Here is a 72089-nt window from a genome sequence, read left to right on the forward strand (position 1 = left end):
GTCATACTTTATTGATCCCGGGGGAAATTGGTTGGCTATACCAATGACCAGTGTACACGTGTAGACATTTGGTATAGTCTTAATGGCATAAGTAAGATTAGAAACCACTGGTTTAGAGGAATAAATGAAAGATAGGGAAATGGGATTAGTTTCCATGGAAATCTTGATCTGCATGGGCCAACTGGTCCAACATTTAGAAAGTACTTTAACAGGCACAATACATGGTTAGGAGAGGTTGAGAGGTGTACCATATAGCCTACAGTATAATAAGGGACTACTTTACGTTTTAGTAACACGTCGTTGAATGCGCTATTAGGCACGTATTGATCTGTACGTGTGTGCCGAGTTCGGTTTCTGCCAGTAGAGAACCATAAACCTTAGCTCCCGTCTCCAGCGTTTTTATTAATAGCAATGTTGTGTAACCAGGCCACATACACAACAAATTGGCTAGTGAACAACACTACCGTTGTGGGAACATGTCACATGACCCTGATGACTGTTGGTTTAAAGACAAAGAATGCAGAAACTGTGGTAAACAGGGCCACACTGGCAGAGTATGCAAAGCTAGTAAACAGCAGAAAAAGGACAAAATACAGAGAAACAAGAAACCCCAGAAGGGAAAACACAACAATGTGCACAAAATGGAAGAAAGCAATTCTGATGAAAACGGCTCAGATGAAAGTGAATTGTCTTGTCTGCAACTTCACTGCGTGAAAGAGACAGATGATCGAAAAGTAATATGGATCGCTCCACAAGTGGCAGGCGTGAGACTAAATATGGAGTTGGTCACAGGCTCAGCTTTAACAGTGATCTCTGTACATGACTACAAACGACTGTTTTCTCACATATCTCTGAAGCGAACTAAACTACTGCTAAAGACGTACACAGGACAGAAAGTGCATCCTAAAGGTAAAATTAAAGTGACAGTGACCTACGGAGACAAAACACAGCAGCTGAACCTCTATGTACTGAAAAATGGAGGGCACCGTTGCTGGGATATGAATGGCTCAGGAAAATCCAGTTGGATTGGCACACCATCAGGCACTAGATGTGTCAACAAAGGAGGGCAGCTCGGCAGGGAAGATGTCCGCAGCTCTCCTCTCACCCATTGTCGACTATTACAACGACAAGGAGGAGCTAGACAGTATCGACAGGGAGACACATATTGCAATAGGCAGGGTGATGAAGACTACCTGGAAGTAAAAGAGCAGATGTACCAGGAGAAATTGACATCTCTCAAAAGATAGCTACAGCAGTTACAGGAAGGCATTTTGCAGGAGTATCAGAAAAGGATGAAGAAACTAGGTCAACAATACAAGGAAAGAATACGAAATGCAGAGCTTTTTCTGCAACTGGAGACAGAACAAGTGGAAAGGAATTATATTCAATAGAAGAAAGCAGCAGCAGTTTACAAATAATAATGGGTATAGACAGAGTAAATGCAAGTAGGCTCTTTCCACTTAGATTAGGAGAGATAAACATGAGAGGACATGGCTTTAAGGGGAAAGAGGAAAGGTTTAGAGGGAACATTAGGGGGAACTTCTTCACTCAGAGAGTGGTGGGAGTGTGGAACGAGCTGCCATCTGATGTGGTAAATGCGGGCTCACTCTTAAGCTTTAAGAATAAATTGGATAGATACGTGGATGGGAGAGGTCTGAAGGGTTATGGACTGGGCACAGGTCAATAGTGCAATAAAGTTTCAGCACAGACTAGAAGGGCCAAATGGCCTGTTTTCTGTGCTGTAGTGTTCTATGGTGAAGGAATTTGAAGATAAAAAGATTGAGTTAGAAGAAAAGAAAAAGGTGATTGAGAATGAGAGGCTAACAATGGAACTCACAGGAGATTCTATGGAGGTAAAGCCATTTATGACTAGGAAACTAAGGAGGAGACCTAATGACCCTGCTCCAATTACAGACAAAAGACGAAAACTTGCACCTGCGCAGTTAAATTACTTGTTAACAGATGAACAGATAATGGAAGATCTGCAAACTCTCAATAAGCTTAAAGCTCCAAAAAGACCAGCATCTCTGTCTTCTCCCGAGCATCTTCCCAGCACTCCTGCTGAATCACCAGCACAAAGATATGAAGCACGAATAGAAGATGGAAAGTTATATTATGATAAGAGATGGTATCATAAAGGTCAGGCTATCTATTTGGAATCTAAGGAAAATACAAAGGTTGGCTGTGTAATTAGTTCAGTTGGAACAAATGAGATATGGGTAAGGAAGACAAGTGATAGCACAAAGATGCGTATATATCTAGGACAGCTGCACAGAAGAGTCTTCATTATACGGAGGCAATCTGCTGCCTAGAATTCTTAGCAAGTTGTAGGCACACATCTTCTTAACTTCCTGTGCTCAGAGGTCAACTTTTCATGACTTTTATATGGAAATCTGTATTAAAACAAACAAGTTATTGACAGACGTTACCCGGAGAGGCAGAGAAGACCCCCCCCCCCTCCCCCTGGAGCCTTGAGTTATAAATGGGTCTTAGACCAAAAGTAAAAAAAGGCTTGTTATAATTTGATATTATTAAGTTACTAAGTAAACAAATGGTAGGGTGTTTGAATGTTAAGGATAACATATTTGTTTAGCATAGCGCCCCAGTAAAAAAAACAGTTGATACACTATTAAATTAAAAGGGGAGGAGTGTAGCATATAGCCTACGGTGTAATAAGGGACTACTTTATGTTTTAGTAACACGTCGTTGAATGCGTTATTAGGCACGTATTGATCTGTACTTGCGTGTGGAGTTCAGTTTCTGCCAGTAAAGAACCATGAACCTTAGCTCCCGTCTCCAGCGTTTTTATTAATAGCATTGTTGGGTAACCAGGCCACATACACAACAAGAGGGATATGGGCTAAATGGACAAATGGGATTAGTTTCCATGGCAATCTTGGTCAGCATGGACCAGATGGGCTGAAGGGCCTATTACTGTATTTTATGACTCCATAACTACCCTTCTAATGAAGGGTCGCTGACCTAAACAATCATCTCTTGTTTCATTTTCTACCCCATCTGCATTTTCTGCTTTTATTTCAGACGTTCAGGATCTGCATTTCTTATTTGCTTTTTGATTATCAAATAGCTATTAGTGAGAGCTGGCTGGGCACAAGATTATCCATCATATTTTCGCATTACATTAGAGATCACACTTAAAAACTACCCGATGTAAAAAACATATCCTGAAATGGTGAAAATTGCTAAGGAAATGTATGTCTTTTTCCACTACCCGCTTTGCTGTCAAACAATAATACATTGCCAAGGTTAGCATGAAGAATTGAGAGTGGTGTGCATTGTACTTGCTAATGAGGATACTGACAGCCAACTGGATATTTTATATATGCAGGAAATGCCTGCCAGATTTCAAATTCAGACTTAGTCAGAGCCATTTCAGTCAGAGACATTATTCAACATCTTTCTAGAAAAGGTCACATTCTTTAAAAACATCTGTGTGCTCTTCTTCTGAGGAATATATAATATGTGGAAGATTGGGCAGCTTGTCTGTCACTGTGGAATTAGTGGCAGGAGATTAGGTTTGCTGCAGTGTAAACAAGATTTAGTTTAATGAGTTCATTATGCAGACTGCTAATTGCAGAATTAAATGCAAATAACATACATCACTTCCAGTGCCCTTTAGAGTAAATATCTACCATTACTTAACAAGTGATAAACTTCCACAATTTGCACTTAAGTAAATGAAGTAGAGAAATTGAAGTGTAGAGGATTTGACCTTATGAGATTGAAGATGCATTTGGGGAATTATATATCGGCTGTCAAAGCCTCAGTTCATCTCTAAACCAGATTTATATTGGGTTATAAAGGACATTCCGCATGGGGAAAGACCATTCAGCTCATCCAGACCATTCCAGCATGCACATTTACAAAGAGTGCTATACAAGAAAGCAACATCCATCATCAAAGACCCCATCGTGCCCTTTTCTCACTACTACCAGCGGTTGGAGGTACGGGAGCCATAGGTCCCACACCACCAGGTTCAGAAACAATCATTACCCTTCAACCATCAGACTTCTGAACCAGCGTGGATAACTTCACTCACATCATAAATGAACTGACTCCACAACCTATGGACTCACTTTCAAGGACTCTACAGCTCAGTGTGATTTATTTATTCAGTTTTAAAATTCTGCTCTTCTGCGCACATTGGTTGGTTGTCAGTCACTCTTTGTTTACGCAACAACGCACAAGCTGCTGGAGGAACTCAGCGGGTCAGGCGGTATCTACGGAAATGAATAGGCAGTCGATGCTGCGTGCCAAGACCCTGTTTCAGGATTGTGACAGAAGCGGGAGGATGCCAGAATGAGAAGGTTGGGGAGGGAAAAGAGGCTGAAAGGTGATAGGTGAAGCCAGGTGAGTGGGAAAGGTCAAGGGATGGAAAAGGAAGAATCTAATAGGAGAGGAGAATGGACCATAGGACAAAGGGAAAGAGGAGGGGAGCCAGGTAGGATGTAATAGGCAAGTGAGAAAGGCCAGGATGGGGTTTGGGGGGGGGGGGGTGATTTGTTTACCAGAAGGAAATTGATATTCATGCCAGCAGGTTGGTGGGTACCCAAACAGGATATAAGGTGTTGTTCCTGCATCCTGAGTTTGGCCTCATCTTGGAACAAGAGGAGGTCATAAACTGACATGTTGGAATGAAAATGGGAATCGTAATTAAAATGTCTGGTCACTAGGATGTCTGGCATGGATGGTGCAGAGTTGCTCATTGAAGCAGTCCCCAATCTACAACGGGTCTCACCATTGTAGAGGAGGCCGTATTGGGAGCACGGCCCCAGCAGATTCGCAGGTGAAGTGTTGCCTCACCTGGAAGGGCTGTTTGTGGCCCTGAATAGAGGTGTGGGAGAAGGTCTTTGTTTATGTATAGTTCTCATAAATTCTTTGGTATTTCCTTGTTTTCCTGTGATTGGCCAAAAGAAAATGTATCCCAAGGTAGCATGTGGTGCCATATAGGTACTTCGATAATAAATTTACTTTTAAGTTTGAACTTTAAACATACCTCCTATCTCCCTCAATAATTTCTAATGGTTATATCTTGTGAATGAATAACAAAAATAGGCCTTAGTGTGACTATATTTAGGGGAGACTGAGTCATTTCTAAGTCTTCATCTAGTCTTCCAAGTCTTCCAAGTTTTCTATTCTTCATCGTGCAGTTGAGTCTGGGTGAGATGAGGTTTTCCAAGTTTTGAAGCTCAATTCTCCAGACCTGTCCTGGAGACGCTGAGAAATGAGGGTCATTTCCAAGATTCCGGTACAGTCCAACGCCTGGGAGAAGAGTGATAGGTGCTTTCCTGCTTCCATTTCTTAACAGAGTTCCAGAGTTATAGACTCAATCAATGGAAAATGGGGAGAATGGCTGTTTCACAAGGCTGCATTAATTGGGTCACACCTTGTTTGTTCCCTTTCTAACAGATTGCGGAAAGGCAGTCTGATATTTGGGAGGAGGAGTATGTGAAGGCCTGGTGTGTGTGTGTGTGTGTGTGTGTGTGTGTGTGTGTGTGTGTGTCTGTGTATGTGTGTATGTGAGAGAGACACACACACAATATTGACCAGTATGTATTTATGTGTATGTGTAAGAGAGAAATAGAAATCTTTCTGTACATTTGTGTGTGTGTGAAAGAGAGAAAGAGAGAGAACTAGAGAGTGAACCTTGCTATATCAGACATCCCACCTCTCCCGGAAGTTCTGGGAGTCTCCCACATATGAATAGTGGCTCCCTGATGCCTGCAAATTATATACAATATCACAGAAATCAATTTTTTTAAGAGCGAGCGAGAGAAAGCAAGAGGGAGCACGAGAGCGACCATGAGAGAGCGCGTGTGCGTGTGAGAAAGAGCGAAAGAGAGAGAGAGCGCGAGAGAGTGAGAGAGAGCGAGTGAGAGAGAAAGCAAGCAAGAGCACACGAGAGAGAGAGTGTGAGCGAAAGCAAGTGAGAGTGCTTGAGAGCGCCTGAGTGACCACGAGAGAGAGAGAGAGCGCGCGCCATGGCAGAGTGTTCCAAAAAATATATAAAACGTACATCACTCCAGACTACCCTGAAGTGTACCCCTGCATAATATGGGTCAAAATAATGACTGTGTTGTTCGCTGCACTGTTTGCAACAGTGAATTTTCTATTGCCCATGGTAGGTTAAGACTGCAAAAGACGTGTTGAGGTGAGTTTAACAGGTGTCATTCGTTCATTAGCATAGCTAACGTTATTTAAACTAGCTGGCCAGCTGCTAAGGAGTGACTCTATTGCAGACATCCCACCTCTCCTGGAAGTCTCCCGCAAATTGATGGTGCTACCTCCCTGAAATGAGTTTTTGCAGGGTGGGATATATGAGTGTGTGTGTGTGTGTGTATGTGTGTGTGTGTGTGTAAGAGAAAGAGAAAGAAAGCAAGAAAGAGAAAGATCCTGTGTGTGTGCATATGCATATGTGTGTACGTGTGAAAGAGAAATCGCATTTATCTGTGTACAGTATGCAGTATGTATGTATGTCAGTGAATGTCTGCGTGTGTGAGTACTCACATGTGTGTGAGAAGTTTTGAGTGCATGAGAATGTGTGAGCGTGTGACTGTGGATCTGTGTGACTATCAGCTTCTACATACACGTGCCAGCATTTATTGACCATCTTTAATTGACCCCAGCATTGAGTGATTCTAAAGGCTTTTCAGAGCTCAGTTAAGCATCGACCAGTTTCCCATGTCTGGGTATGGTTGGCTGATTTCCTTCCCCGAAGAATATTGCCGACCTGGATGTATCTGTATGTCAAGCTGTTAGGATCATGCCCAGCAGCAATAATATTCAAGACTCAAGATAGTTTATTGTCTTTCTTCAGTACATGACTGTAAAGGAGAATGAAATAATTGTTACTCCAGATCTGATGCAGCACAAAAACATAATAAGCATAAAGGACACAATAAATATAAATATAAAAGCAATCCCATAAACACATGTACAAGTAACAATTGAGGGTGGGCACATATACATAAGATTAGCTTAGATACATAGACTGATTGTATGTACATAAAGTGATACTAGGTGCAGGAGTATCTAAACATAAGGTGACTCTGACAAGAAATAATAAAGAGGCTGGTGTGGATGTAAACACGAGGAAATCTGCAGATGCTGGAATTTCAAGCAACACACATCAAAGTTGCTGGTGAACGCAGCAGGCCAGGCAGCACCTCTAGGAAGAGGTACAGTCGATGTTTTGGGCCGAGACCCTTCGTCAGGACTAACTGAAGAAAGAGCTAGTAAGAGATTTAAAAGTGGGAGGGGGAGGGGGAGATCTGAAATGATAGGAGAAGACAGGAGGGGGAGGGATGGAGCCAAGAGCTGGACAGGTGATTGGCAAAAGGGATACGAGAAGATCATGGGACAGGAGGCCTAGGGAGAAAGAAAAGGGGGAGGGGGGAAAAAGCCCAGAGGATGGGCAAGGGGTATAGTGAGAGGGACAGAGGGAGAAAAAGGAGACAGAGAAAAAGAATGTGTGTATAAAAATAAATAAATAATGGATGGGGTACGAGGGGTAGGTGGGGCATTAGCAGAAGTTTGAGAAGTCAATGTTCATGTCATCAGGTTGGAGGCTACCCAGACGGAATATAAGGTGTTTCACTGAACACCTATGCTCTGTCCGCCAGAGAAAGCAGGATCTCCCAGTGGCCACACATTTTAATTCCACATCCCATTCCCATTCTGATATGTCTATCCACGGCCTCCTCTACTGTAAAGATGAAGCCACACTCAGGTTGGAGGAGCAACACCTTATATTCCATCTCCAACCTCCAACCTGGTAGCCTCCAACCTCCAAAAGGTAGCCTCCAACCTGATGGCATGAACATTGACCTCTAACTTCTGCTAATGCCCCACCTACCCCTCGTACCCCATCTGTTTTTTTTATATACACACATTCTTTTTCTCTCTCTTTCCTTTTTCTCCCTCTGTCCCTCTGACTATACCCCTTGCCCATCATCTGGGTTTCCCCCCCCCTCCCCCTTTTCCTTCTCCCTGGACCTCCTGCCCCATAATCCTCTCGTATCCCCTTTTGCCAATCACCTGTCCAGCTCTTGGCTCCATCCCTCCCCCTCCTGTCTTCTCCTATCATTTTGGATCTCCCCCTCCCCCTCCCACTTCCAAATCACTTACTAGCTCTTCTTTCAGTTAGTCCTGACAAAGGGTCTCGGCCCGAAACGGCGACTGTACCTCTTCCTAGAGATGCTGCCTGGTCTGCTGCGTTCACCAGCAACTTTTATGGTGTGGATGTAGTGGTTATGGGGTTGGTGAGGTGGGTTAATGGGTGGAGCTGTTGATCAGCCTGATGGCTTGGGGGAAGTAAATATTTCTGAGTCCGATGGTCCTCGTGTGGATGCTGTGTAGTCTCTTCCCAGATGGGAGTGAGGCAATCAGTCCATGAGCAGGGTGGGCAGCATACTTCATGATATTCTGGCCTTTTTCTGGCACCTCTCAATACCAATGGTGCATTGGGCAGTTTTGACTACCCATTGTAGAGACCTCCACAACTCACAGTGATGCAGCATGTTAGGATATTTTCAGCTGCGCATCTGCAGAAGGTCGTGAGTATGGGTGTGCATAGTCCAACTGTCTTCAGCCTCCTCAGAACATTTTTATTCCCAGATTTGTTCAATATTTCAATTTAAGTGCTCTGGGCCTGAAATCAGTGCCTGTGCTGTCAGTTCAATTCTTTAATACAGAGCTGCTCTTAGAAGATTTGACAACTGTGGTGTATTTCAATGTTACACTTTCATGCTGACTACCTCTGCTTCTTCAACATTCTATGGCAAGATCTCCTCTTTCTGATTAGTAACCCTGTCACTGCTCCTCTCTCAATGTGGTTCACAAGAATAACCCTGATAGAATTAATGTATGAGGAGTTCTTATTGGCCCTGGAGTTTAGAAGAATGAGGGGGGAATCACACTGGAACCTACCAAATATTCAAAGGCTGAAAGAAGAGGATGTTTCCAAATATGGGAGAGTTTTATTTTGATTTTGAGTTACAGCACGGTGACAGCCCCTTCCAGCTCAGAGAGCATGTGCACTCCAATTAAACCAATGTGACCAATTAACATTCTAAACCGTACATCCTTGGAATGTGGAAGGAAACGGGAGCACCCAGAGGAATCCCGCACAATCACATGTGGGTGTGGGGGTCCCCGAAGCTGAATGCTGCTCCATGTAGATGTGCTCAGTGGTGGGGAGGGTTTTACCCACGATGGACTTAGCCACATCCACTACGTTCCATACATTTCTCCATTCAAAGACATTGGTGTTTCCATACCAGCCTATGATGCAGCCAGTCAATATACTCTCCACCACACACCTATAGAAATTTGTCAAAGTTTTATATGTCATGCCGAATAATCCACAAATTCTAAGGCAGTAGAGATGCTTTTGTGTTTTTTTCTTAATTACTCTTATGTGCTAGGTCCTCAAAAAAAACACTAAAGAATTTAAAGTTGGTGACCCTCTCCACCTCTGATCCCCCATTGAGGACTGGCTCATGGATCTCCGGTTTCCTCCTCCTGAAGTCAATCATCTTCACCTTGGTCTTGCTGACATTGAGTGAAAGGTTGGTGTTGTGGAACGACTCAGCCAGATTCTCAATCTCCCTATTTGCTGGTTCATCACCACCTTCGATTCAGCCCACAACAGTGGTGTCATCAGCAATCTTAAATATAACATTAGAGCTGTTCTCACCCGCACAGTCATGAGTGTAAACTGAGTAGAGCAAGGGGCTAAGAACACAGCCTTGTGGTGCACCTGTGTCGACCAAGATTGTTGAGGTGATGTTGCCAATTCAAACTGACAGAGGTCTACAAGTGAGGAAATCAAGAATCCAATTGCATAAGAAGGTATTGAGGTCAAGGTCTTGAAGCTTATTGATTAGTTTTGAGGGGATGGTAGTATTAAATGCTGAGGTGTTGTCAATTAAGAACATCCTGATGTTTCATCTTTGCAGTTCAGATGTTCCAATGTTGATGGAAGGGCCAATGAATAATGGCGTCTACTGTGGACCTGTTGTGCCAGTAGGTGAATTGGAGCGAATTCAAATTGCTCCTCAGGCAGGATTTAATGTGTTTCATTCCCCACCTCTGAAGTCTGACACAACAGGACCGCAACAGATACCGCTTCATCACTGTGGATGTAAGTGCTATGGGACGATAACCATTCAGGCAGGTTACCACATTCTTCTTAGACCCCAGTCTAACGGAAACCTTCTTGAAGCAGGTGGGTACCTCAGAATGCCAAAGTGGGAGGGTTAAGAGCCTCAGTGAAGACTCCAGCCAGTTGGTCAGCACAGGTCCTAGGTGCTTGGCCAGGTACTCCATCTGGGCTGGACGCTTTCTGTGAGTTTACCCTCCTGTAGGAAGCCTTCATATTGGCCTCAGAGACTTAAATCACAGGGTCAGTGGGGGTTGTGGCAACTTGTGATTGCTCCCCCATGTTTTGACGGTCAAACGGAGCATAGAAGGCGTTGAGCACATCTGGGAGTGAAGCCCTGTTGTCACCTATGTCATTTGATTTCACTTTGTAAGAGATGATAGTGTTCAATCCCTGCAACTGCTGTCGAGCATCCTTCATTGATTCAAGTTTAGTCCAGAAGATAATCAAAGCTTGCCCAGCCTCTCCTTAGAGCTAACCCTCTACAATCCAGTGGCATGGTAGCATAGTGGTTAGCACAGCACTTCACAGTACTACCAAACTGGGTTCAATTCCCACCGCTGTCTGCAAGGAGTTTGTACATTCTCCCCGTGAGCGCATGGGTTTCCTCTGGGTGCTCCAGCTTCCTCCCACAGACCTACCGGTTGATAGGCTAATTGGTCATTATAAGTTGTCCCATGGTTAGGTAAGGTTGAATGGGAGGTTGTTGTGCGATGCGACTCGAGGAGCCGAAAGGGTCTACTCTGCACTGTATCTCAATAATAAGTAAATAAAACCTTGGTGAAGCCCTTCTCCACTCTCTCCAAAGCATCCACATCCTTCCTGTAATGAGATAAACACTTAAACAATCTGAATGCGACCTAACTAAAGTTTAATACAGCTGCAACATGATTTCGTGACCCTCTCCCAGTGACAGCGTGGGATTTTCCGGGTAGTCTGGTTTCCTCCCACATTCCAAAGGCTTACAGGTTAGGGTTAGTAAGTTGTGGGCATGCCATGTTATCACCAAAGGCATGGTGACGCCTGCAGACTGCCTAGCACAATCCTCGCTGATTTGATTTAACACAAACAACACATTTCACTCTATGTTTCAATGTATGTATGACAAGTAAAACTAATCTTCGTTTTTATCTTGAATCTCATACTCAATGCTTGACCAATGATGGCTAACATGCTGTACACCTTCGTAATCCACTTGGTTTACCACCTTCAGGGAGCTATTGACTTACACCTTCTGCATACCAGCACTCCGAAGGATCTATATACTTCCCTTTTCTATTTGACCTCTGAAAATTAGGATGAGGATCAGGTTTAATATCATGGGCATACAATATATAGTGAAATTTGTTGTTTTGCAGCAGCAGTACACTGCAATACATAATAATAAAAATTGTACAAAAAGAACTTTATATATAGAAAATAATTTAAAGAAGTAGTGCAAAAAGAAAGGAAAAAGATACTGATGTAGTGTTCGTGGGTTCTTTGTCCATTCAGAAATCTGATGGTGGAGGGGAGGGGAAGTCACTGTTCATGAGATGTTGACCATGTGTTCTCAGGCTCCTGTCCCTCTTGCTTAATGGTAGCAATGAGAATAGGGCTTGTCTTGGCTGATGGGAGTCCTCAATGATGGATGCTGCCCTTTTGAGACATCGCCTTTTGAAGGAGTCCTGGATGCTGGGGAGGGGAGTGTCCACGATGCAGCTGTCTGAGTTTACAACTGTCTGCAGCTTTTCCAACCCTTCGCAGTGGCCCCTCCGTACCAGAAGGTGATGCCACCTGTTAGAATGCTCTCTGTGGTACACCTGTAGAAAGTTGCCAGTGTCTTTAATGACATACCTATTCTCCTCCAACTTGAAATGAAATATAACCGTGTCATGCCTCCTTTATAATTGGCACCGATTAGTTTGGCCCAGGATAGATCCTCAGAGATGCTGACATCCAGCAACTTGAAACTGCTCACCCTTCCCACTTCAGATCCTTCAATGAGGACTAGTAGGTGTGTCCTCTAATTTCTTTTCCTGAGGTCCACAAAGTTGAAGTTGAGTGCAAGGTTGTTGCTGTGGCACCACTCAACCATCTGATCTATCTTGCTCCTGTACTCCTCCTCATCGCCATCTGAAATTCTGCCAAAGATAGTTGTGTCATTGGCAAGTTTATAGATGGCTTTTGAGTTGTGCCAAGCCAGACTGTTATGGATGTAGGAAGTATAGAGCAGTGGGCTAAGTGCACATCCTTGAGCTGCGCCAGTGTTAATTGTCAGCGAGGAGGAGGTGTTATTTCCGATCTGCACAGATTGTGGTCTCCTGGTGAGGAATTCAAGGATCCAGTTGTAGAGCAAAGTACAGAGACCCAGGTTCGGAGCTTGTTGATTGGAACTGAGGTTATGATTGCGTTGAATGCTGAGCTGTAATCAATAAACAGCAGCCTGATGCAGGTATTACTATTGTCCAGGTGATCCAAGGCCCAGTGGACAGCCAGTGAGAATGCATCTACTGCAGACCTATTGTGGTGATAGGCAAACTGCAGTGGGTCCAGGTCCTTGCTTCGGCAGGAGCTGATTCTAGCCATGACCAACCTCTCAAAGCATTTCATCAGAAGATGTGAGTGCAAGTGGGTGATAGTCATTGGGCAGCTCGCCCTGCTCTTCTTGCCACCGGTATGATTGTCACTCTGTTGAACCAGGTGGGAACCTTGGACTGCAGCAGTGAGAGATTGAAGATGTCCTTGAACATTCTTCCCAGTTGGTTGACACAGGTTTTTGGTGCCCTACAGGGTACACCATTAGAGCCTGATGCCTTGCAAGAGCTCACCCTCTTGAAAGATGTTCTGACACTGGCCTTCAAGACAGAGATCACAGGGTCACCAGATGCTGCAGATATTCAGACTGATGTAGTTTTATTCTCCCTTTCAAAGGCATTGAGCTCGTCTGGGAGTGAAGCATCACAGCATTCATGATGGCAGATTTTGCTTTGCAGGAAGTATTGGCCTGCAAACCCTGCCAGAGCTGATTTGCGTCCAATTCCATCTCAAACCTCAATCTGACTTGTTCTTCACCATTAAGATTGTCTTCTGTAGGTCGTACCCAGAGTTCCTGTATAGTTCTGATCATTAGTCTTGAATGCCACTGAGCTAGCCCTCAGCAGACTGGTTCATCCACGGCTTTTGGTTTGAGTGCGTCCGGTATGCTCTTGAAGGCACACACTCATCCACACAGGTCCTGATGAAGTCGGTGACAACTGTGGTGTATTCAATCAGACTCAAAGATGAATCTTTGAATGCTGTCCAGTCCATGGACTCAAAGTGGTCCTGTAAGTGCTCCTCCACATCTCTTCACCATACTTTCTTGGTCTTCATCACCGAAGCTGTGGTCTTTAGTCTCTGCCTATATCGGAGTAGAAGTACAACAAGGTGATCAGACTTTCCAAAGTCTGGGCATGGGTTGGCATGGTAAGCATTCTTGATGGTGGTAATACAGTAGTCATATGTGTTGGCTCCTCTGGTTCCACAGGTGATATATTGGTGATAGTTGATCAGAGACTTCTTTAAGCTGGCTTGATTGAAATCTCTACTAACACTAGAGAATGGATCAGGGTACCTTCACCAATCATCTTCCGCTCACATCTGCCCGAATTAAACTCCTTCTGCCATTTCCCTGCCGAAATTTCCTACTGACCTATATCCTGCTGAATTCTTTAACAACCTTCTTCACTGTCCACAACCCCACGCTTTTCGTGTTGTCTGCAGTGTTGTCAATTTATTTATTCACTGGCCAGTACTTTCTACCAAGCCGTGCCTTACAGGAGATCCCAGCAGTGACATTTGTGTCACAGACCACCAGTTAGAAAAACACCTTTCTACCACTACCCCATCCCTTCTACGATCAAGTTAATTTTGAGTCCAACTGTCTGACTCACTGTGGATCAGAAGTGACTTAAACTTCTGGACTAGCCTGGTATTAAAAAATGTATTTATGTACATATATGTCTTAACATGCAGTATACTTGTGTTGTCATGTATATTTTTGTATATATATGCTTCTATGTACATGTCAGTGTATGTGGACACAGCTATTCATGTTTCTGAAATGGTAACTTGTTTATTACTGTCACCTGTATTGAGATACAATGAAAAACTATTGGTTGCAGGCCATCCAGCCTGATCACATAGATACTTCAAGGTAATATAAAAGGAAACAGCAGAATGCAAAGTATGATGGGTGACACGGTAGCCTAGGGGTTAGCACAACACTTTTCAGTACAGGCGACACGGGTTCGATTCCCGCCGCTGCCCGTAAGGAGTTTGTACGTTCTCCCCGTGACCATGTGGGTTTACTCCGGGTGCTCTGGTTTCTTCCCACAGTCCAAAGACGTACTGGTTGGTGGTTAATTGGTCGTTAGGCGAGAATTAAATCGAGGGATTGCTGGGCAGTGTGTCTCAAAGGGTCAGAAGGGCCTATTCCACACTGTCTCTCAATAAATCAGTAAATAACTAAACAAGGTTATGTTATGGAGAAAGTGCAACGCTGGTTGAGTGCGAAGGTCATGACGGGGTAGATTGGTAGTGCTCATCGTTGTCACGTAAGAGGTCCAAGACACTTACGTATGACAGAGGAATAGAAACTATCCTTGAACCTGGAGGTTTTGTATCTTCTGCTTGGAGGGGGGAGGTGAGGGTAGAAGACACAAGGACAGCTATGTGCATCTGTAAGTGTCTATATGCATGTGTGCAGATACACTCAGTGGCCGTTTTATTAGATACCTCCTGTACATAAAAACGTGGCCAGTGAGTGTATGTTCTTGGTCTTCTGCTGCTCTGGTCCAGTCATTTCAAGGATCAACATGCTGTGCATTCAGAGACGCCCCTCTGCACCCCACTGTTGCAATGTGTGGTTACTTGAGTTATTGTCACCTTCCTGTCAGCTTGAACCATTCTGACCATTCTCGTCTGACCTCTCTCGTTACAAGGGCTCTTTGCCCACAGAACTGCCACTCACTGGGTGTTTTTTGGGTTTTGTTTCTCGCACCATCCTCTGTAAGCTCTAGAGACTGTTGTGCGTGAAAATCCCAGGAGATCAGCAGTTTCAGAGATGCTCAAACCACCCTGTCTGGCACCAACAATCATTCCACTGTCTAAGTCACTTCGATCACATTCCTTCCCCATCCTGATGTTTGGTCTGAACAACAAATGAACCTCTTGGCCGTGTCTGCATGCTTTTTATGCATTGAGTGCTGCCACCTGATTGGCTGATTTGATATGTGCATGAATGAACAAGTGTACAGGTGTACCTAATAAAGTGGCCACTGACCGTATGTTTCGGTGAGTGCAGGAGAAAGACACCCCTTGGAAATCCCTTGAGTGTAATTAAACTTGGAAAATGTTTTGTAGCTATTGTTAAATTAAAAACAGAAAATTCATTTCTCTATGTGAGCAGCGCTTTCAAGTTCAGTTCTTTTGTTCTTGGTGATTGAGGATAATACTTGCTGGAGATATATTGTTACCTTCAGCACTTGCCAATAATCCAGAGTGATAGATTCCTGCTCTTTCAGCTTGCTGCGACGGCCAAAAAATCATTTGCTGTTTAGTGTAGCTGGGCAGCCATTCAGCCTCTGGGTATTTTGGAACTCTGTTGATGTAAATTAACATCTGCTCCTTGTGGGTTAGCTTCAGAATTGGTATACTTGCTTGCACTAATAGTGTTAGCAACTGGCCCTGTCATCAGCTAATTGGGGAGGGCTGGACCTGCACAACAATTAGCCCCCTTTATAATTCAAAGTACATTTATTGTCAAGGTACGTAAACATATACAACCTTGAGATTCATCTTCTTGCGTGCAGCCACAAATACAAAGAAACGCAGTAGAATCCAGGGAAAAAACCCTACACAACAAAGACTGACAAACAAGAGAAAATCTGCAGATGCTGCAGATCCGAGCAACACACACACAAAATGCTGGAGGAGCTCAGCAGGCCGGGCAGCATCTAGGAAAAGAGTACAGTCGACATTTCGGGCTGAAACCCTTCAGCAGGACTGACAAACATCAAATGTGCAGAAAAAAAGAACAAATTGTGCAAACACTAAAAAAGTAAACAAATAATACACCGAACATGATTTGTATTTTATTGTATTTTAGATTCCTGCATGTGATTTAACATGAGATACAACTGTTATTGAGGTGTCAGGCCCTAACCAGTCTCCCAGTGATAAATATACAAGAGGTGATCGATAAGTTCATGGCCTAAGGTAGAAGGAGTCAATTTTAGAAAATCTAGCACATTTATTTTTCAACATAGTCCCCTCCTACATGTACACACTTAGTCCAGCGGTCGTGGGGCATACGGATCCCTTCTTTGTAGAAGTGGTCCACAGCAGGGGTGATAATTAAGTTCGTGGCCTAAGGTAGAAGGAGATGAGTTATTAACTTCAAAATTTCTGCATTATCACTCAAAGAGTTGAACTGCACGTGCATGTAACGAGAGCGTCTTGGTCCATAGCAGAGGTGACTGATAAGTTCATGGCCTGAGGTAGAAGGCGATGAGTTATACAGCTCTCATTACATGCACATACAGTTCAACTCTTTGAGTGAAAATGCAGAAAGTTTGAAGTTAATAACTCATCTCCTTCTACCTTAGGCCATGAACTTATCAATCACCCCTGCTGTGGACCAGTTCTGGAGGTCTAAGACGCTGACTTCTACAAAGAAGGGATCCGTATGCTCCACGACCGCTGGACTAAGTGTGTAAATATAGGCAAAATAAATGTGCTAAGTTTTCTAAAATTGACTCCTTCTATCTTAGGCCACGGACTTATCAATCACTCCTCGTATTATTATTTTTTTTTATTTTTTAGAGATACAGTGCAGAACAGATCCTTCAGGCCTAACAAGCCACACTGCCCAGCAACCTCCGATTTAACCCTAGCCTAATCACAGGATTATGTACAGTGACCAATTAACCTACCAACCTACTTTGGAATGTGGGAGGAAGAGGAACACTCAGAGGAAACCCACACACCCTCGGGGAGGAATATACAAAATCCTCACAGAGGACGTGGGAACTGAACTCCAGACTCCGATGTCCTGAACTGTAATAGCATCGTGCCAACCACTAAGATCCCGTAGCGCCAATGATTTTTATGCCATGGTCCTCCCGATTTGTGATTTGCTTTGTGCCAGGGACAGACACCACAGCGTCAAGCTTCACTCACTGACAAGTGGGCATCAACAGCTTCAGGAGCAACACTACACTAACACTGTCGATGGCTCCCAGTCTCTTTATCATTTCAAGATCAGGATTCAAATTTCAAGATAGTTTATTGTCTTTCATCAGTACACAAGTATATAGGAGGATGAAATGATTGTTACTCCAGATCTGATGCACCATAAAAAAAATGCAATAAGCATAAAAAACATAGTTAAAACAAAACAAACCTAGATACATAAGATTAGCTTATATGCATGGACTAATTGCATATCCATTAAGTGACGCTGGGTACGGGAGTATCTGTACATAAGTGACCGACGGGGAAGGATTAAGTAGTGGAATTGGGGGTGTTATGTGGTGAGTTAATGGGTGGAAGTAGGTTACAGCTTGTGGAAGTGACTGTTTAGATTATGAAGGCACATAGTCCTCTTTTATTGTCATTTAGTAATGCATGCATTAAGAAATGATACAATATTTCCTCTGGTGTGATATCACAAAACACAGGACAAACCAAGACTGAAAAAGCTAATAAAACCACATAATTATAACATATAGTTACAACAGTGCAGCAATACCATAACTTGATGAAGAAGTCCATGAGCACAGTAAAAAGTTCAAAGTATCTCAAATGTCCCACATCTCACGCAGACAGGAGAAGGAAGAAAAACTGTCCCTGCCATGCCGACCACAGTCTGACTCTGAGTCGTCCGAAAACTTCGAGCTCTGATCAGCCTCCAACACCGAGTACTGAGCGCCATCTCTGTCCAAATGATTCGACCTCAATCTCGGTCGCCAACAGCAGGCAAAGCCGGGGATTTTGAGGCCTACCCTCTGGAAGGTTCCCGACTACGCAGTAACGACAGCAGCGAACTTGCACTTCAGAAATTTCTCCAGATGTTCCTTTGTGCTTTCGCGTCCCTCTCCATCAAATCAGAATTGTCCACGGTCCCTATTTAATGGATACAATATCATTTTTCACCGGAGGGCTGCGCACACACGGCGCGCTGCTGTCTCTCCTCCCGCCGCTTTTTGAGTCTATGTACATAAACCTGGTCTGGGTTGAGTCTGGTGGTCCTGGTGTGGATGCCGCGTAGCCTCTCCCCCGATGGGACTGGGACAGACAGTTCATGCAGAGTGGGCGGGATCCTTTATGATATTGCTGCTATTTTTTAGCAGTGATTTCATCGACATTCCGATGCGGGGAAAAGTTTCTCACTACTTGCTCTTTCTGAACCTCCCATAAGTATATTTATTTCAGTCTGCTCCTCACTCAGCCAACTTCACTCCAAGGAAAACAAGCCCTACATATCCAGTTCTGTCCTCATGACTGAAAGCCCCCCTTGCAGGCAACATCCTGGTTAATCGCTCTTTTATCCCAGCCACTGAAACCACATCCTTCCTGTAGTATGGAACCAGAATGGGAGACAGTTCTCTGCCAAAGTCTACAACATAGAGTTGCATCAAGATTCCTCTGCTCCTCAGTACTTCCTTGGGTCCTTCATTGTGCATGTATCCTTTAAGATGGATGCTGTCTTCCTAAGGCACTGCCTTTTGAAGATGTCTTCAATAGGGAGTGATAGAGCTGGCTGAGTTTGCAACCCTCTGCAGGCTCCTGTGATCCTGTGGTTTGGAGCCTCCATACCTGGATGTGATGCAGACAGTCAGAATGCCCTCTACAGGTACGCTATGTTGGTGTTGAAGATGCAGACAGTCAGAATGCCCTCTACAGGTATACTACGTTGGTGTTGAAGATGCAGACAGTCAGAATGCCCTCTACAGGTGTGCTATGTTGGTGTTGAAGAGCATGGTGGCACTCGCAGTCTGCTCCCCGCACGTCTTTAGGTTGTGTTGGTTGTTAATACAAATGACACATTTCACTGTATGTCTGGGCCCCGATTAGCTTAACTCTTTCCCTGGTTACCTGCTTGCCCTTATTATACTGTACTTACAAAACGCTTTGTATTTTCAAATAATCCTTCCCTCTCGTTCTCCATGCTAGTTATAATCTTCTGCACTCCCCACCACTTTCTACACTCAGTAAGGCCTCTCCTTTTCTCAGCTCTTTAAGCCTGATATATTCAGCCTGTGTTTTTTTATTATCCATCTCCCTCTACCATTTTAAATCGTTGGCCTTCCCCTTCACCGTTACAGAAACCCAGTGGCCCTCAGCACCTTCTCCTTCGCCATTACAGGAACATGTTGGCCCTCAACACCTTCTCCTTCACCGTTATGGGAATTCGTTGGCCCTCAGCACTGTTCCGTTCCCAATTACAGGAACATGTTGCTCCTCAGCACCCTCTCCTTCACCATTACAGGAACATGTTGGCCCTCAGCACCTTCTCCTTCACCATTATGGGAACACGTTGGCCCTCAGCCCCTTCTCTTTTGCCATTACAGGAACGTGTTGGCCCTCAATACCTTCTCCTTCACCATTATGGGAATTCGTTGACCCTCAGCACTTTCTACTTGATTCTTGTATAACTCCCACTGGCCAGCCTAAAGGACAGGCTAAGTAAAGTTTGGTCAGCTTTTATTAGCTTTGTTGGTTAATTTAGAAACCTTTATTTGAAAACTATAATGTATTTAGACAGGGCAAAATATTTCCTTGTTTACTTTTTTTAGTTAATCTTACTTCTTTGAATCCATACATTTTTTCCCTATTGTATTTCCACTTAGTTATTTATTTATTGTGATACTGCACGGAATAGGCCCTTCCAGCCTTTCAAGCCGCGCTGCCCGGCAATCCCCAATTTAACCCTAGCCTAATCGTGGGACAATTTACAAAGACAAATCAACCGGAACACCTCTGGACTGTGAGAGTAAACCAGAGCACCCGCAGGAAATTCATGCGGTCACGGGTAGAGGGTACAAACTCATTACAGACAGCAACAGCAATTGAACCCGGGTTGCTGGTACCGTAAAGTGTTGTGCTGACCACTACACTACCATGCTGGCTGGGGATTCGCATATTAGATGAGCTGTGAGAGTAAAGCGTGTAAATGAAATCACCAGGCAGGCACACCAACGTTTTTAATTACTTTGCTCGACACTAAACATGAACAAACTTCTACAGAAGTTAAGTTCAAAAATCAATATAAATATATGATCAAAGTACATATATGTCACCATATAAGAAACACGATGGAATCAATGAAAAATTGTACACAGCAAAAACAAACAACCAATGTGCAAAAGATAACAAACTAAAAATACAAAGAAGTAAAAAAAACTAAATAATGATAATAAATAAATAAGCAAATATCCTGATCGGGTGCATCATGGCATTTGAAATGCTGATTATGTAATTTTTCAATTTCCCATAGAAACCTACCAAATATTGAAGGGCCTAGATAGTCTGAATGTGAGGAGGATGTTTTCAACTGTGGGAGAATCTAGGACCAGAAGGCACAAATTCAGAATAGGACTACACCCCTTTAGAACAGAGATGAAGAGGAATATTTTTATCCAGTGAGTGGTGAATCTGTGGAATTCATTGCCACCGATGGCTAAGGAGTCTGAGTTATTGGGGATATTTAAAACCGAGGGTGATTATCAAGGGCATCAAAAGTGATGGGGAGAAGGCAGGTGAATGTGGTTGAGAAGGAAAATAAATCAGCCAATATTGAAAAGTAGAGCAGACACAATGGGCTGAGTGGCCTAATTCTGCTCCTAATTTCTTATAGTCTCATGGTATGATGATGCGATCGATATGTGATATGTAAGAAGGCATGGAGAATAGTATCCAACACATTACATGGGGCAGATCCCTCCCCACCATCTACATCAGGTGCTGCCTCAAGAAAGCAACATTTATCAACAAAGATCCCCACCATCCAGACCATGCCTTCTTCTAGTCACTACTATCAGGCAAGAGGTACAGAAACCTGAAATCCCACACACCAGAAACATCTCCTTCCTTTCAATGATTTGGTTCTTGAACCAAAGAAGAGGAGAAGATGGCAGCGCGCGCAGCCACTTCGGTGGTGATGTCTGTTATCTGTCAAGTAGGGGACCGTGCACAATTCTGATTTGATGGAGACAGACGTGAAAGTATGGAGGAACATCTGGAAAACTTCTGAAATGCCCACTTCGCTGCCGCTGCTACTGTGTGGTAACCGGAATCTCTGGAGCAAAAGGCCCTGAAATCCTCGGCTTTGCGTGTTTCAGCGGCTGGGGCAAGGTCCAGGGCGCTCGGCAGAGGATGGCGCTCGGGAGGCTGTATCGGAGGGCCGGTCGGAAGCTCGGTGTTTTCAGACGGATAGACTCGGTGTCGGCTGTGGTAGGCTGCTTCCAAGGCATCGGCAAGTTGACAGTGCCTGGAGGTTTATGGCAGGGAGTTTCTCCCTTTTGCCACCTGTTATCGGGGACTCGGGAGTTGATCAACTCGGGACTTTGAGACTTCTTTTACGGTGCTCATGGTTTGTTCTTCATCAAATTATGATATTGTTTTGCACTGCTGTAACTATATGTTATAATTATGTGGTTCTGTCAGTGTTAGTCTTTGGTTTGTCCTGTTTTCTGTGATTTCACTCCGGAGAAACATTGTATCATTTCTTAATGCATGTATGCATTTCTAAATGACAGTAAACGAGCACTGAGTGTCCTCATAATCTGATCTAAAAAAAAACTAGCCAATCCTCATTTTTACCTCAGTAAAGCAACACTTTCAACACTTTGCACTACAATGGACTTTTTTCCCATTGTGTATTTTCTTTTTTTAATTTTACCTAATTTATGTTTAATTTCTGCTTTTTTCTTGTGGATGTTGGGTCTCCAATGCTACAGTATGTGTCTGAGGCTGCCACAAGTAAGCTTTTCATTGCCTCTGTATACACGTGTACTTGTGAAAATAAAGATAAACTCATCTTTGAGTCCTTTTTTTGAGGGTTCTTGCATATTCCTCAATGTTTGCACTTTTGGAGAATATCGTTGTCATTCTGAGCCTTTTGCAATACAATCTATAGCAAATGCTGGAAATGGAATTGGTATTAGTTCATTATTGTCACATGTACCGAGATACAGGGAAAAGTTTCTCTTCTGTGCCATTCATACAGATTAGATCATTGCACAGTGCATTCAGAGAGAACAAGGTAAAACAAGAACAATGCAGAATAAAGTGTAACAACTACAGACAGAGTACAGTGCAGGGAAACAATAAGCTGCAAGATCATAACAAGGTAGATTAAGAGATCAAGAGTTCATTATTATTATACAAAGGTCTAAAAAGTTCAAAAGTACATTTTATTATCAATCATTATATATGTCATCATACCCAGAGATTAAAAACACAAACACGAGGAAATCTGCAGATGCTGGAAATTCAAGCAACACGCATCAAAGTTGCTGGTGAACGCAGCAGGCCAGGCAGCATCTCTAGGAAGAGGTACAGTCGACGTTTCGGGCTGACGAAGGGTCTCAGCCCGAAACGTCGACTGTACCTCCTCCAAGAGATGCTGCCTGGCCTGCTGCGTTCACCAGCAACTTTGCTGCGTGTTGCATACCCTGAGATTCATTTTCTTGTGGGCATACTCAATAAATCTATAGAATAGTAACCATAACAGAATCAATGAAAGACCACCCAACTAGGAAGTTCAAACAGAGTGCAGAAGACAACAAACTGTGCAAATCCTAAATTAAATAATAATAATAAATAAATAAACAATAAATATCAAGAACATGAGATAGGGTCCTTGAAAGTGAGTACATTGGTTGTGGGAACATTTCAATGGTGGGGCAAGTGAAGTTGAGTGAGGTTATCCCCCGTGGTTCAACAGTGGGATGGAAGCTCTCCTTGAGTCTTCTCAAGCTTTTGAATCTTCAAGCAACACACATCAAAGTTGCTGGTGAACACAGCAGGCCAGGAAGAGCATCTCAGGAAGAGGTACAGTTGATGTTTCGGGCTGAGACCCTTCGTCAGGACTAACTGAAGGAAGAGCTAGTAAGAGACTTGAAAGTGAGATTTACCATTTTGGATCTCCCCCTCCCCCTCTCACTTTCAAATCTCTTACTAGCTCTTCCTTCAGTTAGTCCTGACCAAGGGTCTCGGCCCGAAACGTCGACTATACCTCCTCCTAGGGATGCTGCCTGGCCTGCTACGTTCACCAGCAACTTTAATGTGTGTTGCTTGAATTTCCAGCATCTGCAGAATTGCTTGTGCTTACCTTTTGAATCTTCAGCCTGGTGGAAGGGGGAGAAGAGGCAATGATCAGGGTAATTATGTTGGCTGCTCTCCTGAAGCAGCAGGAAGTGTGAACAGAGTCAGCAGAGGAGAGACAGGTTTTCATATGTCCCAAATCCTGGTCAACATTCACTTTTCAATCAAAATCACGGCATAGAATTTGCAGGTCCTGGCTTGCTGCTAAAGTACATGTTAAGCCTATATTTATATATAGTCGATCGCCTGAGGTTCACGTGCTGGATGAAGGCTGCTCCATCCACCACAGGTGCTCCCTCTGTGATCTGTCATGGTGCAGCTCCGTGGAAAAAGCCCACCAAAGAGCCAGCTGAGGAAACCAGCAACGATGTTAAAGCTGCCAGAAACTTTCTGATGTCATCCAAAAACATTAAGAAAGAATTAACACATAATTAAATTAAATTATGAAAATATTTTCATAATTCATTTGAAACTATGTTCAAAGGGTCATTCATGCAATTTTTCTCCTTGTTAATGTGCATATTTGGGTCATATTTGTGTGTGTGTGTGTGTGTCTGTGTGCATTGTGTGTGTGTGTATGTGTGTGTGTGAGAGAGAGAGAGACAGAAAGCCAGTGAACATGCAACACAATATGAAAACATGGAAATGGAAGATGACTAAAACTTTATCTAGTTAAATAAGGATGAAATTTGTCTGTGGATTTATCTCAGGCTCTTTCTGATTAAAACCTTTCTTACGGGAATAGGCAGCAGAGGCTTCCTCCCAAATTCTGTAACTGATTCATATACAAAAGTATTTATTTGTCATTAACGGCCCAGTTAAATTCCGAGCTGTAACATTTTCATTCTGTGATTGCTCAGAATTTCTTTCCGCTCTAGTCAGTCTGGCCAAGGAGCTGCTGCAGATGTGCAGAGAGCAGGGCCAGGAAAACCAGAGGCCAGAATCTTGATTTCTGTGAAAACACGCCAAAATGGCACTGGTCTCTGCTCCACATCTGCCATTCCGTGTGAGCTGGCTCCAGGTGCTAGCTGAATATCCGGGAATGGAGAAATCCAAACATCCTGTGCCTTCAGGCTTCTCTCACTTCGTCAAAGTTTGGCTCCCGTTCCCTGGATAGTCTAGGTGACTCTCTCTGCAGTTCAGCAAGGACTTGGCACCATCCTGATGTCACCAAACCTCAGTGTTTACAACTACTTCTCAAGGCCTGCCATGGAAACACATCCCTTGCTCCACATGAAAAGAAAAACTAATCTCATATTGGACATCAACGTGGTTTTTCATCACACTGTCTGTTTGGAACACAACCTGCTATGTACTTTGGACTGAGGTACCTTGGCAACATTGCCTTGGTGGCCAGTGCCAGACACATTCCTCTGTTGCTGCCAGCAGATATCCAGATACCCATTAATCAGTACACAAAGCAGATTTAATTCCAAAATTGTCCCGGCATTAGTGCGTCCCCTCCCATCCCTGTGTCCGGGGCAGGGACCTGGTCAATCAGTGAAATGGAATCGCTGAAGTGGTGAAGAGGTGAGTTAGAATTAGATATAATTTCACATCGCCCTTGATGGGTCCAGAGGTTCTTCGAATGTCAAGAATCAGGCTTAAAACTTAGGCCAATTTTATTAAGTTTTACAGGAACAAAGAACAAAGAAAGAAAGAGAAAAAAGTTGTTGACACCTCATACTTTGATAAGACACATTCCTTTGATAAGATGGAACCTATGAAATAGCAAGATTCAAGTGGCATGACACATGCTGCAGAAAAACTGAGAAAATTATAGAAAATACAGGATCGGCTATATTAAAATTACTAAATTGCTACAATTATATATATAAAAAAAAGCAAGCATAGAAAATTTAAACTACAAGAGAAATAACAATTCAACACACTAATCCAACACTCTCCGCCAAACCACTCACAATTGAGCTTTAATGTTCTGCTGCATTAAATTTGACATCTGATTTATTTACCTCCCGTATTCCTTCTCCTCTGAAAGTCAAGGAATTGAATGAAGACCTGAGAGGAACTTCAGATTTCCTTCCCCTCATCCCACCCCCTCTGACAGTTGTTGAGAGCTCCAAACGGAAAGCATTTTTGGAACTCTCTGACTACAGAGTGTAATGTTGGCAGTTCTGGCACCACTCGCGCATTCTGCATGGAGGGGCTCCAGGATTAAGAAGCCAAAGACTAAAAATGATACATTCCCTTAATAAAATAGGAAATCTTGACTTCCTACAGCCAGGTTGCTCTTTAATAGATTGGGTCAATGCAGAGGCATACACTGCTTAGCAGAATGTATTTTTGGGATTGAAAAAAAATTACTTAGAGATGCAGCATGTATCTCTGGCCCCATCAGCTTCACTGCCCAACAACCCACCTACTTAGCCCTAGCCTAATCAAAGGGCAGTTTACAAGATCAATTAGCAAGATCAATGGGTACATCTTTGCACCGTGGGAGGAAAGCACCAGGAGGAAACCCACACGCTATCATGGGAAGGACGGACAAACTCCTTGCAGACAGTAGTGAAATTGAAATCCAGGCTCGGGTGCCCTCAGCTGTAACAGCATCATGCTACCTACTAAGTTACCGTGCCACCCTGGAGATCCTGCAGTTTATGTCTTGCATTTTCCTCAGAAACTTGGCGGGAAGAGAAGATGGCGGCGCGCCGCACGTGCGCAGCCCTCCAGTGAAAAATGATATTGTATCTGTTAAATAGGGGCCGTGGATAATTCTGATTTGATGGAGAATGGACGTGAAAGCACAGAGGAACATCTGGAGAAATTTCTGAAATGCTCATTCGCTGCTGTCGTTACTGTGTGGTCGTGAATCTTTTGGAGGGTAGGCCTCAAAATCCCCGGTCTTGCCTGCTTTTGGCAACCGAGAAGGAGGTCGAATCGTTCGGACAGAGATGGCGCTCAGTATCGGTGTCGGAGAGCTGATCAGAGCTCAAAGTTTTCAGATGACTCAGAGTCGGACTGTGGTCAGCATGCAGGGAGAGTTTTTCTTCCTTCTCCCGTCTGCGTGAGATGTGGGACATTTGAGAAACTTTGAACTTTACTGTGTTCACGGACTTCTTCATCAAGTTATGGTATTGTTACACTGTTTGTAACTGTATGTTATAATTATGTGGTTTTGTCAGTTTTTTCAGCCTTGGTCTGTCCTGTGTTTTGTGATATGACACTGGATTACTAAATGACAATAAAAGAGGACTACATGTCTTCATAATCATAAAATTGTGGTGTCGTGGAACAGTGAGGAGATCCAGGAGCCTGAAGACCCACACTCAACGGTTCAGGAACAGCACCTCATCCTGTGTTGTCAGATTCTGATTGATCCCTGACCTCCCTCGTAAACACGACCTTGCTACTTCTTTCCTGCACTGTTTATTCAGTTTTATTGTAACTTATAATTTTTTATGTCTTGCACTGACATAAAACAACAAAATGCACAACATAAGTCAGTGATAATAGAGTTCACTCGCTTTCTGATTCTGATAATATCTTTCAATTAGTTTAGAAGCATGTTTATAAAGATTAGAAATTAACTACCTCTTCAAGTTTAAGTTTAATGTCATTCAACCACATACATGTATATAGCTAAACGAAACATTGTTCCTCTGGGGCCAAGGTGCAAAACTCAGCACATAGAGTCACACACAGCACATACAATCAAACACGGCACTTAAATCATACAGAGAACATTTTTTGGTGGCATCTGTTAGTCTTGCAAGACCATGGATCTGTGCCTGGAAAGTCTTGCTTCAGTCTGTGTTGGTAGAGCAGCGTCTGTTGTGGCTGTGGAGTCCCACACGGGAGTGACTGTCTCAGCTGCAGTGACTGCACTTGAAGGCACTGTCCTCCGGTGTTGTCTTGGTGCTGTTTTTCCGACGAGTGCACTTTTCTTCAGCAGCCAGCCTCATCTTCTCTTCTCCTCTTTTTAGACCTCCGCGCAGTTCCGGCCTCCAGTGAGAGCGATCGCTTGCGATGTCCTCCCACCTCTCGACGTTCATTTTCAGTGACTTCATGTCTCTCTTGCAAACGTCTTTGAAACGAAGATGGGGCCGCCCTTGTGCTCTCTTGCCGGAGGCCAGTTCCCTGTACAGCAGGTCTTTCGGGATCCTCCTGTCTGACGTGCAGTGTACGTGGTACAGAGAACATACAGCACATACAATCACACGCAGCACATGTAGTTACAATCTGGCACATACAGTCTCAAAATAATATCAGCACTGTTCCCTGAGTGACAGGGCCTGAAGATTGACAGGTTGACATAAAGTGCGAAGTGAGTGTTTATGTAAGACAGTGTAATGTTCCTGACACTATTACAATAAGACCAGCAGTAGTATAAATATGTGTGAAACAGCAGCAAAAAAGATTAGAGGTGCAGGATGTGAGTGTGTCTGTGAGTTGGAGGATGAGAGTGCGGATACCGCAGGGTATTCAGACAGGGGTTGCTGGTCACGCGTGACTATAATTGCAGCAAATTAATTCCTAGTAGAGTCATCTCACTTGATTGGTTTAACCCCATGAGAGGTGTTTTGAGCACATCCTGTGATACAGGTGTGACACACACAGAATGTTGAAGGAACTCAGCAGGTCAGGCAGCATCTATGGAGACGAATAAACGTTCAATATTTTGGGCTGAGACCCTTCTTCAGGACTGGAAAGAAAGGGGGAAGATGCCAGAGTAAAAAGGTGGAGGGAGGGAAGGAGGATTAGCTAGAAGGTGAAGCCGGTGGTGGGGCGGAGGTGGGGTAGGTAAAGGGGTGGAGAAGAAGGAGCGTGATAGCAGAGAAGAGTGGACCAAGGGAGAAAGGGGAAAAGGAGAGGCACCAGGGGGAGCTGAGAGGCAGGTAAGAAGAAGTAAGAGGCCAGAGTGGGAATTGAAAAAGAGGGAATGAGGGAGGGGAAAAAATACCAGAAGGAGAAATCAATGTTCATGCCATCAGGTTGAAGGCTTCCCAGAGGGAATATGAGGTGTTGCTCCTCCAGCCTGAGGGTGGCCTCTCATGTTGTGGCAGAAGAGGACTGGCTTTCCGAACAGGAAAAGGGATGGGGATCAAAGTGTTTGGCCACCGTGAAATTCCGCTTTTGGCAGATAGAGCAGAGGTGCTCAACAAAGCAGTCCCCCAATTTACGTCAGGTCAAGGAGGCTGCATCAGGAGCTCCAGATACAAAAGACGACCTCAACAGATTTGCAGGTGAAGTGAACATAAAGCAAACAAGATAAACCAGCAGGCACAGACCATTTGACGACTGGAGCCTGTTCTGCCTTTTGATAAGATTATCAGTAGTTATTACAAAACTTCACTCCTTTGTACTTCACCGACATTGCAATAAAAGCCAACATTCCACTTGCCTTCCTAATTACTTGCTGTGCAGGTGTGTTTCAAAGCCAAAGTAAATTTACTATCAAAGTACTTATATGCCGACATACACTACATTTCATTGTCCTGCAGATTTTTACAGGAAAATAAAGATATACAATAGAATTTATGAAAAACTATACATAAACTGTACCAGTAGCTTATGGTCGAAATGACAATAAACTTGACTTGACTTGACTTGATAAACAAACACTGACAAGTAACCAATGTGCAAAAGAAAACAAATTGTGCACATAAGAATTAAATAATACTGAGAATGTGATTTGTAGAGTCCTTGACAATAAATCTATAGGTTATGGAATTAGTTCACGGTTGAGGTGAGTGAAGTTATCCATGCTAGTTCAGGAGCCTAATGGTTGTAAGGTAATAACTGTTCCTGAACCTTGTGGTGTGGGACTTAAGGTTTCTGTACCTCCTGCCCGATGGTAGTAGCGAAACGAGAGCATGGCCAGGATTATGGGGAGGGGCGTCTTTGATGATGGAGGCTGAGGGGAGAAGAATTTCTGGGGTGGGTGTGGCCTTTGATTACGCTGGCTGCATTACTGAGGCTGCGAGAATGTTAGGTGGATTCCATAGGCAGGAGGACGCTTCCCGTGACGTGCTGAGATGTGTCCACAACACTGCAGTTTCTTGTGGTCACATGCAGGGTCATTGCCATACCAAGCCTTTAAAAGCATGTAGATCAAAGGTTCCCAACCTTTTTAAAGCCATGGACCCCTACCATTAACCGAGGGGTCCACGGACGCCATGTTGGGAACACCTGATATGGAGATACAGCACAGAAGAGGTTCTTCCGGCCCAACGAGCCACATTGCCCAGCAACTCACCTATTTAACCCTAGCCTAATCACGGGACAATTTACAATGACCAATTAACCTACCAACCAGTATGTCTTTGAACTGTGGGAGGAAACCCTCGCAGTCACAGAAAGAACGTACAGACAGCAGTGGGAATGGAACCCAGGTTGAGACCCCTATGATCCTCTCAGCTGTTCTCCCAGTCCTTTGTAGAGACTTCCAGACCAATGCTTGGCTGCTCCCATCCCAGATGGCGATGGACCTTATCTAAACGGTGCTGCAGTAAAACATAGTTAAGATGAGGCGGGGGGAGTGGGGTGGAGTCTTATTTGCGTCAATCTCCTTAGGGAGTGGAGGTACTGCTGTGCCTTCGTGTTCAGGGAGGTGATATCAAGGAAGTGTGTGTGTGTGTGTGTGATCCAATGTGGCTGTGAAAATGAATTGATTAAGTATTTGCTCAATTCCATTCACACTCCTTAAATGTCATCAGGAAGTGTCATCACCACGGCAACCATTACTAGGCCATTCTTACAACAATGGAATTTTTGGCATCAAATATCTGTAAAATTGCCGCACTATGGGTTCCGATTAATTTCCGATGATTTATTCAATTCTTATTAGCATTCAAAACAAACAGATCCTTAGATGTAAATATGTGATGGAGTCAGTGTTGTGTAGTAGTTACAGAAAAAGCACATTGGTACGCTGTACATATGTTGATAATTATCTTAGAATAATTAGACAGTGGGATAAGGAGGTATTCAGAGATGTACAACTAACGGAGTTAGCCTTGTAAGGTTGGGGCATTGTCTCATGTGGATCTTAGGGCAGGAATTATTTCTGGCTCCACTCTGACTTTCCTGGTGGTGGTCTGGGCTGTGTAGGAGGTGACTGGTTTCTGTGGGCTGCCAGGAATAGTTTCCAGGTTGTCTGTCATCTCCTGAGACCAGGCAGAGTGAATGCATCCAACTGGCATATGTGCCACAGATGTTTCACCCACGTTTGCTATGAGAGGAATTCTTTCTGCATGCACTGAGGCCGTGGTCCTGCTCTGACACCACTCTGTGCAATTGAGGTGGTTGAAATTTGGGAGGGGTGATTTATCTCCTAGAGTTAACTCCTAGATTCAGATTTGCACTAATTATGATGCTTTGCTTGGAATAATTAACTGAAAGAGTTGTGTTCCAACTCCATCTACAAGATTCCAGATGATGCCACCATAATGGGACACATCTCAAACAATGATGAGTGAGAGTACGGGAAGGAGGTAGAGAGCTTAGTGACATGGCGTCATGACAACAACCTTTCCCTCAATGTCAACAAAACAAAAGAGCTTTATTCGTGAGGCAGTGTACATGCTCCTGTCCACATCAGTGACATTAAGGATGAAAGGGTTGAGAAGCTTTAAGGTCCAAGATCTGAACATCACCAATACCTTGTCCTGATCCAAACAGGTTAATGGAATGGCCCAAAAAGCTCTCCAATACCTCTACTTCCTCAAGAAGACTGGCATGCTTCTGTCAACTCTTGCCAATCTTCATCGATGCACCATAGAAAGTGTTTTGTCCGAATGCACAGCGGCTTGACATGGCAACTGCTCTGCACGTGACTGTGAGAAACTGCAGAGAGATCCGGACACAGTTCAGTACCTCACAGGAACCAACCTCCCCTCTATGGACTCTGCCTATACTTCTCACTGCTTCAGTAAATCAACCCAGTATCATCAAAGACCCTACTCTCCCGAACATTCTCACTTCCCCCTCTCCCATCAGGCAGAACATACAAAAGCCTGGAAGTGCGGTCTTTCATTGATTCTATTGTGGTTCTTGGACTTACTGTGAATGCCCACAAGAAAAAGAATCTCAGCGTTGTATGTTGGGATCTTATATGTACCTTGATCTTTGAATTTTGAGAAAGGTGCTGAGAAAAGGCCAGCAATATCATAAAGTATCCCACCCATTCTGTCCTTGAACTGTTTGTCCCACTCCCAACAGGGAAAAGGCTACACAGCATCTATGCCAGGACTAATAGACACAAAAACGGTTACTTCCAAAGCCATCCGGTCAACCTGATCTACACCTCCACCCATTGACCACCCCACCAGCTCCCAACACCAGAACGTGCACATCACCTAGTGTCACTTCATGTACAAACATTCCGTCTATGTATACAACAGTTGATAGTACATTGTGTTCATTGGATTGCTTTTATATTTATTGCATTTATTTTTGTTTTTTATTGTGTTCTTTATGCTTATTGTGCTTTTTTTTAATGCTGAATTGGATCCAGAGTGGAAATGGCCCGGAAACACAGTCCTCATCAATGCTGGCCTAAATTCTGCTGATACCAGATTCTATGCTTTTGTGTTATCTGGTACATGATGTTGGCTGCACCCAAATGTGTGCATAACCCTCTTCTTTTACGGTGAAACAATGATTAACTCAGTTGCGGCAACTTGAGTTTCCAAATCCAGTTGGAGTACATAGCAAGTTGCCCAGCACCAAACGAGCAGGAAGAAGGGGTCGCTTGTTTTCTCTTGATTTTATTTCAGAGGGCTGTCTTACAGATCTCTGCAGAGGTAGAGCAGAGAGCATTCATTCTGACTGGCTGCCTGGTATGGAGGCTGGAAAGCACAGAATTGCAGGAGATGACAGAGGACTGAAGACTCAGCCGGCTCCAACGTGGGCGTAACACTCCCCACCATCAAGGACACCTTCAAGAAGCAGTGCCTCAGGAATGCAACGTCCACCGTTAAAGATCTTCACCACCCAAAGCATACCGTCTTCTCATTATCACCACCTAGAGGAGATACAGGGGCCTGAAGATATGCACTCAACAATTCAGAAGCAGCTTCGTCCCCTCTGACATCAGATTCCTGAGTGGTCCATGAACTCATGAACACTACCTCGTTGGTCCTTTTTTGCACATTTATTTACTTTATAGTCATTTTATGTCATTGCACCGTACTGTGATTGTAAAACAACAAATTTCATAACATTTAAGTCAGTGTTAATAAACCTGATCTAAATTCTAAAAATTCTGAAGCTTCCTTTGTGCTTTCATTAAAGTCAAATCTTAGCTCAAACAATGTATAACAATCTCTCTCTCAAATCATGGTTAAAGGTTGATTTGTATTATTCACCGTGGTGATCTCCTGGCATGACAATCAAATGTGGACTTTAATATATTTATACCCATAAGAGAAGTGTGATTGGCATTTGATGGCTCTGGGTCCATACTCATTGGAGTTTAGAAGAACTGGGGAGGGTATCTCATGGAAAACTATCAAATATTAAAAGGCCTGGACTGAGTGGATGTGGAGAGAATGCTTCCAATAGTGGGAAATGTTATGTATTTAATATTTCAGTAATATTTGAGTAATCTTGTAATATTGTGTATATATTGTTTGATTAAACCTTTTGTTCATTTAAATGATTCATTAGGGGTTATATGTAATTGAATTGAATTGCGTACATCATCATGTTATCATGTGATATGTATGGGGTATATGGGGTGCAGGGAGGGGTAGCACATCTGGTGGGAGAACATGTCGCGTCCTTTTCAAGGCGGTTTGTCCACCTTTGGTCCCCACCTGGCACTCAGCTCTCATCTGTGGCTCCCCATAGCTGTTTGCATGCGACAGCGGCCACAGCCCGGGCAACAGCTTCGACAAGCCGGCTAAACCAGGTGAGGGTAGCTGACGGGTCTCAAACCCTCGGTGAGATAGGAAGTTGTCTATCCCTGCATGTGAAGACAGACTCCGGCGGATTGAGCAGACGAAACCAATGGAAGGTCCAACGGTCAAGAAGGCGGTCTCTGAAAGCATCGTGGAACGTGTAGAGCAGGAGACGTCCTGGTCATCCACAGCGCCTAGTCCCATCTCCAGCCGTCTAGACTCTGGATCCAGATGGGAATTGGGAAGAGAGAGTGAGGCTTACGCTGTGCAACTCTCCCTCACTTAAATCCAAATCAAGCGCTAATCTCGACACCATCATAATGGTGTCGAGGTCCTTATCGACGACAATGGACAAACACACACACATGTGATATGTATATGCCTCCCTTTAAGTAAACATGAAATTAGACTCACAATTCAGACTCCCATATCTTCCTTTGAATTAGTTTAATGTTTTGAATTTACAAATCATAGCAGCCAAGTCTGAGAAGAAAGGGCACAGCCTCAGAATACAAGGACATCCCTTTAGAACAGACATGAGGAGGAATTTCTTTAGCCAGAGAGTGGTGAATCTATGGAATTCACTGACACAGATGGCTGTCAAATCATTGGGTATACTTATAGTGGAAGTTGATAGATTCTTGATTAACCAAGGCATCAAAGGCTACAGGGAGAAGACAAGAGAATTAGGTTGAGAGGGATAATAAATCAGCTTTGATCAAATGATGGAACAGACACAATGGACCAAATATTCCTATGTTTTATTGTCTTATGGTCTTGTGCATGGAAGGGAGATATTGGTAACCATCTCGTGTTGGCATAGGAGCTACATTCAGGCAGACATCCCATTGCTCTGCTTGTTTATTCACTGACCTTGCAATACCATCCATTGAACGTCATAATTACTTTTGTGTGTGTGTGCACGTTTGGATCTGATCAGCAGAAATTCTACACTCAAAGGGAAGCGGTCTCTGTTTCTCTTCTATCATGGCTGCAAGATGTGTTCATCTTAAAGAACATAAAGAAACCCAGATTGGAAATGTAACCTTAATATGACTGAGTAAACAACATGAAAGCTCTCATCTCTGCAGGGATCCATGCAATTAACAAGAATAAACACAGAAGTTCAAAACCAAAGGGGACTAAAGGGGTGTAGTTACGAAATAATTAAGATGTTTAAAATTGCAGAGTATCTTTAAATTATACAGTTACAGGTAACTGCACTTACATGCGAATAGAGGGTTTTAAATTTTTAAGTTAAGAAGCAGAATTAGTACTTATGGAAAGTGGCACTCTCTCAATCGCCCCAATTTTATTTATACTGTTTTAGAATTTATTTCATCTCATGAAGCCAACTTTAACAGGAAAAGCTGTCTGTCCCAAACTGGTATTCCTATGCAAACCCAACAAAGGAATGGTTCTTCTCATCAGTGCAAGCTGTCTCCCATCAAAAGACACAGGATCTTTTATTTCTTGTGGGGCTGCGGTTTGATTCTGTAAACTTTGCACATCCTATGTCTCCAGATGTGAACAGACCGAATTGCCATGTATTTCACACATGTCGTTTAGCTCTTCTCTGTAATAAAAGCACAAGATGAAGGTGCAAGGGAGGGACAGTCAGTCCCCCAAGGCTGATCTATCCTGCACCAAGATCGAGGCTAAAAATAATGACTCAAGTCTCACTTACGTTCTCATTCTCCATGCCTTAAGTCCAAAGCACTAACGATACACAGCCTGGTATGGAGACACCAACGCCCAGGGACAGAAAGGTCCAGCCCAGTCCATCACAGACAAAGCCTTCCCCACCATTCAGCACATTTACAAGGAGTCCTGCTGCAAGAAAGCTGCATCCATCATCAAAGACCCCACCATTCAGGCAGGCCATGCTCTCTCAAGATTGTTTAATGTAATTTTCAGTATACAATTGTAAAGGAGAAAGAAATAATTGTTATTCTGGGTCTGATGCAATGTATAAAAACTAAGATAATGAACTCAATAATAAAGAAAAATAAAAATATATCTCATATACATAGATTGATCGTATGTCCATAAAGCGGCGCTGGGTACAGGAATGTCTGTATATATGGTAATTATGACAAAAAAAATATAAAGTAGCGCTGGTGGGGGTGTGGCTGAGTGGGTTAGTTGGTGGAAGTGTTGGTCAGTCTTACCGCTTGGGGAAAGTAGCTGTTTTTGAGTCTGGTGGTCCTGGTGTGGATGCCATGTAGCCTGCTCCCTGATGGGAGTGGGACAAACGGTCCAGGAGAAGGTGGGGGGGGGGGGTGGAGTAGGATCCTTTATGTTATTACTGGCCTTTTTCTAGCACATTTCTGGACATATTCCCTGATGGGAGTTAGGTTAGTGGCAGGGATGCATCGGGCTGTTCTGACTATCCATTGTAAAGCCTTCCGGTCCACAATGACACTCGGAGCAGTGAAATAGAACAACCAACAGGACACATTGGGCTTGTATGTGGTAGGAACAGGAGGGCCAGCATTATGGGGCTGTGAGTGGCTGAGACAACTACATCTCGATTGGAGATCCATGCACCACTCGCATGCCGCACGCCCTGCAGTAGAGTCAATGGAAAACAAATTAAGAAAGGTACTGGACAATGCCACAGCAGAGTTCGAGCATGGCTTTGGAGAACTCAAACAGATCAAGGGCAAAATAGTATAAATTAAAATGTTACACCCAATTTTACAAAACCCATCCAGTTCCTGATACCTCCCCTGATAAAATAGCCAGTGAGCTAGATCACATGGAGGCTGAAGGAGTTCTAATCACGAACAAGGGAAATTCAGCAGATGCTGGAATTTCAAACAACACACACACACAAAATGGTGGCGGAACTCAGCAGACCAGGCAGCATCTATGGAAAAGAGTACAGTCAACATTTTGGGCCAAAACCCTTCAGCAAGACTGGAGAAGAAAAGCCGAGGAATAGAGTCAAATGAAGGGAGAAACACAAGGTGATAGGTGAAACCGAGAGGGGAGGGTTGAAGTAAAGAGCTGGGAAGTTGATTGATGAAAGATATACAGGGCTGGAGAAGAGGGAATCTAATAGAAGAGGACAGAAGGCCATGGAAGAAAGAAAAGGTGGGGAGGGGCACCGAAGGGAGGTGATAGACAGACAAGAAGATAAGGTAAGAGATAGAAAAGGGAATGGGGAATGGTAAAGGAGAGGGGGAGAGCCAGAATAAGAAAGTGGATGAGGGGAAGGAGCTTCTTCCCCCTTCCTTTCTGGTCCTGGTCTTGGCCCGAAAAGTTGTCTCTTTCTTCCTCTCTCTGGATGCTGCCTGACTCGCTGAGTTCCTCCAACATTGTGTGTGTGTGTGTGTGTGTGTGTTGCTTTGGATTTCCAGCATCTGCAGAATATTTTGTGTTTATTATAAGTACATTAAGGATGAGAATGTAATCAAGGCCCATCAGGGACCAAAAAAGAAAATATGTAAGTACAATCAGAAATGGATACTTCCCATCTGTTTTCACTAAGGAAGGGGACATTGTAGTTGCAGAATTCAGAGAGGACAATGGTGAAATTTGGGAACTAATTACTGCTAAGTTATGATAACAAGTTTAAAATAAAGAAGTCCACAGGGCCCTGATGAGCAGATTGTGTCTTTATTTTTTTTGCATCTTACCTTTGCAAACTTTTTCTTCACTGAATGAAATAATTTTATGTATAATTTATCTTCTGCTTGCACCAGTGATGCTGCTGCAAGCAAGTTTGTTTTCATTTTACTGTACCTTGTCATACTTGTGCACACAACAATAAGCTCAACTTGGCTTGAGATGTACCTCAGGTTACTATGGGAGGTAAGGGAAGAGATTGCTGGCGCTCTAACAGAGATTTATAAATCTTTGCTGAGCTGCTAGGATGATTGTGGAATGGCAGATGTAGTAGTTTTGTTCTAACTGTGCATTAAGGAGTCTAACATCGGTGGTAGGAAAATGTTCTGAGGGACAGAATTAATCTACACTTGGAAAGGCCAGGATAAATTAAAAATAGTCATCATGGCTTAGTCAGGACAATTGCCTGAACAATTGGACTGCATTTTTTGAAAAGGTAACAAAGAATTGGCACCGGTGAGGAGATATGTTTCTACCAAAGGAGGTGTAAGTAGGTCCTTCCCTCTGCTAGCCTGCAGGTCACCCTTGGGCAAGGTGTAGCACCTGCTTAGCCCCCGATCATTGTCTTGTGAAGCTATGGGATGGTCGTAAGAGCAGCTGGTGCATAGCACGTCCTGGTTATGCAACCACTAACACCAAGCAGACAATCTCTGAACCATATTGATAATGGCTGAGGTCACCAACTTCTAAAGGCACTGCCCAGAAGGTGACAATGGCAAACCACTTATGTAGAAAAATTTGCCAAGAACAATCATTGTCAGGACCATGATCCCCCACATCATACGACATGGCACATAACGAAATGGAATGAACAAAGATATTGGTGGGGTAGTGTAGCTGTTGTCTTCTTCATGGACTTCATTTAGGTAAGATCTCAAAAGAGAGGCTGGCCCTTTCATTCTTGTGAACTTTCTCTGGACTATCTCCAATGCCAGCACATCCTTTCTCAGATAAGGGGCAAAGTCATGACAGATGTGCAGGGACTGGGGCTGGAGCAGAGGGTATTCACCAGGATGTTGCTGGGATCAGAAGAGACTGGAGAAGCTGAGTTTGGAGTGAAGGAGACTGAACGGGAACTAAATGAGACATACAAAACCGTGAGGGGCAGAGATACGATAGAAAATAAGAAACATTCCCCACAGCAGAGGTTCTTAAAACCAGTTGGTATAAGTTTAAGGTAAGGGGTAGAAGGTTTAGGGGAACTTGAAGATTTTCTTTTAACCCAAAGGTGGTTGTGTTAGGGCATATTCTCGAGTTAGAGTATTTAGCAAATATTAATTTCACCAGCAACCAATCTTCAGAAATGAACATGGATTGTAGATTAAACTTAAAATGTAACCCTGACCAATAGTTTTCCTGGAGCTGTGGACTGGAGTTGATTGCAAACCAGACAACACTGATTAACAGTCACTTTGGGTGTCTGGAGTGCGGGTGCAAAGAACGGTATGATGTGGGTGTGAAGACTATATGTAATTCAAAGGAAGTATTGTAGATACATTGTAACTATAGAATTGTCCTGCTGTTACCTTTGATCTTTAGCATATAAAACTGTCATGTAATATTGGCTCAAGAGGCCGCTTTCTTCAGGAGCATCTCATAAACACCACATGTACAGACATTCCTGTACCCAGCATCACTTTATGGACATACAATCAATCTATGTATCTAAGATATGTTCATATTTACGTTTTTTTTATTATTGAGTTCATTATCTTAGTTTTTATACATTGCATCAGATCCAAAATAACAATTATTTCTTTTACCTTTACAATTATATACAGGAAATTACATTAAACAATCTTGAGAGAGCATGGCCTGCCTGAATGGTGGGGTCCTTGATGATAGATGCAGCTTTCTTGCGGCAGGACTCCTTGTATATGTGCTGAATGGTGGGGATGGCTTTGTCTGTGATGGGCTGGGCTGTACTTTTTGTAGACTTTTCTGTCCCTGGGCGTTGGTGTTTCCATACCAGGCTGTGTATCGTTAGTGCCTTGGACTTAAAAATGGAAAATGAAAATGAAAGTGAAACTTGAGTCATTATTTCAGCCTCGATCTTGGTGAAGGGCAGACATGCTTAATGGTTGGGAGGGTTTTAACCGTGATGTACTGGGCCAGATCCATTACCTTTTGTAGGATTTTCCGCTCAAAGACATTGGTGTTCCCGTACCAGGCTGTAATGCAGCCAGTCAGCACACTTTCCACCACACATCCATAGCAGTTTGCCAAGGTTTTTGATAACATGCTGAACCTCCACAGACTCCTGACGAATTAGAGATGCAGTTGTGCCTTCTTCGCAATAATATTTATATGATGGGTCCAGGACAGGTCCTCTGAGTTAGTGACTCACAGGAACTTAAAGTTACTGATCCCCTCCACCGCAGATCCTCCCATGATTACTGGCTCTGGTTTCCCTCTCCTGAAGTCTACAATTAGTTCCCTGATCTTATTAACATTGAGCAAGAGGTTGCTGTTACTACAACACTCAGCTAAATTTTCAATCACCCTCTTGTATGCTGATTCATCACCAGCTTTGATACAACCCACAACAGTGGTGTCATCAGCAAACTTGTATATGGTGTTAGAGCTGTAATTAGCCACATAGTCATAGGTATAAAGCAAGTAGACTAGGGGGCTAAGTACACATCCCAGCGGTGCTACTGTGCTGATGGAGATTGTGGAGATTTTTTTGCCAATCCAAACTGGCTGGTGTCTACAAGTGAGGAAGTCCAGAATCCAATTGTACAAGGGGGTATTGAGGTCCAGGTCTTGGAGCATACTGATTAGTTTTGAGTGGATGATGGTGTTAAATGCCGAGCTGTGATCGATAAAGAGCATCCTGATGTCCAAACGTCCCAGGGCTGTGTGAAGAGCCAATGAGGTAGCATCTGCTGTAGACCTGTTGCTTCAGTAGGCGAATTGGAGCGGATCCGAGTCACCACTCAGACAGGAGCAGAAATGCTTTAACACTTCATCACTGTGGATATAAGTGCCACTGGGAGATCGTCATTTAGACTGGTTACCATGGCTCTCCCTGGGCACCAGTACCATAAGACCATAAGACATAGGAGCAGAATTAGGCCATTCAGCTCATCAAATCTACTCCACCATTCCATCATGGCTGATCCCAGATCCCACTCAACCCCATACACCTGTCTTCTCGCCACATCTTTGGATGCCCTGACCAATCAGGAAACTATCAATTTCTGCCTTAAATATACCCTCAGACGGCCTACACCACAGTCTCTGGTAGAGCATTCCACAGATTCACTACTCTCTGGCTGAAAAAATACCTCCTTACCTCTGTTCTAAAAGGTTGCCCCTCAATTCTGAAGCTGTGCCCTCTAGTTCTGGATACCCCCACCATAGGAAACATCCTCTCCACATCCACCCTATCTAGTCCTTTCAACATTTGGTAGGTTTCAATGAGATCACCCCTCATTCTTCTAAATTCCAGTGAGTACAGGCCCAAAGCAGCCAAACGCTCCTCATATGTTAACCCCTTCATTCCTGGAATCATCTTTGTGCACCTCCTTTGGACTCTCTCCAATGACAACACTTGGCTCAAAACTGTTGACAATACTTCAAGTGCGGCCTGAATAGTGTCTTATAAAACCTCAACATTATCTCCTTGATTTTATATTCTACTCCCATTGAAATAAATGCCAATATTGCATTTACCTTCTTTATCACAGACTCAACCTGTAAATTAACCTTCTGAGAGTCTTGCACAATGACTCCTGTCCCTCTGCACCTCTGATGTTTGAACCTTGCCCCCATTTAGATAATAGTCTGCACTATTGTTCCTTTTACTAAAATACATTATCATACATTTCCCGACACTGTATTCCATCTGCCACTTTTTTGCCCATTCTTCCAATTTGTCTAAGTCCTGCTGCAATCATATTGCTTCCTCAGCACTACCTACCCCTCCATCTATCTTTGCGTCATCCACAAACCTTGCCACAAGGCCACCAATTCCATTATCGAAAACTTTGATAAACAATATGATAAGTGGCAGTCCCAATACTGACCTCGAAGGAAACCCACTAGTCACTAGTAGCCAAACAGAAAAGGCCCCCTTTGTTCCCACTCACTGCCTCCTGCTTGTCAGCTATTCCTCTATCCATGCCAGTATCTTTGCTGTAATGCCATAGGATTTTAACTTGTTAAGCTGCCACATGTGTGGCACCTTATCAAATGCCTTCTGAAAATCCAGGTAAATGATATCCACTACCTCTCCTTTGTCCACTCTGCTTGTTACTTCCTCAAAGTACCCTAACAAATTTGTCAGGCAAGATTTTCCTTTACAAAAGCCATGCTGACTTTGACTTAATTTATCTTTAATCTTCAAGTACCCTGAAACCTTGTCCTTAATAATAGACTCCAACATTTTCCTGGCCACTGAGGTTAGGCTAAATGGCCTATAATTTCCTTTCTTTTACCTTCCTCCCTTCTTAAAGAGTAGGGTGGCATTTGCAATCTTCCATTCCTCTGGGTCCATGCCAGAATTAAGTGATTCTCGAAAGATCATGACCAATGCATCCATTATCTCTTCAGCAACCTCTCTCAGGACTCTGGGATGTAGTTCATCTGGTCCAGGTGACTTATCCACCTTAAGACCTTTGAGCTTCCCTAGCACTTTTTCCTTTTTCCTTGGTATGATCGAAGCCTGCTTGAAGCAGGTGGGTACCACACATTGCCAGGACGAGAGGTTGAGGATATCTATGTTTACATCAGCCAGTTGGTCAGTACAGGACCTCAGCACTTAGCTAGGCACTCCACCTGGACCAGATGCTTTTCTTGGATTCACTCTCTCGAAGGCACCCCACACATCATCTTCAGATACTGAGACCAAAGGGTCATCAGAAGACATGGGGATGCACGATGTTTCCTTCCTGCTCTGGTAGTCAAAGCGAGCATTGAAGGCATTGAGCTCGACTGCTTATTCCTTTCCATGGATGCTGCCTGAACTGCTGAGTTCCTCCAGCATTTTGCACGTTACACTAATTGTAATGAAGGATCGCCACTTTCTAACCTCAGCCAACTAAAGGAAAACAGTGTTACCGTTGGCAGCGTTTTTACTGTAAAGAGCCGATATCCCACTCCAGTATTACAATCAGCGCACCATATAAAGAAAGCATGCTCATCACTCACAAGCCCATTTAATTTTTTGAGGAGTCCTTCAGACTATTGTGGATTGCAGTTTGAAAAGCTTTTGGAAACTATGAAAAACAGGTTATAACAAAAACAAAAAACTACATCTCATAGCACCGTTCACATTCCTGAACATCAAGGAACACTCCATAGCCAATGAATTCACACTTAGTGGTTCAGACACAGATCCCTCCCCTCTGCCATCAGATATCGGAATGGTCCACGAACTCATGAACACTACCACTGTCATGGTCTGGTCCGTGAAGTCCACATTCTGGTTCACGGTCCAGTCCATCAATCCTTATTCCAGATTTTCTGGTTTTCCCTTGTCCTGGTGCGTGCTCACATGATTCTCATTTTGGGCTGACTACATAAACAGCTCCTGGGTTCAGCTTCAGTTGCTGGACTGTTCCTTCCCCTTCCCCTGCCTTCTGAAGCCTCACCTGCTACCTTTGCCTGAAGCCTTGCCTGCTACCTTCACCTGTGTCCTCACCTGTAACGCCATCAGGTTCAACCACCAGGGCAAGATCGGAGCCTTGCTGTGTCTAGATAAGGAACTGTCTTTCGTTGTTTGGAACTGTCTCTTTGTGTCCTTGCCTTCGCTAGGTAGGTCTGGCCGTTTGCTGCTACCTTGAGTTGGGAATTGTCTCTGTGTCCACACCTTCGCTAGGTAGGTCTGGCCATTTGCTGCTACCTTGAGTCGGGAACTGTCTCTGTGTCCACACTTTCACAAGGTAGGTCTGGCTGTTTGCCACTACCTTGTGTGGAGATCTGTCTCTTAGTGTTCTATGTATGAGTCCTGGCCCTACATCCTGTTCCCAAGGAAGGGTACTGGCTCTGTGTTCCATGTTCCTGTTCTCCCTTGACCAAGGCTCTGCGTTCCTGTCTCCCTCAACCAAGTCAAGGCTTCGTGTTCTGTCCTGTCCATGTGCCTTGCCCAGCCCAGTGCTGGGGTTCCCTCGTCCTGTCCAGGAGTCTCACATCCAGTCCAGTTGCCACTCCTCATCCTATAGCCACGTCTTGTCCTCTCCTAGTTCTGGAGTCTGAGCCCAAGTCAAGACCCAGGTTCTGGGTCCTTGTCCAGTCTCTGGCTCGGAGTCCTAGCCCAGGCTCCTAGTTCCTAGTTCCTTGTCCAGGTTCCGCTTTCCTAGTCAAGTACTAGCCCAGGCCCTGTATCCTAGTCTCGTCCAAGGCCTCTGTCAATGTCCAGAGTCATTTCTTCCTCACTTCCCTTGCTTTCTTGACACACCTAGTCCTGTTCCTTGTACTTCAGTGTCTGAGTCTTGCACTCTGGTCCACTCCCAGAGATCCCCCCTTATGACAACCTTTTTCTTGCACTATCTATTTATTTTGCAATTTACAGTGGTTTTAGGTCTTTGCACTGTTCCTCTGCCGCAAGACAATGCATTTCACATTGTTTAAGGCAATGATAATATAAAGCCGATTTGGCTTCTCTTTCTGATGTGTACTCGCCATCGTAGTGCAGTAAGTGCAATGGCCAGTTTACATACTGCACGCTTCCATAAAAGAGCAACGTGACAGTCTCCAGATAATGAAGAGTCAAATGAAGGATACGTGTCAGCAGGGACTAGTATCAAGATAATTCTGTGCTAATTTGCCTCCCCCCTCATTCCTCTGCATTCCTACAATTTAACTTTTCTCAAACACGCCCATCTATTCGCATTTGACATTTTCTGTGCTGAGGAGTAACCTATAGAGGTCGTTTTAATTTCCCAAACACATTGTTGGGATATGGCAGGAAGCCAGAGCACCTGAGGTGTGTGTTTTATATGTGTAACACACTGTAATGTTCCACTGCTGATGTAATGGTTTCCCTGTAACAGCAATGTTTGGGTTATGACTAGAGATAATGGGGCATGCTAGACAATGAGCAGGATGTTGTCCTTTCTTGTGTGTCTGGGAGCTGGGAATTCACGGTCTTTTGCTGGGGAGAGATGAGGAGAGAAGACAGGAGAGTTGGTAGACCTCAGACAGAGTGGACTTGGAGTGAGGGTCCGAAGGTCAGCAACGATCGGAGGAGGTTGATGGTAGACGAACGGCCTTATCAGTGAGCTCCAACATTGCACATGAGACTGTTTCATGAGAATTGGCCCTTTTTCTTTTTTTGTTTTCTTTGCTAACCATATAGTCAAGTTAAGAATTATAAAGCTCAATCGTTTAATCGTATATTGTGTACTGTTTATTATTTTGTGGTACTGATTTGTAACAGGGGACACATCACACAGCATCCACACAAATGAGGTTTCTTAAGTTGGCTGGGCCGGGGGATTATCATCCCCTATATTAAGCCGCTAGCTGAAGCGAGAGTTAGATATGATTGCTTTTATATCTATATTTATTGATTTTTTTTTTAACTGTGATCTTTATGCTTCCCATATTTTTTAAATGCTGCAACAGATCCGGAATAACAATCACTTCATTCTCGGTTATACTTGTGCACTGTGAAACAACAATAAACAATTTGAATATTGTGCTTAAAAGCAACTTATTCATTATTTCTTTACAAGTTAAAGGTGAGTTGTTTGCAAACTAATCGTTCATGGTGTTTAACACAGCTATTTTTCAAAACATTTTATGCAGCTAAATGGTATGATATCAAAGGCAGCATCCTTCATTTTAAATATTGAACCCTGTCTAAAGTGCAAGGATACACTAAGTGGCTGCTTTATTAAGTACACCTGTACACCTGCTCGTTAACCCAAGTATCTAATCAGCCAATCGTGTGGTAGCAACTCAATGCATAAAAGCACGCCAACATGGTCAAGAGTTCATTTGTTGCTCAGAACAAACATCGGAATGGGGAAGAAATGTAGCTGTGGAATAATTGTTGGTGCCAGAAAGGGTGATTTGAGTATCTCTGAGACTGCTAATCTCTTGGGATCCTCATGCACGTCACGTCTTGGAGATTGTCGAGAATGGTGTAAAATCAGAAAATATCCAGTGAGCAGCACTTCTGTGGGTGAAAACGCCATGTTAATGAGAGAGGTCAGAGGAGAATGTTCAAACTGGTTCAAGCAGACAAGAGGGCAGCAGTAACTCAAATAAGCACACGTTACAACAGTGGTTTGCAGAGAGCACCTCTGAAAACACAACACTTTGAACCTTGAAGTGGATGGGCTACAGCAGCAGAAGATCACGAACATCTGCTCAGTGGTATTAGCTACTGGAGGTACCTAATAAAGTGGTCACTGAGCGTACAATAAATCGTTCTTTTCCCATCATTCTTGGCACAGCTTGCTCCCTGCACACGTACTTGCCAGCAGCTTTTGCAAGCAAGGAACAGAATACAACTTCCAAACAGTTCCAGTTTATGTTGTGCTGCTACCTTATGATGTTCCATCTGAGACCATTGTCAGTAGCACCATTAGAAATTACACTCAGAGTGAAGATAAATATACCTTTCAGTTTGTTGTACCAAAGAAAAAGAATCGGCTCCAACTTCAGTAACTGCTTTTCAAGTTTCCATCTGGTAAAAATATTACTCTGCTATTTGTCAGTGCCAATGTTTTCCAATAATGTGCTGAAGCAATGATAAATGAAGCAATTGTAATAGACATTTCCTTTATGTTGTTTCCCAGTTTCATATTTTTTTTAAGTTTTGTGGTACAGTGCATTTTAGGCCCTTCTGGCCCAATGAGCCACACCACCCAGCAAACCTCCTACATTTTAACACTAGCCTAATCACAAGACAATTTACAATGACTATTAACCTACTAACTGGTACGTATTTGGACTGTGGCAGGAAACTCATGTGGTCACGGAGACCGCATGCTACAGGGAGAGAGAGACCAGTCAAGTGCAGACACCTTTCTCCATTAGCAGGGAGCGAGATCGAGAGGTGGTGGTCGGTCAAACTCAGGCAGACAGTGCTGAACACCCGATCACCTGCCGCTCTCATTCTCATTGATTTCAATCAATGCTTGATGCTTTAATCAGCAAAAGCAAATGCAAATACCTAATGTAATGTAATTTAATGTAAATACCTTAATGCAAATATCTAATCAGCCAATCATATGGTGACAACTCAATGCATAAAGGCATGCGGTCAAGAAGTTCAGTTGTTGTCCAGACCAAACACCAGAATAGGGAAGGAATGGGATTTAAGTGTCTTTGACCATGGAATGATTGTTGGTGATACCCAAGGTGGTTTGAGTATCTTAGAAACGGCTGATCCGGGGATTTTCATGCACAACAATCTCTAGAGTTTACAGAGAATGGTCCAAAAAGCAAAAACCATCCAGTGAGCAACGGTTCTATGGGTGAAAATGTGTTGTTAATGAGAGAGATCAGAGGAGAATGGCCAGACTGGTTCACGCTAACAGGAAGGTGACAGTAACTTAAATAACCACGTGTCACAGCAGGGATGCGCAGGAGAGATGTCTGAATGCACATGCTGTTGAACTTTGAAGTAGATGGGCAACAGCAGAAGAAGACCACGAACATAGCCTCAGTCAGGAGGTACCTAATAAAGTGGCCAGTTGTGCTGGCTGAACAGTGCTGAATCGCGTTGAGCTGCAATGTGTTACGTGACGTTCTGCAGGTTTGTGTTGAACCCACATCAAATAGATTGAAACTGCCTGGACATAATTAATTTGCTCCTCTTACCACAGGGAGATAGGTGAGATGCTGTGAAAGAAATTAATCTCTCTCATGAGAAAGGACAGGATTTTAAAGCTATTGCACCAATTTCCAATGTGATCTCTTTTATTAGCACAATAGAGTCATAGGGACATAGGGCAATACAGCACAGAAACAGGCCCTTCAGCCCATCTAGTCCATGCTGATCTGTTTTTCTGCCTATGCCTAGACAATAGCCCTCCATATCTATCTCATCCTTGTACTTATCCAAACTTCTCCTAAATGTTGAAATCAACCCTGCTTCAACCACTTCTGCAGGCAGCTTGTTCTACATTCTCTCCACCATCAGAGTAAAGTAGTTCCATACTTCAATAACTCCACTTGATATCAGAGAATGTATACAACCTGAAATTCTCATTCTTCACAAACAACCACAAAACAGAAGAATGCCCCAAAGAATGAGCGGAAGTAAAAGTGTTGGTACCCCAAAGCCCCCTACTCCTCCTTTTCCACGCACAAGCAGCTGCAGAGCAGTGACCCTGTACCTCACCCCCCCCAACTTATTTAAGCAAAAAAGTATCAGCACCCTCCACCCACCAAGCAAGCAATAGCAAAGCCCCCAAGAAAGACCATGATCTTCAGTATAACAAAAACCAACAATTCGACAGACCACAGGCTCGCTCTCTCCCTAATAAAGGGGCAGAGGCGTGTCAGACAGTGAGAAGGGAGACTACACAAGACAAAGAAAAACACTCACTGATTTGTGGTGTTAAAGTCTGCCAGGTTGCTTTTTTTCTGAGTTCTCCAACTCAAGAATCAGCAACAAATACTCCCCCACCCACAAGAGAAAAAAAGAGCAAGCTGAGTACAGAGCCCCTGACAACTAATCGCTATTCCGATGTTCTGCTTTCTCCCACAGTGCTTCAGTCAGTAGCACCAGCATAGAATTGGCATGTCCCCAGATCCGTAAAGACTCGGAACCCCAAAGATGCACTCATCTTCTAGGCCGCATCCTTGGGATATTGAAAAACGGCCGGTTGGTGAGTCCCGAGAGCAGGACCCATTGCTGCAAAGGACTGAACTTTGACTGTAGCTCTAAGTCAGGGTTCCTTGAAAAGGGAAAGGAGACATTAGAGGTAGAAATCAGCTGTTTCCTCAGATGAGCTTGAAAAAGTCACTGTCTAGTGCCATTGTAGCTCTGCCCACATCACAAGTTCATCCTCAAGTTCCCCTAACTATTTCTCCTTTCACCCTTATCCTATGACCTCGAGTTTCAGTGGACTTCACCCAACTTCAGTGGAAAAAGCCTGTTTGCATTTACCCTATCCACAGTATAACCCCTCATAATTTTGTAAACATTTATCAAGTCTTCCCCCCTTCTCCTACACTAAAGTAATAAAGTCCTTAGCTATTCAACCTTTCCCTATAACTCAGATCCTCAAGTCCAGGCTGCTGTGTATTTAATATATCAGTAATATTTGAGCAATATTGTAAATATATTGTTTGAAAAAGCATTCATTTTTGTTTAAATATTCATTATGGGTTATATGTAAAAGTACATGGATTGTATACATCATGCACGCATTGTATAAAATAAAATGAAATTGAGACATTATTCCCAGCTCCCTGTTTCATTTTGATTAGAATTATGTTTTGGAGTTACAAGATATAACAGTGGAAATGAAAAAGTTTTAAATGAACCCAAGATGACTACCTAACTGTTGAGACATTTGAGGTTTTTTTAATTGCAGCTCGTGCTTCTTCATCAAAGGAGACAGAAGCGGTCAAGTTTAAAAATCGTGGAGAACATAAGAAACAGTGAATACCGAGTGATGATAATAATTTTTTTTAAGGAAGAAATGCTGGCTACATTGGAAAGATTGATGCATTTGATTGCACGATGGATAACTGGATTGTGTACACAGAATGAATTGAGCAGTACTTTGAAGCAAATGAGAAATGATCCAAGCACAGCTCTCCACCAACAACCCACACAGCTTATGGCAAGGTCTGCACACCACTGCAGACATCAAAGCTAAGCACAGTGGTGCTGCCAACATCGCTGCCTCTGTCCCAGAGAGCTAAATCTTTTTTACACTCGATTTGTTGTCGCCAACACTGAACCCCTGAGGAGAGCTGCTGAAATGACCTGCACCTTGGTCATCTCTGAGGCTGAAGTATGGAGGTGCTTCCAATGAGTGGACAGTCACAAGGCTGTGGGACCATACAGAATCCCAGGGCGGGCGCTCAGGATGTGTGCGGCACAACTGGCAGGTGTGTTTACAGGCATTTTTATTCTCTCCCTCTCCCAGTGTAGAGTGCCCTCCTGCTTCAAAACATCCACCATTATTCCTGTACCTAAAAAGACTAAGGTAACAAATGGCTTCCTGCCACATTCACCTCAATAACAAGCAAATGCTTTGAGAGGCCGGTCAAGGACTACATCTGCAACATGCTACCACACACACTGGACTCCCTACCGACACAACCAATCAACAGATGACGCAATAGCCACAGCTCTACACACCGTCCTTACACATGTGGAGAAGACGGATGCTTATATGAGAATGCTGCTCTTGGTCTACAGATCAGCACTCAACACCATAATTCCCTCCAGGCTCGACAAGAAGCTCAAAGACCTTGGTCTTCAAGCTGCCTTGTGCAGCTGGATCCTAGACTTCCTGTCAGATCACCAGCAGGTGGTAAGAATGGGCTCTCTCACCTCTGCTCCTCTGACCCTCAACACAGGTGCCCCTCAGGGTTGTGTCCTAAGCCTCCTCCTTTACTCTCTGTATACCAAAGACTGTGTCGCCACCCACAGCTGCAATCTGCTAATTAAATTTGCTGATGATACTACATTGATTGGCCTTATCTCAAATAATAACGAGGCAGCCTACAGAGAAGAAATTATCACCCTGACACAGTGGTGTCAAGAAAACAACCTCTTCCTCAATGTTGCAAAAACAAAGGAGCTAGTTGGGGACTACAGGAGAAATGGAGACAGGCTAACCCCTATTGACATCAATGGATCTGGGGTTGAGAGGGTGAAGAGCTTTTTATTCCCGGCATCCACATCACCAAGGATCTCACGTGGTCTGTACATATTGGTTGTGTGGTGAAAAAAGCACAACAGCTCCTCTTTCACCTCAGACGGTTGAAGAAGTTTGGCATGAGTCCCCAAATCCTAAGGACTTTCTATAGGGGCACGATTGGGAGCATCCTGACTGGCTGCAACACTGCCTGGTGTGGGAACTGTACTTCCCTCAATCACAGGACTCTGCAGAGAGTGGTGCGGACAGCCCAGCACATCTGTAGATGTGAACTTCCCAGTATTCAGGACACTTACAGTGACAGGTGCGTAAAAACGTCCCAACGGATCATTGTGGACACGAGTCACCCCAACCACAAACTGTTCCAAGGGCTATCACCCAGGAAATGGTACCACAGTATAAAAGCAAAGACCAACAGGCTCTGGGACAGCTTCTTCCACCGGGACAGCTTCTTCCACCAGGCCATCAGACTGATTAATTCTTGTTGATACAATTGTAATTCTATGCTATATTGACTATCCTGTTGTACATGCTATTTATTACAAATTACTATAAATTGCACATTGCATATTTAGACGGAGACGTAACATAAATATTTTTACTCCTTGTGTGTGTGAAGGATGTAAGAAATACAGCCAATTCAATACCAGGTTTGTTGAGTTCATTGGGTTTAAGAGCATTCAGTTTGCTTAGGAATTTGACTGCTCCAACAAAACCAGTTGAAATGAGCTTTGTTGATATTATGAAAGTAATGCAGGAACATTTAGAACCAAAGCCATTGCTGATTGCAGAACACTTTAGGTTTCATAAGCAGAATCCAAAGGAAGGGGAGTCCATTTCAGTGCACAAGGCTAAGATGAAGAGTTTTCTTGAGCATTGTCAGTTCAGTATTGATGCATTGAGAGATCATTTAGTTTGTGGAATCTTGCAAGAAAGCATTCAAAAATGGCTCCTAAATGAAGCACAACTTACATTTAAAGGAGCAGTTAAAAATCACTGTATCAATGGAAACAGCAGACAGAAACACAATTGAGTAGCAGTCAGGAATGAAAGTGAGCATGAACAAAATTGCAGAATCTAAACAGAAACCTGCCTAGCTGAACAAATGGTGTTATCGTTGTCGCAGGGATTCACATACACCAGACAAATGCAGATTTAAAGGTGGAACTTGCAGCAAATTCAACAAGGTCGAACACATACAAAAATCGTGTCAGGCAGACAAAAATAATGGACTGCACTGGGAAAAGAAAACGATAAAAAGTCAAGTTGCAGTTTCAAAAAGAGCACCAATCTGTATGCAGTTGATGAAAAATCTGATAGTGATGAGAGTGACATAGGACTAGGTAGCCTTGAGATTTACAGTGTGAAAACTAACAATAGACAAGCAATATGGCTTACACCAGAAGTGAATGGTAAATTAATTAAAATGGAATTGGATACTGGCTCAATTGTTTCAGACATTTCACAAAATGAGTCACAAAGATGAATGGCATTTCAAAGTTACTAAACTGAACCCTACAGATATCTAGCTAAGATCTTATACTGGAGAAAAGATAACTCCTGCGGGAATGACTTTTTTAGCAGTAAAATACAACAACCAACAAGCCACATTGTAATTGTAAACACAGGAGGACCAGCATTGTGGAGACAACTATAACTTGATCGAGAATCCACCCACCACAAGCATGTCACATCTCCCGTAACATAGTCAACTGAAAACAAATTTAAAAAGATACTGGATTATCCCACAACTGTCTCCAAGCTATAAAACATGAACTATTTTCCAACACAGGACTGGTACCAACCTCTGGGCCTCTGGTTGGAAAGCACACTGGGCCAAGGAAGGACCATGCTGCTCACAGGGATCATGAAAGCGATGATGCAACTACAACAGATTTTGCAGGCAACATATCTGAGAAAGCTTCTGATATGCTTGCCAGGCAGTTACTCGCAAAATGTAGCTTTGTTTTAAGCTGGAAGGAAGTTCAAGGAACTTCAGAAAAGTTACAAGCATTCAGCTTTTGTGAGTATAAAGAACCAAAATCTGCTCTGTGGGCATTAAGGTTATTGCATGAACTTCAAGTGGGAGACAAAAGGCTGCTTGTAAAAGTAGATGCAATGACCAAGGACCAGCTGGATGAATGGAAGGCCAAAAAGAAAGGAATCAATGGAAATGTGAAAACAGAGAATTCGTCAGATGACGTTGTGGGTGAGTAAACCAAGAGGAGAGATCAGAAATGAAAGGGAGTAATGGAAGGCTTAATGAGAGAATACTCCAGTGAACGAAATACACCTTCCCAAAATCAAGATGCATGCCGCAGAAAAAAGAAAAGGGGAAAGAAAGATGAGGATGACACAAACGCTTTGGAAATGGAAGAGGACGAACGAGGTTTAATTTCTCAACAAATTAGCAACACAGAGATACTCATAAGAAACTAGAAGAAGAAAAAGGAAGGCAAAATAAAAGAAATGTAAGTTGAAAAAAAGAGGAGATAAACAGAAAGTCATAATCATAGTCATAATTTATTGATCCCGGGGGAAATTGGTTTTCCTTACAGTTGCACCATAAATAATAAATAGTAATAAAATCATAAATAGTTAAATAGTAATACGTAAATTATGCCAGGAAATAAGTCCAGGACCAGCTATTGGCTCAGGGTGTCTGACCCTCCAAGGGAGGACTTGTAAAGTTTGATGGCCACAGGCAGGAATGACTTCCTATGACGCTCTGTGTTGCATCTCAGTGGAATGAGTCTCTGGCTGAATGTACTCCTGTGCCCACCCAGTACATTATGTAGTGGATGGGAGACATTGTCCAAGATGGCATGCAACTTGGACAGCATCCTCTTTTCAGGCACCACCGTCAGAGAGTCCAGTTCCATCCCCACAACATCACTGGCCTTACGAATGAGTTTGCTGATCCTGTTGGTGTCTGCTACCCTCGGCCTGCTGCCCCAGCACACAACAGCAAACATGATAGCACTGGCCACCACAGACTCGTAGAACATCCTCAGCATCGTCCGGCAGATGTTAAAGGACCTCAGTCTCCTCAGGAAATAGAGACAGCTCTGACCCTTCTTGTAGACAGCCTCAGTGTTCTTTGACCAGTCCAGTTTATTGTCAATTCGTATCCCCAGGTATTTGTAATCCTCCACCATGTTCACACTGACCCCCTGGATGAAAACAGGGGTCACCTGTACCTTAGCTCTCCTCAGGTCTACCACCAGCTCCTTAGTCTTTTTCACATTAAGCTGCAGATAATTCTGCTCACACCATGAGCGAGAAAGAAAGAAGGAATGTGAGAAAGAAAAAAAGTGGCAACAAGAGTGTGAGTGGGTGAGAGAGTTTTGAGAAGTGGTATGAAACTGGAGCCCCAGAGAAAACCCATGGTCACAGCAAGAATGTGCAAACTCGGTACAGACAGCATCAGAGGTCAGGATCAAGTCTGGGTCAGTGGGACTGTGCACAGTGCTATCTGTCTACCATTCAAGGTTCAGATTTATTTATCACATGTACATTGACACATACAGTGAAATTTCGCTGCTTTTGTTAACAACCAACAAACCCAAGGATATTCTGGGGGCAGCCACAAGTGTTGCTGGACATTCCAGCGCCAACATAGCATGCCCACAATGCTTGGCAAGCCAACACAGAACACAACAAAACAGAGCAAAGCCTGTGACAAAACAACAGCGACGTAAGGCCCGTATCTCCCACCCATCCACTCACACATATGCACAATCCCATTCTTCCCTCCCTCCCAAGCATATACACAATCCCACACCTCCGTCCCACTCACCCACTCTTATACACAATCCCACACCTCCCTCCCACCCATCCATGTATATACACAACACTGTAACTCTCTCCCACTCACCCACACATACACCCAATCCTTCAATCCCCAGGACAGGTCATACTCCAGTGGACTTGGATTTGCAGGAATTAGGACTTTGACTTCCCCAGCAGAGATTCACAGATGTTGGGCTCCACCTGTCGGGCCTTGACCTCATAGCTCTGATCAACCTTTCATCTTCGATCTTCAGATTGACCCCAGGACTCGCCAATCACCGAGCAATTCAAGAACAGAGAGCTTTTCAATTATCATTCAGGGTGTGGTGTTTTTTTCATAGACACCATCAAAACTGATCTGCTTGAGATTAATGTTGCTAGATTATATTTGATCTCAAGAGCCAAGCTGGAATTGGAATTGGAATTAACTTATTATTGTCAAGTGTACTGAGGTATGGTGAACACCTTTCATACTGCTCATATAGATCAAATACCACAAATGTTGATACAAAACAGAAAAAGTAATTTCAAAGATCAAAGCAAATTTATTATCAACAAATATATATTACTATATACTACTTTGCAATTATTTTTCTTGCAGGTTTTCACAGTTGAATTGTCCTGGTAGTCGCTGGTAGGACTGAACCGAAGTGCAGAGAGATGACAGACTCTGTCACGGTGAGCACTGGCAATGACTGGGCCCAGGTGAGGAGGAATGGTGGACTCCCCATGAAGAGGAGAAGATGGCGACGCAACGCAGTGGCCACTCCGGTGGTGATGTCTGTTATCTGTCAAGTAGGGTGCCGTGCATAATCCTGATTTGATGGAGACAGACGTGAGAGCACAGAGGAACATCTGGTGAAACTTCTGAAATGCCTGCTTCGCTGCCGCTGCTACTGTGTGATCCAGAATCTCTGGAGGGGAAGGCCCCAAGTCCTTGGCTTTACTTGTTGCTCGGCAGCCAGGATGGGGTCAGAGCACTCAGCAGAGGATGGTGCTCCGTGCTCGGTGTCGGAGGGGCTGGTCGGAGGCTCGAAGTTTTCGGACGGACTCAGAGTCCGCTGCGGTCGGGTGCTTCCAATGGTGCTGCATCGGTAAGTTGGCGGCGCTTGGAGGTTCATGGCAGGGAGAGTTTCTCCCTTCTACCATCTGCGTGAGATGATGAGTCTATCAGGACTTTGAGACTTTTTTTTACCGTGCCCATGGTCTGCTCTTTATCAAATTACGGTATTGCCTTGCACTGTTGTAACTATATGTTATAATTATGTGGTTTTGTCAGTTTTAGTCTTGGTTTGTCCTGTGTTTCTTGTGATATCATTCTGGAGGAACATTGTATCATTTTTTAATGCATACATTTCTAAATGACAATAAACGAGGACTGTGTGTCCTCATAATCTAATCTAAAAAAAGAGACGGAAACAAGAGGTTAAACATAGGAATACCAACAAAGAATCTGTGGCATGACTGAGTGGAGCATTCTCCACAAACATAAGGACTCCTCTCTTGTGCTAAACAAAGTCCTTTTGAAATAATGATAGAATGTAGGGAACCCGTATCAGTCACAAATTACTTGACAAGATTAAATGGAAAGCACAAGAGCTTAACGGCTACTAGTTAAGATAACAATTAGTAAATGCAGATACTCGAGAAACCTAGAAGCCCAACTCTCTACGGCAAGCCACAGAGGCCCACAGGGCTCACGACAAGAATAAAGAAATATACAGAATCAATCAAAAACTATGCACAGAGAGACTGGCAAACAACTGATATGCAAAATACAATCTGTGCAAGTAGATACATACATATATAGATATGTATATAGATAGGTGAGCAGATAGGCCTGAGAACATGAGTTGTAGAGTACTTGAAAGTAAGTGTGTAGGTTATAGAATCAGATTAGAGAGCGGAAGTGAGTGAAGTTATCCACACTAGTACAGGAATCAGATAGTTGGAGAGCAGTAATTGTCCTGAACCTGGAGACACAGGATCTAAGACTTCTGAAATCCCGATGACTGCAGCGAGAAGACAGTATGGTCTGGATGGTGGGGGGGGGTTCTTTGATGTTGGATGCTGCCTTCTTTCAGTAAAGCTCCTTGCAAATGCACTCAGTGTTGGGAACCAAACACAAGAAAGTCTACAGATGCCGGAAATCCAAGCAACACAAAATGCTGGAGGAACTCAGCAGGCTGGGCAGCATCTATGGAAAAGAATAAACAGTTGATGTTTCAGGCCGAGACCCCTCATCAGGACTGGTGACGAAAGCTGAGGTCAGAGCTAGAAGATGGGGGGAGGGGAGGAAGAAGTACAAGGTAGTAGGTAGTGTGTGAAATGGAAGAGATGCAGGTGAGGGCAGTGTTGATGCTGAAGGAAGGGAAGCTCCATTCTTTGAAAAAGGAGGAGCTCTGGAATGAAAAGCCTCATCCTGAGAGCAGGTGCAATGGAGCCGAACGAATTGAGAGAAACGGGTGGCATTTTTACAAATAACAGGGTGCAGAGAGTTATAGTCCAGGTGAGTCCTGTAGTCAATAATCAGCTGTTTGGTTTTATCTGATACTGAATGAAATGTTGTTGCTGTGGCATCACTCTGTTCAGTGCTGTTGAACTCAGAATTCAGAACTCAGAATCATAAGAACGTAAGAAATAGGAGCAGGAGTAAGCCATCTGGCCCAGTGAGCCTGATCCACCATTCAATAAGATCATGGCTGATCTGACCATGGACTCATCTCCACCTACCTACCTTTTGTCCATAACCCTTAATTCCCCTACTATGCAAAAATCTATCCAACCTTGTCTTAAGTATATTTACTGAGGTAGCCTCCACTGCTTCATTGGGCAGAGAATTCCACAGATTCACCACTCTCTGGGAAAAGCAGTTCATCCTCATCTCCATCCTAAATCTACTCCCCTGAATCTTGAGGCTATGTCCCCTAGTTCTGGTCTAACCTACCAGTGGGAACAACTTTCCTGCCCCTATCAATCATATTTAATATCACCGGCATATGTCGTGAAGTTTGTTGTCATGTGGCAGTAGTGCATTGCAATACATAATAATAAAACTGTAAAAATGTGCAAAAATCATGCAAAAACAAAAATAATATAGATTTAAAAAGTGAGGTAGTGTCCAAGGATTCAATGTCCATTTAGGAATCGGGCGATAGAGGGCAAGAAGCTGTTCCTGAGTCGTTGAGTGTGTGCCTTCAGGCTCCTAAGCCTCCACCCTGATGGTAGCAGTGAGAAGAGGGCATGTCCTGGGTGGCAGAGGTCCTTAAAGTTGGATGTTGATCATTAAGGACTCCCATGATAGGTCAGTGGCATGAAACATTTGCTCTGTTTTCTCTCACCACAGAGGCTATATGGCCTGCCGTGTCTTTCCAGCATTTTATGTTCCTGCGCATTTGTTGTACTCACTCTCCCTGACAAGCTAGTTTTGAAATATTCACTGCAAATCTCTTTGTTGGGAATTAATGGTAAGGATAATCTTCTTAACTGCACGTTGCTTGCTCTTGTTTCCATTGTCCTCCACTAATGAATGTGGCAGCAGAAGATAAATCCCCACTTAGATATATATTTAATTTGCCTCATTTAGGATTGCAGTCATTTTGAACACATTGCCATTTTGTTTACGCAGTGCCTGCATTTTCCTTTTCAAAATAGAGGAACAATAAAATGTTAATGAGAGCATTTCTTTTGCACAGGGCAACACCCAGCCTCTATTAAGCACTCAGAATTATAACTACTTTGTAAATTGGGTGTTTGTTTTCTTAATATTGCACTGCAGTTTTTAGTTAAACCGTGCATTGTAAACACTCAATCAGGGAAGAGTTCATGCTTTGGACTTGGAGCGTAACACGTATAAATTTCTCACTAAATCACAGTGTGGGAAAATGAAACCTTGTGAAATTGTCAACGCGTTAACTATTTTGATGGAATCAATGCGGTTCAGGGCTCCATGAAGTAAACGTCAGCTGGATAGGTCTCATTAAACTGTCGCCCAAGTTTCCCACACAGCCAATGGCTTTTGTCTGAAGATCAGTTAATGTAGCCACAGTAAGGGGTGCAGTTTTAAGTTCCACACCATCAGGTTCAGGGACAGTTATTACCCTTCAACCACTGGACTTCTGAACCAGCTTGGATAATACTGTAAACACAAGAAAGTCTGCAGATGCTGGAAATCCAAAGCAACACACACAAAATACTGGAGGAACTCGAGACAGAACACGTGACTTGTCCTGAAGAAGAGTCTCGGCCCGAAACATCGACTGTTTACTGATTTTCTTAGATGCTGCCTGAATCTGCTGAGTTCCTCCAGCATTTTGTCAATAACACTGAACACTGAAGATGGTGGCGCGACGCAGCTCGCAGCGGCCACTCCGATGGTGATGTCTGTTATTTGCCAAGTAGGGTGCCATGCACAATCCTGATTTGATGGAGACAGACGTGAGAGCACGGAGGAACTTCTGGTGAAACTTCTGAAATGCCTGCTTCGCTGCCTGCTGCTACTGTGTGGTCCAGAATCTCTGGAGAGGAAGGCCCCGAGTCCTCGACTTTGCTTGTTGCTCAGCGGCTGGGGTGGGGTCAAAGCGCTTGGCAGAGGATGGTGCTCGGAGAGGCTGTGTCGGAGGGGCTGGTCGGAGGCTGGAAGTTTTCGGACGGACTCAGAGTCCGCTGCGGTCGGGTGCTTCCAATGGTGCTGCATCAGCAAGTTTGCAGCGTTTGGAGGTTCATGGCAGGGAGAGTTTCTTCCTTCTACCGTCTGCGTGAGATGATGGGGCTATCGGGACTTTGAGACTTTTTTTACTGTGCCCATGGTCTGCTCTTTATCAAATTATGATATTGCTTTGCACTGCTGTAACTATATGTTATAATTATGTGGTTTTGTAAGTTTTAGACTTGGTTTGTCCTGTGTTTTTCTTGTGATATCATTCTGGAGGAACGTTGTATCATTATTTAATGCATGCATTTCTAAATGACAATAAACGAGGACTGAGTGTCCTCATAATCTAACCTAATTCCACAATTTATTGACTCACATGCAAGGGCTCTGCAACTCATGTTCTCTATTATTTATTTATTTTTTGTTTTATTTTGTATTTCCAGTTTGACTTTTTTTTTGGCACATTGGTTTTTTGTCAGTCTTTATCTGTGGGCCCTCCAAGAGGACCACAATCTTGCCATGGTTTGGAGGCTTTGTGTGACCTGGAGAGGCATGTTGGCTGGAGTCAGGACTTTATTCTTTGGCTCATCATATAGTCAGCCATGCCAAACTGGTCAAAGGATAGACGCCAGACTAAGAGTGGTCCATCGGTCCTCCAGGTTCGGGGGTTCAGCTCAGGGCTAACAACCCTGACTGGTAAAACAAAATTGTTCCGGAAACTGCAATGGAGAATCTTTCTACGCCTGACTGTAACAGTATTCCTGAGTCTCCACCCAGGACTTGTATGAATGACAGTAGTGAAAACCAAGAGGAAGCTACTAACATGATCCCCTAAATGCCAATGACATAATGGACAGTAAATAAGTTATTTGCATGTACTTTTTTATATCAAAAGTTTCTTCAGATACATAAAGTGTAAAAGAGAGGCGAGAGCTGATATTGGACCATTAGAAAATGACGCTGGGAGGTAGTAGATAGTTAGATAGATAGATACTTTAGTGATCCAAAAAGTCACAGTAGCACTACAAGTGCACAGATATAACAAATATACAAATATTAGAAGAGAAGGAAGAAAGAATTAAAAAATAAGTTGCCTCATACAGTCTAACAGGAGGGTGTCATCACCTCCCTGTCTCTAGGCTGATTCATTATAGAGCCTCATGGCCGAGGACAAAAAATGGCCTCATATAGTGCTCTTTAGAGGAGTGCAGTTGTCTTATCACTTACTAAAAGTGCTCCTCTGTTCAGATAAGTTGGCACGTAGAGGGTGAGAAACATTATCCAGAATTGCCAGGATTTTCCATAGTGTCCTTTGTTCTACCACAGCCTCCAGTGTGTCCAGCTTGACTCCTGTATCAGAGCTAGCCTTTCTAATCAATTTATTGAACCTGTTGGCATCACCCATGTTAATGCCATTGCCCCAGCACACCACTGCATAGAAGATCGTATTGGTGACAACAGACTGGTAGAATATGTGGAGGAGAGGCCTGTATACTCCAAAGGACCTCCGTCTCCTCAGGAAATAGAGGCAACTCTAGTCCTTCTTGTACACACCCTCTATGTTGGTGCTCCGCTCAAGTCTGTCATCCAGGTGCACCTCCAGGTACTTGTAGGTCCTCACCACATCCACGTCCTCACCATCAATAGTAACAGGGAGCAGTGCAGGCTTAGTCCATCACCATCTCCTTTGTCTGACTGATGTTGAGCTGCAGATGATTCATCATGCACCATTTGACAATGTCGTCCACGAGGGCCCTGTAATGGGGGATCACGAAATAGCGGACCAACTGAAGAAGTATTTTGCATCAATCTTCACTGTGGAAGACATGGTGGAAGTTCCAGATGTCAAGGAGCTTGAAGTTACCATAATTAGAGAGAAGGTTCTTGCAAAACTGAAAGCCCTGAAGGTAGATAAGTCACCAGGGCCAGATGATGTACAGACCAGAGTTCTGAAAGAGATGTCTGAAGAGATCATGAAGGCATTAGAACTGATCTTTCAAGAATCACTAGGTTCTGGAATGGGTCTGGAAGACTGGAAAATTGCAACTATCACTCCACGCTTCAAGAAGGGAGAGAGGCAGAAGAAAGGAAACTATAGGCCAGTTAGCCTGACCTCGGTGGTTGGGAAGATGTTGAAGTTGATTATTAAGGATGAGGTCTCAGGGCAACCTAAAACATCATCCTAAAATAGGCCCAGTCAGCATGCTTTCATCACGGGAAAATCTTGCCTGGCAAATCTGTTTGAATTTATTGAGGAAGTATCAAGCAGGATAGACAAAGGAGAATCGGTTGATGTTGTGTACTTGGATTTTCAGAAGGCCTTTGACAAGGTGTCACACATGAGGCTGCTCAACAAGCTACGAGCCCTTGGTATTACAGGAAAGATTCTAACATGGATAAAGCAGTGGCTGATTGGCAGCAGGCAAAGAGTGGGAGTAAAAGGAGCCTTTTCTGACAGGCTGCTGGTGACTAGTGGTGTTCCACAGGGGACTGTGTTGGAACTGATGCTTCTTACATTATATGTCAATGGAATAATGGAATTGACGGCTTTGTTGCAAAGTTTACAGATGATATGGAGATAGGTGGAGGGAAAGGTACTTTCAAGGAAGCAGAGAAGCTGCGGAAGCACGTAGACAGATTAGGAGAAGGGGCAAAAAAAATGTAAGATGGAATACAGTGTCAGGAAGTGTATGGTTTTGCACTTCGTAGAAGAAATGAAAGGGTTGCTTATTTTCTAAATGGAGAGAAAATACAAAAAACTGAGGCACAAAGGGACTTGGTGAGGCCTCACTTGGAGTATTGTGAGCAGTTTGGGCCCCTTATCTTCAAAAGGATGTGCTTAACCTGGAGAGGATTCAAAGGAAGCCCACGAAAATGATTTCAGGATTGAATGGATTGTCATATGAAGAGTGTTTGATGGCTCTGGGCCTGTATTCACTAGAATTCAGAAGAATGAGGGGTGACCTCATTGAAATGGTGAAAGGCATTGATAGAGTGGGTGTGGAGAGGATGTTTCCTATTGTGGGATTGGAACCTGGGAGGAAACCCACGTGGTCACAGGGAGAACGTACAAACTCCTTACAGTCAGCAGCAGGAATTGAATCCAGGTCGCTGGCTCTGTAGTAGTGCTGAGCTGACCGCTATGCCACTGTGCTATCCCACCGTGAGCAGTGGGTCAGTATTTACCGGAGGACCCTGTTTCTAGTATGCCTTCTTCATTTCAACCTGGAATAAAGACTATCTAACATTTCTATCATCAGCATCATCATCGTTATGTGCTGTGATGTGTGATGTGGCCATGTCTTTCACCATGATTGTTCTTGGCAAGTTTTTCTATAGGTTGGCAGGAGTTTGCAACCTGAAGTCCATAAACCCCTCAGTTGACGGTAAGGGTCTATGGCACAAAAAAGGTTGGGACCCTCAGCATTCAGGAATTTAACTTCCTTTGTATATTTTAAAACTTAAACTCTAAAGCTTTGACAGACTTCTACAGATGCGTGGTGGCGAGTATACTGACTGGCTGCCTCAGAGTAGAGGGGAGTCGTTTTAGAACGGAGCTGAGGATGAATTTCTTTAGCCAGAGAGTAGAGGATCTGTGGAATTCTTTGCCGCAGGCAGCTGTGAAAGCCAGGTCTTTATGTATATTTAAGGCAGAGGTTGATAGATTCTTGATTGGTCAGGGCATGAAGGGATACGGGGAGAAGGCAGGAGATTGGGGCTGCGAGGAAAATTAGATCAGCCGTGATGAAATGGTGGAACAGACTCGATGGGCCAAATGGCCTAATTCTGCTCCGCCATTTCATCATGGCTGAAAGGCTTTTGGTCTTTATTAATTATTGTATTTGCTCTACTATGAATGCCTGCAAGAAAATGAAACTCGGAGTAATATATGGTAATGTATACATACTTTGATGATAAACTGTCTTTGAACTTTGAACCAGCTTCTTTGCAATGTAAGAGTTCTTATCTTAGACAAACGCTGGCATATGGATGGGCATTTGTGGTGCGCAGTTAAATTATACTTAGATGAGTATCAGAATGTGATAATGACGGAAAAATAAATATACCCTTTCTATAGATGTACCGTGGAGAGCATTCTGAAAGGCTGCATCACTGTCTGATCTGGGGGTGGGGAGGGTGTGTGTACTGCACAGGACTGAAAGAAGCTACAGAAGGTTGTAAACCTAGTCAGCTCCATCTTGGGCACTAGCCTACAAAGTACCCAGGACAGCTTCAGGAAGCGGTGTCTCAGAAAGGCAGCATCCATTATTAAGGACCTCCAGCACCCAGGGCATGCCCTTTTCTCACTATTACCATCAGGTAGGAGGTACAGGAGCCTGAAGGCACACACTCAGTGATTCAGGAACAGCTTCTTCCCCTCTGCCATCCGGTTCCTAAATGGACATTGAATCTTTGGACACTACCTCACTTTTTTTAATATACAGTATTTCTATTTTTGCACATTTTTAATCTATTCAATATATGTATACTGTAATTGATCTACTTGGTTATTTTTTTTAAATTTTATTTATTATTTTTTTCTTTTTGCTAGATTATATATTGCATTGAACTGCTGCTGCTAAGTTAGCAAATTTCAAGTCACATGCTAGTGATAATAAACCTGATTCTGATACCAGAATTAAATTCTTATTACTTAGTAAGGAGCTAATTCAAACATACCATATTTAGCTTTCTGATTAACATCAATAAATATACACAGTTCACATCAGCATTACAATCTCCACTGTTATAGCTTTTCCTGTTGTATGTACTTCCCTCCCCGTGGTATGTGTTTATAGGGTGAATCAGTTGAGGGATCTGAAAGGCGACGTGTCCCAGCAAAGGACTGGAATTTGCGGTTGTAACAGCAGCCAAACGGTAAACGCTCGTCATTTCTGTGAAACCAACGATAATTTGCAGCGTCCACTCATGTGCATTTAAGCAAGCGGTCCAGACAATGGTGTTCACAATCCACTGATCCTCCATAGGAAGTCTTACTTGTACATCAAAACATTAAAGCATACAGTGAAACGCACGGTTTGCGCCAACAATCAATACAGTCCTTGGATGTGCTGGGGGCAGTCCGCAAGTGTTGCCCACATCCAGCGCCAATATAGTATGTCTGCAATTTACTAAGCATGAAAGTGGATGGATCCAACATGATAAATAGGTGCTTGTTGCTGATGCCAGATTAACATCCAATATGAGCTACTTCGAAGCTCAGAGTAAATTATCAAAGTGCATATACTGTATTTCACCATATACAGCCTTGAGATTCATTTGCTTGTGGGTGTTCTCAATAAATCAATAGAATAATAACCATTACAGAATTAATGAATAACCACACAAACTTCAGTGATCAGCGTGTAAAAGACAACAAACTGTGCAAATACAAAAAGAAAGAAATAATAATAATAAATAAATAAATAAACAATAAATATTGAGAACATGAGATGAAGAGTCCTTGAAAGTGAGTCCATTGATTGTGGGAACATTTCAATGATGGGGCAAGTGAAGTTATCCCCTTTAGTTCGAGAGGCTAATGGATGAGGGGTAGTAGATGGTCTTGAACCTGGTGGTGTGATTCCAAGGCTCTTGTACCTTCTTCCCAAAGCCAGCAGTGAGAAGGGAGCATGTTCTGCGTGGTGGGGGTCCCTGAAGTTGAACTGCTTTCCTGCAACAGCATTTCATGTAGATGTGCTCAATGGTGGGGAGGGCTTTATCCACGATAGACCGGGCCTTATCCACTACCTTTTGTAAGATTTTCCATTCAAGGGCATTGGTGCTGCCATACCAAGATCAGTCAATATAGTCCCCACCACACATCTATAGAAATTTGTTCATCTAAAGAAGTAGGAGATGTTGTTGCCAATCTGAACTAACTGGGTCTGAAAGCAAGGAAATTGAGGATGCAATTGCACTTCAAAAGTTCCCACTTACTTCAAAAGGGCAACAATTATACCAGTGCCCAAGAACAGGGTGAACTGCCTTAACAACTATCGTCCAGTAGCGCTCACAACTTCGCTGTGAAGTGCTTTGAAAGGCTGGTTATGGCTAGATTTAATTCGTGTGTCACCAACTACATTGTAATATCCAGGACATCTTCAAGGAATGATGACTCAAAATGCTGGCGTCCATCATTAAGGACCCCCATCACTCAGGTCATACCTTGTTTCTCATTGCCACCATCAGACAGGAGGTACAGAAGCCTGGAGGCACACACTCAATGATTCAGGAACAGCTACAAATGGTTTCCCTCTGCCATCCAATTTCTGAATGGACATTGAACCCTTGAACACTACCTCACTACCTTTTTTATTTTTAATTTTGCACTAATTATTTAATTTAACTACTTAATATATATAATATATAATGCCACATGGTGAGGTTTAAACTAGAGTTGCAGTGGGTTGGGAACTAGAGTGCCAGAACAGTTAGTGGAGCGGTTGTGGAGGCCGATATTGCTAAGACCTCAGACAAAGTTAGGAATCAAAAGGCTGACCCTGGTGTGACTAATGTCCTGAGCTGCCTATATTTAAATGCAAGAAATATCGTAGGAGAGGTGGATGATAGTGCTGAAGATGAGGTAGCTGGTTTACAAACAGAGGTGTAGTGAGGAGAGGCTGTTGAAAGGGCAAAATTGCAGTTAACAGGATGAGTTGCAAGGAGGACAAAATCGAAAAGGGTGAATTCAGGACTGAAGGTGTTGTATCTGAATGCGTCCAGTATACGGAATAAGGCAGATGAACTTGCAGCACAGTTGCAGATTGGCAGCTATGATGTTGTAGGCATCAGTGAATCATGGCTGAAAAATTATAGCTGAGAGCTTACTGTCCAAGGATACACATTGTACCAAAAGGACAGGCAGGAAGGCAGAGGGGGTTGTGTTGCTCTGTTGGTTAAAAATGAAATCAAATCATTAGAAAGAAGGAACAGAGGTCCAGAAGTTGTTGAATCATTGTGGATAGAGCTAAGGAACTGCAAGGGTAAAAAGACCCTGATGGAAGTTGTATACAGACCCTCAAACAGTAGTAAGGATGAGGTCTGCAAATAACAACGGGAGATAGAAATTGAATGCCAAAAGGGCAATGTTACATTAGTCACCGGGAACTTCAATATGCAGGTAGATTGGGAAAATCGGCTTGGAGCTGAATTACAGGAGGGGGAAATTTCTAGAGTGCTCATGAGATAGCTTTTTAATAGAGGATCAGCTATTCTGAACTGGCTGTTTTGCAATGATCCAGAATTGATTGGCGAGCTTAAGGTAAAGAAACCCTTTGGAGAGAGTAATCATAACATGACTGAATTCACCATGAAATTTGAGAAGCGGAAGGCAAAGTCAGATGTATCAGTATAACAATCGAGTAAAGGGAATTACAGACCCATGGGAGAGGAGATGGCCAAAATTGATTGGAAAAGAACACAGGCAGGGATGATGGCAGAGTACCAATGGCTAGAAATTGTGGAAGCAATTTGGAAGGCACAGGATATATACATCCCAAAGAGGAAGAAGTATTCTAAAGGAAAGATGGCAGAATTGTAGCTAACAAGGGAAGTAAAAGCTAGCAGAAAAGCCAAAGAGAAGGCATATTATAGAGCAAAAAACAGTGGCAAGTTTTTAAAAACCAACAGAAGGCAACTAAAAAGTCATTAAGAGGGTAAAGATGGAATACGAAAGTAAGCTAGCCAATAATATTAAAGAAGATACCAAATGTTTCTTCTGATGCATAAAGTGTAAAAGAGAGGCAAGGGTGGATATTAGACCACTGGAAAACGATGCTGGAGAGGTAGTAATGGGGGACAAAGAAATAGAAGACAAACTGAATAAATATTTTGCATCAGTCAAAAGACACTGTGGAAGACACTGCAGTATGGTGAATGTACCAGGTGTCAAAGGTCATGAAGTGCGTGAAGTTACCATAACTAGTGAGAAGGTTCTTGGGAAACTGAAAGGTCTGAAGGTAAATAAGCCACTTGGACCAGAGGGTACAGCCCAGAGTTCTGAAAAAGGTGGCTGAAGTGATTGTGGAGGCATTAGAATTGAACTTCCAAAAATCGCTAGATTCTGGAATGGTTCAGAAGACTGGAAAATTACAAATGTCAGTCTACTCTTCAAGAAGGGAGAGAGGCAAATGAAAGGAAACTATAGGCCAGTTAATCTGACATTAGTGGTTGGGAAGATGTTGGAGTCGATTATTAAGGATGAGGTATCAGAGTACTTGGAGGAATCCTGGGACCTCTTCCTTCTAAAATAGTTCATAGTCAGTATGGTTTCTTCAAGAGAAAATCTTGCCTGACAAATCCGTTGGAACTTTTTGAAGTAGTTATCAGAATAGACAAAGGAGAATAGGTTAATGTTGTTTACATGGATTTTCAGGAGGGCTTTGACAAGGTGCCACACATGAGGCTGCTTAACAAGCTATGAGCCCACGGTATTACAGGGAAGATTCCAGCGTGGATAAAACAATGGCTGGTTGGCAGGAGGGAAAGAGAGGGAGAAAAGGGAGCCTTTTCTGACTGGCTGTCACAGGAGTCTGTGTTGGGACCAATGTTTTTTATGTTATATGTCAGATTTTACGTATGGCCAGATCTGGGAACAGCTTCTTTCCAACTGTGATAAGACTGCTGAACGGATCCTGACCCGGATCTGGGCCATACCCTCCAAATATCCGGACCTGCCTCTCGTTTTTTCTGCATTACCTTACTTCCCATTTTTCTATTTTCTATTTATGACTTATTATTTAAATTTTTAATATTTACTATCGATTTGTAATCTAGGGAGCCGGAAGTGCAGAATCAAATATCGTTGTGATGATTGTACGTTCTAGTATCAATTGTTTGGCAACAATGAAGTATAAAGTATAAAAGTACGTCAATGCTTTGGATGATGGAATTGATGGCTTTGTTGCAAAGTTTTCAAACGATATGAAGATAGGTGGAGGGGCAGGTAGTTTTGAGGAAGTAGAGAGGCTACAGAGGGACTTAGACAGACCAAGAGAATGGGTAAAGAAATGGCAGATGGAACATAGTGTTGAGAAGTGTATGGTCATGCATTTTGGTAGGAGAAATGGAAGAGTTGACTCTTCTAAATGGAGAGAAAATACAAAAAATACTGAGGTGCAAAGGGGCTTGGGAGACCTTGTGCAAGATTCCCTTAAGGTTAATTTGTAGGTTGAGTCTGTGGTGAGGAAGGCAAATGCAATGTTAGTATTCATTTCAAGAGGACTAGAATATAAAAGAAAGGCTGTAATGTTGAGACTTTGTAAAGCACTGTTGAGGCCTCATTTGGAGTATTGTGAGCAGGTTTGGACCCTTTATCTTAGAACGGATGTGCTGAAACTGGAGAGGGTTCAAAGGAGGTTTGCGATAATCATGCCAGGTTTGAACGACTTGTCATATGAAGAGTGTTTGATGGCTCTGGGCCTGTATTCACTAGAATTCAGAAGAATGAGGGGTGACCTCATTGAAATCTATTGAATGGTGAAAGTCCTTGATAGAGTGGATGTAGAGAGGATGTTACCTGTGTTGGGAGAGTCTAAGACCAGAGGACACAGCCTCAGAATAGAAGGGAATCCTTTTAGAACAGAGATGAGGAGGAATTTCTTTAACCAGAGAGTGGTCAGTCTGTGGAATTCTTTGCCATGAGCAGCTCGAGAGCCAAGTCTTTGTGTATATTTAAGGTGGAGGTTGATAGATTTGTGATTGGTGAAGATATGAAGGGATACAGAGAGAAGGCAGAAGATTGGGGCTGAGCGGAAAATTGGATCAGCCATGATGAAATGGCAGAGCAAAGTCAACGGGCCAAATATAATTACTGTAATTCACCATTTTTTCTATTATTATGCATTGCATTGTATTGGTGCTACAAATACACAAAGACAACAAATTTCACCAGTGATATTAAACCTGATTCTGATTCCGATTCATTGACTTACCTTCATCTTTCAAGTTTATCAGGAGCCTGATGCAATCAATAAGGTCTTACCTGTCACGCCTAGCAAATGTGGTATCATCAAACAGGCAAAGTAGCCAATCATTCTGAAACAGTTTTGTAAGTCAGCAAAGAAGGAAGTGAGGTCCTATTTTTACTTATCTTTTAAAATATTTTACAGAAACAAAGTTTTACTGAAACACATAAATAGGAGCTGAAATGTCATAAATAGCATGAAAACAGCAGACTACAAGACCATAAAGAAAAGAAACAGAATTAGCCCTTCCAGCCCATTGAGTCTGCTCTGATATTCCATCATGGCTGATTTATTATCTCTCTCAACCCCATTCTCTTGCCTTCGCCTCATAACCTTTGATGCCCTGCTTAATCAAAAACCTATCAACTTCTGCTTTAATTATACCCAATGACTTGGTCTGCACAGCCATCTCTGGCAATCAGTTCCACAGATTCACCACTTTCTGGCTAAAGAAATTGATCCTCATCTGTGTTATAAATGGATGTCCCTCTATCCTGAGGCTGTGCCCTCTGGTCCTAGATACCTCACACTATAGGAAACACCCTCTACACATTCACTCCAGAAGTACCAGCGGAATTGGGCCATCCTGCCCATCAAGCCTGCTCTGTCGTTCCATCATGGACGATTTATTATCTCCTGCCTTCTCCTCATTACCTTTGACACCCTTGTTAATCTATCAAACTCCACTTTAAGTATACCCAATACTAAGCCCTCAGGTGATAGACTCCCCCATTATAGGAAACATTCTTTCCATGTTCACCTTATCTAGTTGCAGGACACTTACAGGCTGCCCCCAGCACATCCATAATGCAAAAGACACATTTCACACTATGTTTTGATGTTTCGATGTACATGTGATGAATAAAGGTAACTTCTTAAGATCAAAATCAGGATCGAGTTTAATTATCATGGACATGGGTTGTGAAACGTGTTGTTTTGCAGCAGCAGTACAGTGCAAGACGTAAAAATAAATGTAAGTTACAAAAATAAATAAGTTGTGCAAAAGAGAAATAATGAGGTAGCGTCGAGGATTCATCAGCCTTTCAGATATTTGATCATTTTGGCCCATTGCCTACAGATATATTAAAAAGTGAAAATAAAATACCAAATAATTGCACACAGAAGACTGAGAGATGGTCTGAGTGATGTTTACACCATTAGTAAAACACATATGTGGAATTTGTTGCCACAGGCAGATGTGGAGGCCAAGTCATTGGGTATATTTAAGGCAAAGTTTGCTAGATCATCGATTCATCAGTTCATGAAGGGATGTGGGGGGAGGTGGAGGCAGGAGATTGAAGCTAAGAGGGAAAATAGATCAGCAATGAAGAAAAGGCGGAGTAAACTCGATATACCAAATGGCCTAATTCCACTCCTATATCTTATGATCCTATGGTCTTTTATGAAAGATGCAGACAAACTCTTTCCTCCAATGAGGAGGGATCAGAAACAAAGAATCATCATCTTAAAACTAGAGTGTGGCCATTTGGAACAGAAATCAGGAGACAATTCGTTTCACACAGAAGGTGGCACCAATCTGGAATGCTCTTCCCTAAAATGATGTGGAGTTTGGGACAAAAAGAGATTTCTCAAAGGAGTTTGATCATTTCTTGTTTTAAAAACACAGTAAAGAGCTTAGGAACATCGGGGAGGAGCTTAGGACCTTTGCTTGCATCTTCGGAAACAGCTCTATTTCCATCTTTAATATCTCTGTTTTCCCCTTTCAGGGTTCTTTTGAAGACCCTGCCTGGAGTTACATGCTGACTATGGTGTTTTGTGGGAATGGGACCCGCTCTCGGGGTTTCGTGAATTGCTGTTATTTGGCACGCCAAGGGCTGGGTCTAAGAGCTCAGCTCGCCTTTGGAGGACCGAGATCTCATGGCTCCGGAGACGGGCGGATCGAAGGTCGGTGTCAGGGCAGGAGATCGGATTGTCGTCGGTGGAGTCGGAAAATCTACGGCTGTGCGCCCAGAGACCCGAGATCTTTGGGCACAGAGCTCGGAAAAAGCAATGCAACAGACTTTTAACATCATAAACCAGCAAGCTGTTTGTTATGTCTCCCCTCTCGCTGTGAAACAGAGACAGCTCTTTCTACCTTATTCGGGGGAGAGAGAGCCTGTGGTATGTCGAATACTGGGTGAACAAGTAGTCTTTGGGGTACTGCAAGTCTGTGTCTTTGCTGTTGCTTTGAGTGCTCGGTGGTGGGTGCCAATGCTTTTTTTTGGCCGGTGGGGGAGGGAGGATCATTGCTTGCTGCCACTTACGCGCAGCAGGGAGGGGAGCTGGGGGGGGACTTTGGGGTTCTAACATTTAATTGTCATTCATTCTTTGGGGGCACTCTTCTGTTTTCATGGATTGTTGTGAAGAAAAAGCATTTCAGGGTGTATATTGTATATATATCTCTGACATTACATGTACCTTTGAACCTTTGAACATTGGGTGGATCTAGTGGAATGGCCGAGCAGGCTCGTGGATTAAATGAACCTCTCCATGCTTCATTTTCCAAACTTTGTTTTATCTAATTAATTATGATGATGAAACATTACTGTGACAGTTACTTTTTATATTTCATAAATAAATGTTATTCATAAAAAAATAAATGTACAAAAGAAGAACAAAAACTGCTGGAGGAATTCAACAAGACAGGGAACAATCAGCAGGAGGTTCCAACCTAGGGCCTACGGATGCCTCAGTTAATGGCAAAGCTCCATGGCATAAAAAAGGTTGAGAACCCCTGATCTATGGAATGGGATAAACAGTCGACGTTAGCACTGTAATAGCATTACACTAACCATTATGCTACCCCATACAGTGAAAAACTTTTGTCTGCATGCCATCGAGGCAGATCATTCCATACATAAGGACCTTGGCAAGGATCTCGGCCCGAAACATCGGCTATTTATGTTCCACCATAAATACTGCCTGACCTGCTGAATTCATCCAGCATTTTGTATGTGTTGCTCTGGATTTCCAGAGTCTGCAGAATCTCCTGTGTTTATGAAAGAAGAACTAGTGCAACACATTTGCTTTCACAGTCGTTACTTTCAACAGTGTTACCCTTTTTTAAAAATAACTATAACACCATTGCCACACATTTGTCCCCCTTGGGATACACCACTTCAATATTTGAAATTCTCCACCCAACTCAGCTCCTTCCAGTCCAAAAATAGAAGAAACCTAGACTGTGGTTCTTCTGCATCAAGCCCTTGCTTTAGCTATCCCAAGTTTCAGTGCGTCCTTCAGCACGTACTCCTGCAGCCTGGAATCTGACAGTCAGCAGCATTCCCTTGGAGACGTCATGCTCCAAGATCAATAACTCTCAGGCAGACCCAAGAGGCAGTTACTTTTTTTGCAACAATAGAATGTATAATTCTGATGAGTCCTAACCTGTGCCTTGCTAAACTTTTGACTCAGCAAAACACACATGCATTAAAGGCTAAATGACCTCCTCCTGTGCCATTAATTTCTAAGATTCAAATTTTGGGTTTCATGCCAACATCTCAATTCAATAAACAACAACTTGGATTCATTTCCCACCTTTCCGGCTTCTAAATACCCCCTAGCTAGTGAATTAAATTTTAAATTCAATCACTATTAATGAAGGAAGTTCCGCAATGGATCGAATAAGAAATGGGACCAGGACGGGAAATATTGACTGTTTCTCCTTCTACAGAATGGGACAGATAGTCCTCATTGTGGTCCTTGCATTTTATTTGTCTGCTTACACTGAATTTTCTCTGTAGCTGTAACAATATATTCTGCATTCTGATTTCTTTTTGTTCCCTCAGTGCACTTACCTGTTGCGTGCACACTGGCAACGATTGCACCCAGGTGTGGAGA

This window comes from Mobula birostris, chromosome 9 (genome assembly GCF_030028105.1).
Source record: "Mobula birostris isolate sMobBir1 chromosome 9, sMobBir1.hap1, whole genome shotgun sequence".
Classification (NCBI taxonomy): Eukaryota; Metazoa; Chordata; class Chondrichthyes; order Myliobatiformes; family Myliobatidae; genus Mobula; species Mobula birostris.